The 72,089-nt window shown below is 43.7% G+C and overlaps 2 protein-coding genes and 1 long non-coding RNA gene across 5 annotated transcripts in view; 2 read left to right on the forward strand and 1 right to left on the reverse strand.

Moving 5' to 3' along the window:
* Positions 1 to 24,240: 24,240 nt before the first annotated feature.
* On the reverse strand, positions 24,241 to 38,317 carry LOC135561170 (uncharacterized). Its single transcript, XR_010459268.1, has 2 exons — positions 36,883 to 38,317; positions 24,241 to 24,654 (listed from the first exon to the last, which is right to left on the reverse strand). It is a non-coding gene; the product is annotated as an uncharacterized LOC135561170 (long non-coding RNA).
* A 10,649-nt stretch (positions 38,318 to 48,966) lies between these two features.
* LOC115144457 (charged multivesicular body protein 6-like) lies at positions 48,967 to 55,084 on the forward strand. The gene is made up of 8 exons (XM_029685512.2): positions 48,967 to 49,385; positions 49,667 to 49,776; positions 49,975 to 50,062; positions 51,136 to 51,222; positions 51,465 to 51,530; positions 51,628 to 51,708; positions 52,088 to 52,172; positions 52,431 to 55,084. Exons 1-8 carry the CDS (start codon positions 49,323 to 49,325, stop codon positions 52,478 to 52,480), a joined length of 630 nt encoding a protein of 209 aa, XP_029541372.1. The 5' UTR covers positions 48,967 to 49,322; the 3' UTR covers positions 52,481 to 55,084.
* Positions 55,085 to 58,355: 3,271 nt separating this feature from the next.
* Positions 58,356 to 72,089, forward strand: part of LOC115144455 (brain-specific angiogenesis inhibitor 1-associated protein 2-like) — a 150,337-nt gene continuing 136,603 nt past the window's right edge. For all 3 annotated transcript variants that reach the window (XM_029685510.2, XM_029685509.2, XM_029685511.2), the window contains exon 1: positions 58,356 to 58,674. In XM_029685510.2, the coding sequence (XP_029541370.1) occupies positions 58,600 to 58,674 (75 nt within the window). In that variant the 5' untranslated portion in view covers positions 58,356 to 58,599. The remainder of the gene's footprint in view (positions 58,675 to 72,089) is intronic.

Here is a 72,089-nt window from a genome sequence, read left to right on the forward strand (position 1 = left end):
AGATAATAAACTGTAACAGCAGGATAGATAATAAACTGTAACAGCAGGATAGATAATAAACTGTAACAGCAGGATAGATAACAAACTGTAACAGCAGGATAGATAATAAACTGTAACAGCAGGATAGATAATAAACTGTAACAGCAGGATAGATAATAAACTGTAACAGGATAGATAATAAACTGTAACAGCAGGATATATAATAAACTGTAACAGCAGGGTAGATAATAAACTGTAACAGCAGGATATATAATAAACTGTAACAGCAGGGTAGATAAACTGTAACATCAGGATAGATAATAAACTGTAACAGCAGGATAGATAATAAACTGTAACAGCAGGATAGATAATAAACTGTAACAGCAGGATAGATAATAAACTGTAACAGCAGGATAGATAATACACTGTAACAGCAGGATAGATAATAAACTGTAACAGGATAGATAATACACTGTAACAGCAGGATAGATAATAAACTGTAACAGCAGGATAGATAATAAACTGTAACAGGATAGATAATAAACTGTAACAGCAGGATATATAATAAACTGTAACAGCAGGATATATAATAAACTGTAACAGCAGGATAGATAATAAACTGTAACAGCAGGATAGATAATAAACTGTAACAGCAGGGTAGATAAACTGTAACAGCAGGATAGATAATAAACTGTAACAGCAGGATAGATAATAAACTGTAACAGCAGGATAGATAATAAACTGTAACAGCAGGATAGATAATAAACTGTAACAGCAGGATAGATAATAAACTGTAACAGCAGGATAGATAATAAACTGTAACAGCAGGATAGATAATAAACTGTAACAGGATAGATAATAAACTGTAACATCAGGATAGATAATAAACTGTAACAGCAGGATAGATAATAAACTGTAACAGCAGGATAGATAATAAACTGTAACAGCAGGGTAGATAATAAACTGTAACAGGATAGATAATAAACTGTAACAGCAGGATAGATAACAAACTGTAACAGCAGGATAGATATGAAACTGTAACAGGATAGATAATAAACTGTAACAGCAGGATAGATAATAAACTGTAACAGCAGGATAGATAATAAACTGTAACAGCAGGATAGATAACAAACTGTAACAGCAGGATAGATAATAAACTGTAACAGCAGGATAGATAATAAACTGTAACAGCAGGATAGATAATAAACTGTAACAGGATAGATAATAAACTGTAACAGCAGGATATATAATAAACTGTAACAGCAGGGTAGATAATAAACTGTAACAGCAGGATATATAATAAACTGTAACAGCAGGGTAGATAAACTGTAACAGCAGGATAGATAATAAACTGTAACAGCAGGATAGATAATAAACTGTAACAGCAGGATAGATAATAAACTGTAACAGCAGGATAGATAATAAACTGTAACAGCAGGATAGATAATACACTGTAACAGCAGGATAGATAATAAACTGTAACAGGATAGATAATACACTGTAACAGCAGGATAGATAATAAACTGTAACAGCAGGATAGATAATAAACTGTAACAGGATAGATAATAAACTGTAACAGCAGGATATATAATAAACTGTAACAGCAGGATATATAATAAACTGTAACAGCAGGATAGATAATAAACTGTAACAGCAGGATAGATAATAAACTGTAACAGCAGGGTAGATAAACTGTAACAGCAGGATAGATAATAAACTGTAACAGCAGGATAGATAATAAACTGTAACAGCAGGATAGATAATAAACTGTAACAGCAGGATAGATAATAAACTGTAACAGCAGGATAGATAATAAACTGTAACAGCAGGATAGATAATAAACTGTAACAGCAGGATAGATAATAAACTGTAACAGGATAGATAATAAACTGTAACATCAGGATAGATAATAAACTGTAACAGCAGGATATATAATAAACTGTAACAGCAGGATAGATAATAAACTGTAACAGCAGGGTAGATAATAAACTGTAACAGGATAGATAATAAACTGTAACAGCAGGATAGATAACAAACTGTAACAGCAGGATAGATATGAAACTGTAACAGGATAGATAATAAACTGTAACAGCAGGATAGATAATAAACTGTAACAGCAGGATAGATAATAAACTGTAACAGGATAGATAATAAACTGTAACAGCAGGATATGTAATAAACTGTAACAGCAGGGTAGATAATAAACTGTAACAGCAGGATATATAATAAACTGTAACAGCAGGGGTAGATAAACTGTAACAGCAGGATAGATAATAAACTGTAACAGCAGGATAGATAATAAACTGTAACAGCAGGATAGATAATAAACTGTATCAGCAGGATAGATAATAAACTGTAACAGCAGGATAGATAATACACTGTAACAGCAGGATAGATAATAAACTGTAACAGCAGGATAGATAATAAACTGTAACAGCAGGATAGATAATAAACTGTAACAGCAGGATAGATAATAAACTGTAACAGGATAGATAATAAACTGTAACAGGATAGATAATAAACTAACAGCAGGATAGATAATAAACTGTAACATCAGGATATATAATAAACTGTAACATCAGGATAGATAATAAACTGTAACAGGATAGATAATAAACTGTAACATTTACATTTAAGTCATTTAGCAGACGCTCTTATCCAGAGCGACTTACAAATTGGTGCTTTCACCTTATGACATCCAGTGGAACAGCCACTTTACAATAGTGCATCTAGGTCTTTTAAGGGGGTGAGAAGGATTACTTTATCCTATCCTAGGTATTCCTTAAAGAGGTGGGGTTTCAGGTGTCTCCGGAAGGTGGTGATTGACTCCGCTGTCCTGGCGTCGTGAGGGAGTTTGTTCCACCATTGGGGGGCCAGAGCAGCGAACAGTTTTGACTGGGCTGAGCGGGAACTGTACTTCCTCAGTGGTAGGGAGGCGAGCAGGCCAGAGGTGGATGAACGCAGTGCCCTTGTTTGGGTGTAGGGCCTGATCAGAGCCTGGAGGTACTGAGGTGCCGTTCCCCTCACAGCTCCGTAGGCAAGCACCATGGTCTTGTAGCGGATGCGAGCTTCAACTGGAAGCCAGTGGAGAGAGCGGAGGAGCGGGGTGACGTGAGAGAACTTGGGAAGGTTGAACACCAGACGGGCTGCGGCGTTCTGGATGAGTTGTAGGGGTTTAATGGCACAGGCAGGGAGCCCAGCCAACAGCGAGTTGCAGTAATCCAGACGGGAGATGACAAGTGCCTGGATTAGGACCTGCGCCGCTTCCTGTGTGAGGCAGGGTCGTACTCTGCGGATGTTGTAGAGCATGAACCTACAGGAAAGGGCCACCGCCTTGATGTTATTTGAGAACGACAGGGTGTTGTCCAGGATCACGCCAAGGTTATTAGCACTCTGGGACGAGGACACAATGGAGTTGTCAACCGTGATGGTGAGATCATGGAACGGGCAGTCCTTCCCCGGGAGGAAGAGCAGCTCCGTCTTGCCGAGGTTCAGCTTGAGGTGATGATCCGTCATCCACACTGATATGTCTGCCAGACATGCAGAGATGCGATTCGCCACCTGGTCGTCAGAAGGGGGAAAGGAGAAGATTAATTGTGTGTCGTCTGCATAGCAATGATAGGAGAGACCATGTGAGGTTATGACAGAGCCAAGTGACTTGGTGTATAGCGAGAATAGGAGAGGGCCTAGAACAGAGCCCTGGGGGACACCAGTGGTGAGAGCACGTGGTGAGGAGACGGATTCTCGCCACGCCACCTGGTAGGAGCGACCTGTCAGGTAGGACGCAATCCAAGCGTGGGCCGCGCCCGGGAGATGCCCAACTCGGAGAGGGTGGAGAGGAGGATCTGATGGTTCACAGTATCGAAGGCAGCCGATAGGTCTAGAAGGATGAGAGCAGAGGAGAGAGAGTTAGCTTTAGCAGTGCGGAGCGCCTCCGTGATACAGAGAAGAGCAGTCTCAGTTGAATGACTAGTCTTGAAACCTGACTGATTTGGATCAAGAAGGTCATTCTGAGAGAGATAGCGGGAGAGCTGGCCAAGGACGGCACGTTCAAGAGTTTTGGAGAGAAAAGAAAGAAGGGATACTGGTCTGTAGTTGTTGACATCGGAGGGATCGAGTGTAGGTTTTTTCAGAAGGGGTGCAACTCTCGCTCTCTTGAAGACGGGAGGGACGTAGCCAGCGGTCAGGGATGAGTTGATGAGCGAGGTGAGGTAAGGGAGAAGGTCACCGGAGATGGTCTGGAGAAGAGAGGAGGGGATAGGGTCAAGCGGGCAGGTTGTTGGGCGGCCGGCCGTCACAAGACGCGAGATGTCATCTGGAGAGAGAGGGGAGAAAGAGGTCAGAGCACAGGGTAGGGCAGTGTGAGCAGAACCAGCGGTGTCGTTTGACTTAGCAACGAGGATCGGATGTCGTCGACCTTCTTTCAAAATGGTTGACGAAGTCATCTGCAGAGAGGGAGGAGGGGGGGATTCAAGAGGGAGGAGAAGGTGGCAAAGAGCTTCCTAGGGTTAGAGGCAGATGCTTGGAATTTAGAGTGGTAGAAAGTGGCTTTAGCAGCAGAGACAGAGGAGGAAAATGTAGAGAGGAGGGAGTGAAAGGATGCCAGGTCCGCAGGGGAGGCGAGTTTTTCCTCCATTTCCGCTCGGCTGCCCGGAGCCCTGTTCTGTGAGCTCGCAATGAGTCGTCGAGCCACGGAGCGGGAGGGGAGGACCGAGCCGGCCTGGAGGATAGGGGACATAGAGAGTCAAAGGATGCAGAAAGGGAGGAGAGGAGGGTTGAGGAGGCAGAATCAGGAGATAGGTTGGAGAAGGTTTGAGCAGAGGGAAGAGATGATAGGATGGAAGAGGAGAGAGAAGCGGGGAGAGAGAGCGAAGGTTGGGACGGCGCGATACCATCCGAGTAGGGGCAGTGTGGGAAGTGTTGGATGAGAGCGAGAGGGAAAAGGATACAAGGTAGTGGTCGGAGACTTGGAGGGAGTTGCAATGAGGTTAGTGGAGGAACAGCATCTAGTAAAGATGAGGTCGAGCGTATTGCCTGCCTTGTGAGTAGGGGGAAGGTGAGAGGGTGAGGTCAAAAGAGGAGAGGAGTGGAAAGAAGGAGGCAGAGAGGAATGAGTCAAAGGTAGACGGGGGGGAGGTTAAAGTCGCCCAGAACTGTGAGAGGTGAGCCGTCCTCAGGAAAGGAGCTTATCAAGGCATCAAGCTCATTGATGAACTCTCCGAGTGAACCTGGAGGGCGATAAATGATAAGGATGTTAAGCTTGAAAGGGCTGGTTACTGTGACAGCATGGAATTCAAAGGAGGCGATAGACAGATGGGTAAGGGGAGAAAGAGAGAATGACCACTTGGGAGAGATGAGGATCCCGGTGCCACCACCCCGCTGACCAGAAGCTCTCGGGGTGTGCGAGAGCACGTGGGCGGACGAAGAGAGAGCAGTAGGAGTAGCGGTGTTGTCTGTGGTGATCCATGTTTCCGTCAGAGCCAAGAAGTCGAGGGACTGGAGGGAGGCATAGGCTGAGATGAACTCTGCCTTGTTGGCCGCAGATCGGCAGTTCCAGAGGCTGGAGACCTGGAACTCCACGTGGGTCGTGCGCGCTGGGACCACCAGATTAGGTGGCGCGGCCATGCGGTGTGGAGCGTTTGTATGGTCTGTGCAGAGAGGAGAGAACAGGGATAGACAGACACCTAGTTGACAGGCTAGAGAAGAGGCTACGCTAATGCAGAGGAGATTGGAATGACAAGTGGACTACACGTCTCGAATGTTCAGAAAGTTAAGCTTACGTAGCAAGAATCGAATTGACTAAAATGATTAAAATGATACAGTACTGCTGAGGTAGGCTAGCTGCGTTGTTGACACTACCCTAATCAAGTCGTTCCGTTGAGTGTGAAGTTTCTACAATGCTGCTTTTCGGGGGCTAGCTGTAACAGCGGGATAGATAATAAACTGTAACAGGATAGATAATAAACTGTAACAGCAGGATAGATAATAAACTGTAACATCAGGATAGATAATAAACTGTAACAGCAGGATAGATAATAAACTGTAACAGCAGGATAGATAATAAACTGTAACAGGATAGATAATAAACTGTAACATCAGGATAGATAATAAACTGTAACACACAGGATAGATAATAAACTGTAACATCAGGATATATAATAAACTGTAACAGGATAGATAATAAACTGTAACAGCAGGATAGATAATAAACTGTAACATCAGGATAGATAATAAACTGTAACACACAGGATAGATAATAAACTGTAACATCAGGATATATAATAAACTGTAACAGGATATATAATAAACTGTAACAGGATAGATAATAAACTGTAACAGCGGGATAGATAATAAACTGTAACAGCAGGATAGATAATAAACTGTAACAGCAGGATAGATAATAAACTGTAACATCAGGATAGATAATAAACTGTAACAGCAGGATAGATAATAAACTGTAACAGGATAGATAATAAACTGTAACAGGGTAGATAATAACCTGTAACAGCAGGATAGATAATAAACTGTAACAGCAGGATAGATAATAAACTGTAACATCAGGATAGATAATAAACTGTAACAGCAGGGTAGATAATAAACTGTAACATCAGGATAGATAATAAACTGTAACAGGATAGATAATAAAGTGTAACAGGATAGATAATAAACTGTAACAGGATAGATAATAAAGTGTAACAGGATAGATAATAAACTGTAACATCAGGATAGATAATAAACTGTAACAGCAGGGTAGATAATAAACTGTAACATCAGGATAGATAATAAAGTGTAACAGGATAGATAATAAACTGTAACAGGATAGATAATAAAGTGTAACAGGATAGACAATAAACTGTAACATCAGGATAGATAATAAACTGTAACATCAGGATAGATAATAAACTGTAACATCAGGATAGATAATAAACTGTAACATCAGGATATATAATAAACTGTAACATCAGGATAGATAATAAACTGTAACATCAGGATAGATAATAAACTGTAACAGCAGGGTAGATAATAAACTGTAACAGCAGGATAGATAATAAACTGTAACAACAGGATAGATAATAAACTGTAACAGCAGGGTAGATAATAAACTGTAACAACGGGATATATAATAAACTGTAACAGGATATATAATAAACTGTAACAGCGGGATAGATAATAAACTGTAACAGCAGGATAGATAATAAACTGTAACAGCGGGATAGATAATAAACTGTAACAGCAGGATAGATAATAAACTGTAACATCAGGATAGATAATAAACTGTAACAGCAGGATAGATAATAAACTGTAACAGGATAGATAATAACCTGTAACAGCAGGATAGATAATAAACTGTAACAGCAGGATAGATAATCAACTGTAACATCAGGATAGATAATAAACTGTAACATCAGGATAGATAATAAACTGTAACATCAGGATAGATAATAAACTGTAACAGCAGGATAGATAATAAACTCTAACAGGATAGATAATAAACTGTAACATCAGGATAGATAATAAACTGTAACAGCAGGATAGATAATAAACTGTAACAGGATAGATAATAAACTGTAACAGGATAGATAATAAACTGTAACAGGATAGATAATAAACTGTAACATCAGGATATATAATAAACTGTAACAGCAGAATAGATAATAAACTGTAACATCAGGATATATAATAAACTGTAACATCAGGACAGATAATAAACTGTAACAGCAGGGTAGATAATAAACTGTAACAGCAGGATAGATAATAAACTAACAGCAGGGTAGATAATAAACTGTAACATCAGGATATATAATAAACTGTAACAGCAGGATAGATAATAAACTGTAACAGCAGGATAGATAATAAACTGTAACATCAGGATAGATAATACACTGTAACAGCGGGATAGATAATAAACTGTAACAGGATAGATAATAAACTGTAACATCAGGATAGATAATACACTGTAACAGCGGGATAGATAATAAACTGTAACAGCAGGATAGATAATACACTGTAACAGCAGGATAGATAATAAACTGTAACAGCAGGATAGATAATAAACTGTAACAGCAGGGTAGATAATAAACTGTAACAGCAGGATAGATAATAAACTGTAACATCAGGATAGATAATAAACTGTAACAGCAGGGTAGATAATAAACTGTAACAGCAGGATAGATAATAAACTGTAACATCAGGATAGATAATAAACTGTAACATCAGGATAGATAATAAACTGTAACATCAGGATAGATAATAAACTGTAACATCAGGATAGATAATAAACTGTAACAGCAGGATAGATAATAAACTGTAACAGCAGGGTAGATAATAAACTGTAACATCAGGATAGATAATAAACTGTAACATCAGGGTAGATAATAAACTGTAACAGGATAGATAATAAACTGTAACAGGATAGATAATAAACTGTAACAGGATAGATAATAAACTGTAACAGGATAGATAATAAACTGTAACAGCAGGATAGATAATAAACTGTAGCAGGATAGATAATAAACTGTAACATCAGGATAGATAATAAACTGTAACATCAGGATAGATAATAAACTGTAACATCAGGATAGATAATAAACTGTAACAGCAGGATAGATAATAAACTGTAACAGCAGGGTAGATAATAAACTGTAACATCAGGATAGATAATAAACTGTAACATCAGGGTAGATAATAAACTGTAACAGGATAGATAATAAACTGTAACAGGATAGATAATAAACTGTAACAGGATAGATAATAAACTGTAACAGGATAGATAATAAACTGTAACAGCAGGATAGATAATAAACTGTAGCAGGATAGATAATAAACTGTAACAGCAGGATAGATAATAAACTGTAACAGCAGGATAGATAATAAACTGTAACAGCAGGATAGATAATAAACTGTAACATCAGGATAGATAATAAACTAACAGCAGGATAGATAATAAACTGTAACAGCAGGGTAGATAATAAACTGTAACAGCAGGATAGATAATAAACTGTAACAGCAGGATAGATAATAAACTGTAACAGCAGCGTATTTGGTGAGTCAAAAGAGTTGGTGCAAAAAGGGTCAATGCAGATAATCAATAGCTACCCGGATTAACAGTTTTATGGCTTGGGAGTAGAAGCTGTTCGGGGTCCTGTTGGTTCCAGACCTGTACTGCCTGCCGTGTGGTAGCAGAGAGAACAGTCTATGACTTGGGTGGCTGGAGTCCTTCCTCTGACCCCGTCTGGTATAGAGGTCCTGGATGGCAGGGAGATCGGCCCCGGTGATGTACTGCTTTGTGTTTGGATGCAGTTGCCATACCAAGCGTTGATGTCGTGCAAGGCCGTGCAGTAGTAGGTGAACAGGGAGTGCTGGGGGGGACTAAGCATGAGGGGCCCCCGTGTTGAGGGTCACCGTGGCGGATGTGTTGTTGCCTACCCTCACCACCTGGGGGCGACCCGCTAGGAAATCTAGGATTCAGTTGGTAGAGGGAGGTGTTTAATCCCAAAGCCCTTAGTGATGATGTTAATCTAATGAATTAATCAAATGGCCACCGGACTATTTACATTGACGCCCCCCCATTTGTTTTGTAGACTCCTGCTACTCGCTGTTTATTATCTATGCATAGTCACTTCACACCCACCTACATGTACAAATTACCTCAACTAACCTGTACCCCCGAACACTGACTCGGTACTGGTACCCCCTGTGTATATCTTCGTTATTGTTATGTTACTGTTACTTGTTATAATTTTGGGGTATTTTTTACTTTTGTTTATTTGGTAAATATTTTCTTAACTTTTCTTGAACTGCACTGTTGGTTAAGGGCTTGTAAGAAAGCATTTCAAAGTAAGGTCCACACTTGTATTCGGCGCATGTGAAAAATTCAATTCAATTTGATTTGATCTTGGAGGTGCTTCTTCTGTCCAGGTGGGAAACAGCACTGTGGAGTGCAATAGACTTTGTGTCATCTGTGGATCTGTTGGGGTGGTATGCGAACTGGAGTGGGTCCAGGGTGTCTGGGATGATGGTGTTGATGTGAGCCATGACCAGCCTTTCAAAGCATTTCATGGCTACAGATGTGAGTGCTACCGGGCGGTAGTCATTTAGACAGGTTACCTTGGCGTTCTTGGGCACAGTGACTATGGTGGTCTGCTTGAAACATGTTGGTATTACAGACTGGGTCAGAAAGAGGTTGAAAATGTCAGTGAAGACACTCCTGGTAATCCATCTGGCCCTGCATCCTTGTGAATGTTAAACCGTTTAAAGGACTTACTCACATCAGCTACGGAGAGTGTGATCACACAGCTGGAGCTCTCATGCGTGGTTCAGTGTTGCTAGTCTCGAAGGAGCAATAAAGGTATTTAGCTCGTCTGGTAGGCTTGCGTCACTAGGCAGCTCATAGCTGTTTTTCCCTTTGTAATCCGTGATAGTTTGCAAGCCCTACCACATCCAACGAGCGTCAGAGCCGGTGTAATATTATTCAATCTTGGTCCTGTATTGATGCTTTGCCTTTTTGATGGTTTGTCAGAGAGAAAAATGCTTTGAAAGGCTGGTCATTTCTTATAATCGTACTGATTAGTGTCCCACTCCTTGAAAGCAGCAGCTTTAGCCTTCAGCTCAGTGCAGATGTTGTCTGTAATCCATGGCCTCTTGTTGACATGCTGGTAGAAATTAGGTCAAATGTTTACCTCTGTGTGAAAATGTTCTTGTTTGCTTATAGGCCCTATACAAACGGTCTTAGTGCCAGCATTGGTTGTGGTGATAAATAGACAGCTATGAAAAATATAGATGAAAACTCTCTTGGTAAATAGTGTGGTCTATAGTTCATCTCAGGCGACCAGAACCTAAAGACTTATTTTATATTAGAGATCACACACACGCCCCCGAGTTTCCCAAACGCCATCGTTCTGTCCAGCTGATTTTAAAGCTAGATTTAATTTTATCAGGTTCAGCCACGACTCGGAGAAACATAGGATATTACAGTTATTCAGATCACATTGATAGGATAGTCTCGAACGGAGCTCATCCAGTTTACTCTCCAGTGGTCTCACGTTCACCAATAGAACGGAGGGTATTAGCGATTTATCCGACGCAGTCTCATCAGGAGCTTATCCTTATGGTTGTAGTCAAAATAAACTACACGTATGGTATGGTTGGAATACGGTGTGTGTGGGTGTAAGAGTGTGTGAAGAGGGGGGGGCATAGTGCTAGAATGTGTGTGTGTGTTGTACAGTTCCCTTTTATTCTCTTGAAAATGGAACAGTAGCATAATGATTTGCTGAAACAAGATGGTCAAACAATAGCCTAAATTGACACCATACTATAGTTTTTCTTTAAAAAAACACATTTCACGTGCTTTACCCTTTAATTTACTGAAAAATGACATTTTTCTTGAGCATTTAGACCAGTTCATTGGAAAAGGCTTATTGAACAGTAAAGAAACAAAATGTGAAACGGTAAATGAACATCGTGTAGGTCGACAGACTGTGGGAAACGGTAAATGAACATCGTGTAGGTCGACAGAGTGTGGGAAACGGTAAATGGACATCGTGTAGGCCGACTGCGAGTGTGGGAAACGGTAAATGGACATCGTGTAGGCCGACTGCGAGTGTGGGAAACGGTAAATGGACATCGTGTAGGCCGACTGCGAGTGTGGGAAACGGTAAATGGACATCGTGTAGGCCGACTGCGAGTGTGGGAAACGGTAAATGGACATCGTGTAGGCCGACTGCGAGTGTGGGAAACGGTAAATGGACATCGTGTAGGCCGACTGCGAGTGTGGGAAACGGTAAATGGACATCGTGTAGGCCGACTGCGAGTGTGGGAAACGGTAAATGGACATCTTGTAGGCCGACTGAGAGTGTGGGAAACGGTAAATGGACATCGTGTAGGCCGACTGAGAGTGTGGGAAACGGTAAATGGACATCTTGTAGGCCGACTGAGAGTGTGGGAAACGGTAAATGGACATCGTGTAGGCCGACTGAGAGTGTGGGAAACGGTAAATGGACATTGTGTAGGCCGACTGAGAGTGTGGGAAACGGTAAATGGACATCTTGTAGGCCGACTGAGAGTGTGGGAAACGGTAAATGGACATCATGTAGGCCGACTGAGAGTGTGGGAAACGGTAAATGGACATCGTGTAGGCCGACTGCGAGTGTGGGAAACGGTAAATGGACATCGTGTATGCCGACTGAGAGTGTGGGAAACGGTAAATGGACATCGTGTAGGCCGACTGAGAGTGTGGGAAACGGTAAATGGACATCATGTAGGCCGACTGAGAGTGTGGGAAACGGTAAATGGACATCGTGTAGGCCGACTGCGAGTGTGGGAAACGGTAAATGGACATCGTGTAGGCCGACTGAGAGTGTGGGAAACGGTAAATGGACATCGTGTAGGCCGACTGAGAGTGTGGGAAACGGTAAATGGACATCGTGTAGGCCGACTGAGAGTGTGGGAAACGGTAAATGGACATCGTGTAGGCCGACTGAGAGTGTGGGAAACGGTAAATGGACATCGTGTAGGCCGACTGAGAGTGTGGGAAACGGTAAATGGACATCGTGTAGGCCGACTGAGAGTGTGGGAAACGGAAATGGACATCATGTAGGCCGACTGAGAGTGTGGGAAACGGTAAATGGACATCGTGTAGGCCGACTGAGAGTGTGGGAAACGGTAAATGGACATCATGTAGGCCGACTGAGAGTGTGGGAAACGGTAAATGGACATCGTGTAGGCCGACTGAGAGTGTGGGAAACGGTAAATGGACATCGTGTAGGCCGACTGAGAGTGTGGGAAACGGTAAATGGACATCGTGTAGGCCGACTGAGAGTGTGGGAAACGGTAAATGGACATCATGTAGGCCGACTGAGAGTGTGGGAAACGGTAAATGGACATCATGTAGGCCGACTGAGAGTGTGGGAAACGGTAAATGGACATCATGTAGGCCGACTGAGAGTGTGGGCTACCACCCTACAATTCTACCGGCATAAGAATTCATTTCAAAATTAAATGAAATACAAAATAGGCTTAGAAAATAAATAGGCTATAACAAAATTTAGGAAGTAAAGATCCCACTGTCCATTTATGAGACTTTAATTAACATACTTTTCCTTCCTTCATTTTATAACAGAACAGAATGTGCCAGGTTTCAGTCGGTGTAGAGTTAGTACTGCGTAGAGTTAGTACTGCGTAGAGTTAGTACTGCGTAGAGTTAGTACTGCGTAGAGTTAGGCCCTAAAGCTAATACGTAAGCACTAATGCAACATACAAATAATGACAGAATGTATCCTATAGATATGAACTACACAGGAATTCTACACTTATGTATTTTTTATGCTTTGTTTTCCTGCCCGCCACCCATCCACCCTTCATCCTCACATTATTTCATGACCTTAAACCCACCCGCCCCACACATATAACCATGGGGACTGCAGGTTATGAGTCAACCTAGTGTGAGTGTGTGTGGCGTATCATACAGTGTGTGTGTGTGTGGTGTATCATGTAGTGTATCATGTAGTGTGTGTGTGTTGTGTACCATGTAGTGTGTGTGTGTGTGGTGTATCATGTAGTGTGTGTGTGTGTACCATGTAGTGTGTTTGTGTGTGTGTACCATGTAGTGTGTTTGTGTGTGTGTGTATCATGTAGTGTGAGTGTGTGTTAGATGTAGATGAGGTTTCTCTGCTGTAGGGGGAATGGGCTGCGGTTGGCTGGGCTGCCAGAAGACGGCTCCATGGAAAAGAACGACTTTTTAAATGACCCATACATCACTGTCAGACACTGCTGCACAGCAGAGCTACAGAGTCCACGTGAACACACACACACACACGTGTGTACACACACACACACACACACACACACACACACACAGAGACATATATATACAAAAGAATGTGGACCCCCTGCTCGTCGAACATCTCATTCCATAATCATGGACATTAATATGGAGTTGGTCCCCCCCTTTGCTGTGATAACAGCCTCCACTCTTCTGGGAAGGCTTTCTACTGGATGTTGGAACATTTCTGCGGGGACTTGCTTCCGTTCAGCCACAAGAGCATTAGTGGGGTCGGGCACTGATGTTGGGCGATTAGACCTGGCTCAGTCGGCATTCCAATTCATCCCAAAGATGTTCGATGTGGTTGAGTGCAGGGCTCTGTGCAGGCCAGTTAAGTTCTTCCACGTAGATCTCGACAAACTACCTCCTCCACCAAACTGTACAGTTGGCACTATGCATCCTGGCATCCGCCAAACCCAGAATCATCCGCCGGACTGTCAGATGGTGAAGCGTGATTTATCACTCCAGAGTCCAATGGCGGTGAGCTTTACACCACTCCAGCTGACATTTGGCATTGCGTATGATGATCTTTGTGTATCATTGCGTAAGGTGAGCTCCTTGAATGCCAGGTGTCACCTCTGAAGGAAACTTGGCACCATCGCTACGGTGAAGCATGGTGGCGGCAGCATCATACTGTATGGATGTTTTTCAGAGGCATGGACTAAAAGACTGATCAGGATGGAGGAAAAGATGAATGCAGCAAAGTACAGAGAGATTCTTGATGAAAACCTGCTCCAGAGCATTCAGGACCTCAAACTTGGGCGAATGTTCACCTTCCAACAGGACAACGACCCTAAGCACACAGCCAAGACTGTTGGAAAAGCATTCCTCAAGAAGCTGGTTGAGAGAATACCATGAGTGTGCAAAGCTGTCATCAAGGATTAGGGTTAGGGTGGCTACTTTGAAGAATATCAAATATAAAATATAACATGTGTAGATATTTGTATGAACAGAACAAGATTCAACAACTGAGACATAAACTGAACAAGTTCCACAGACATGTGACTAACAGCAATTGAATAATGTGTCACTGAACAAAGGGGGGTCAAAATCAAAAGTAACAGTCAGTATCTGCATATCTCCAGCTGCATTAAGTACTGCAGTGCATCTCCTCCTCATGGACTGCACCAGATTTGAAAGTTCTTACTGTGAGATGTTACCACACTCTTCCACCAAGGCACCTGCAAATTCCCAGACATTTCTGTGGAGAATGACCATAGCCCTCACCCTCCGATCCAGCAGGTCCCAAACGTGCTCAATGGGATTGAGATCCGGGCTCTTCGCTGGCCATGGCAATACACTGACGTTCATGTCTTGCAGGAAATCACACACAGAACGAGCAGTATGGCTGGTGGCACTGTCATGCTGGAGGGTCATGTCAGGATGAGCCTGCAGGAAGGGTACCACATGAGGGAGGAGGATGTCTTCCCTGTAATGCACAGGGTTGAGATGGCCTGAAATGACAACAAGCTCAGTCCGATGATGCTGTGACCATGACAGACCCTCCACCTCCAAATCGATCCCGCTCCAGAGTACAGGTCTCGATGTAACGCTCATTCCTTCGACGATAAACGCGAATCAGACCATCACCCCTGGTGAGACAAAACCGCAACTCGTCAGTGAAGAGCACTTTTACCAGTCATGCCTGGTTCAGCGATGGTGGGTTTGTACCCATAAGCGACATTGTTGCCGGTGATGTCTGGTGAGGACCGGCCTTACAACATGCCTACAAGCCCTCAGTCCAGCCTCTCTCAGCCTATTGCGGACACTCTGAGCACTGATGGAGGGATTGTGCGTTCCTGGTGTAACTCGTGCAGTTGGTGTTGTCATCCTGTACCTGTCCCGCAGGTGTGATGTTCGGATATACCGATCCTGTGCAGGTGTTGTTAAACATGGTCTGCCACTGCGAGGATGATCAGCTGTCCATCCTGTCTCCCTGTAGCGCTGTCTTAGGCGTCTCACAGTACGGATATTGCAATTTATTGCCCTGGCCACATCTGCAGTCCTCATGCCTCCTTGCAGCATGCCTAAGGCACGTTCACGCAGATGAGCAGAGACACTGGGCATCTTTCTTTTGGTGTTTTTCAGAGTCAGTAGAAAGACCTCTTTAGTGTCCTAAGTTTTCATAACTGTGACTTTAAGACACTAACAGCTTACAGACGGTAGGCAATTATCGACCGTTCCACATGTGCATGTTCATTAATTGTTTATGGTTCATTGAAACAGTGTTTAAACCTTTTACAATGAAGATCTGTGAAGTTATTTGGATTTTTACAGATTATCTTTGAAAGACAGAGTCCTAAAAAAGGAACGTTTCTTTTTTTTCCGCTGAGTTTACAAAAATATACAAAACACACACAAATCCACTACACAAAAGACTTACAAACTTCACTTAGACACAACAATGGATATACAAGAACACACATACACATATCATACTACACCCCAAGCATGCCACTACACACAGACCAATTGCTCATAGATTTACCTAAGCAACGTGTACACACCTCAGCCATAACGTTCAGCCAACTTTCCCACCGCGTTTACTATAACATAACCTGGGCCAGCCGTTTGAGTGTTGCTGCCTGTCTTCCTGCCTATAGCTTTCTCTATGACCGGCATCCCAAGTGGCACCCTATACCCTAAGAGCAGGGCACTGGTCAAAAGTAATGCGCTATATTTAGGGATATGGTGTCATTTGGCATGCAGTTTCTCTCTCTCTAATGACCTGACTGTTAATTGCAGGTTCGTAAAGTGCTTGTGTCTTTTAGTGAGCCAGAGAACAAGTATTGTAATATTTGTATTATCATTAGCCAAGGCAGCAGCTACTCTTCCTGGAGGTCCAAACACATTAATGCACAAAATAATTACTAATAAAACACTACATCAAATAACATTACTACATCACTGTTCCATAATGTGTAGATGTATCATTTTTTTAAATCAGATTTCTCTGCTTTTATAAACTTACTTGATGTCGAATACACTTTTGGAATACACTTTCATGTAGTGATGTGTAGTACTGTGTATTTCTAGAAGTCTGTTCTGGACTTGGGGACTGTGAACAGACCCCTGGTGGCATGTCTTGTGGGGTACGCATGGGTGTCTGAGCTGTGTGCTCGTAGTTTGAACAAACAAGCTTGGTGGTGTCAACATGTCAATAACTCTCAGAAAGACCAGTAGTAGTGATGCAGTCAATCTCTTCTCTTTTTTGAGCCAGGAGAGATTTACATGAATGTCATTGATGTTAGCTCTCTGTGTACATTTAAGGGCCAGCTGTGTTTCTCTGTTCAGGGCCACTGTAATTTGTCCTTCTTTGTGGCACGTGACCATTTGACTGGGCAGTAGTCTAGGTGTGACAAAACTAGAGCCTGTAGGACTTGTTTTGTTGATGGCAAGAAAGCAGAACAGTGCTTTATTATGGACAGACCTCTACCTCTCTTAGCTACCGATGCATAAATATGTTTAAACCATGACAGTTTACAATACAGGGTTACACCAAGCAGTTTAGCCTCATCTCGCTCTATTTCCACAATTATAAGATTTAGTTGAGGTTTAGTTAATGGTTCGTCTCAAATACAATGCTTTTAGTTTTTTGTTTTGTACTAGCTTAATACTTGCCACCCATTCTAAAACAGACTGCAACTCTATGTGAAGTGTTTCAGTGATTTCACTTGCTGTGGTAGCTGACGTGTATAATGTTGAATCATCCACAAACAGGCTTTAAATCAGTGCCAGTGGCAAGTCATTAGTAAAGATTGAAAGAAAAAAGTAAGGGGCCTAAACAACTGCCCTGGGGAATGCCAGACTACCTGGATTATGTTGGAGATGATTCTATTAAAGGAAACCCTCTGTTCTGTTAGACAGGCAACTCTTCAAATCAAAATCAAATTTTATTTGTCACATACACATGGTTAGCAGATGTTAATGCGAGTGTAGCGAAATGCTTGATGTGAGTGTTTCAAATGCTTGAAACTCTTGATCCACGATATAGCAGTGGATGTAAAGCCATAAAAACATAGATTTTTCCAGCAGTAGATTATGATTGACAATGTCAAACGCTGCACTGAAGTCTAACAAAAGAGCTCCCACAAGCTTCTTATTATAAATGTCTTGCAGCCAATCATTAGTCATTTCTGTAAGTGCCATAAATATTGAGTGACCTTCCATATAAGAATGCTGAAAGTCAGTTAATTTGTTTACTGTGAAATTTTCACATTCTTCAAAATGAACGGACCAAGGCATTGAGTTCCACATCTTTTTAATACAAAGTGAAACTAGAAACAAAACGTATAAAGAATGTGAAGATGTAGTGCCCAAACACACTAACAATATCCCACAAAGCAGGTGGGAGAAAGGGCTTCCTAAATATGATCCCCAATTAGACGCAACGATGACCAGCTACCTCTAATTGTGAACCATACAAAACCACCAACATAGAAATACACATTCTAGAACACCCCCTTAGTCACACCCTGACCTAAACCACTATATTACTGATTGGTCAGCTGTTTGAGACAGAAAAGGGTGCTTTACTATTCTTGGGTATCGGAATGACTTTTGCATCCCTAAAGGCCTGTTTAGTCACATGATTTCTACAGTACGTTTGACTACCAGCTGTGCAGCCGGGCGTCTTTGCCATTCCTTTTGACTTGTTCCTCTCAACCATAAATGCTTTTAATTTCTCATCAATCCATTTAACAGTTTAACATGGCTGCATGCTTATTAGTAATTGGAATAAGCAATTTCATAAATATGTCAAGTGTAGCGTCTGGTTGCTTCACACATCACAGACCAGAAGATATTCTTTACATCATCAACATAGGAGTCACTACAAAACCTCTTGTATGACCTCTTATACACTATATTTGTAATGAACACGAGAGAGAGAGAGAGAGCTGGTTTCAAGCGCAGGGTGCAGCAGGTGTTTAATGTAAAGGACCACAGGAGGAGGCATGTAGCTGGGTCCAGGGGTAGGCAGCAGGTTATACACAGGAGGAGGCATGGAGCTGGGTCCAGGGGCAGGCAGCAGGTTATACACAGGAGGAGGCAGGTAGCTGGGTCGAGGGGCAGGCAGAAGGTTATACACAGGAGGAGGCAGGTAGCTGGGTCCAGGGGTAGGCAGCAGGTTATACACAGGAGGAGGCAGGTAGCTGGGTCGAGGGGCAGGCAGAAGGTTATACACAGGAGGAGGCAGGTAGCTGGGTCCAGGGGTAGGCAGCAGGTTATACACAGGAGGAGGCAGGTAGCTGGGTCCAGGGGTAGGCAGCAGGTTATACACAGGAGGAGGCATGGAGCTGGGTCCAGGGGCAGGCAGAAGGTCATACACAGGAGGAGGCAGGGAGCTGGGTCCAGGGGCAGGCAGAAGGTTATACACAGGAGGAGGCAGGTAGCTGGGTCCAGGGGTAGGCAGCAGGTTATACACAGGAGGAGGCAGGTAGCTGGGTCGAGGGGCAGGCAGAAGGTTATACACAGGAGGAGGCAGGGAGCTGGGTCCAGGGGTAGGCAGCAGGTTATACACAGGAGGAGGCATGGAGCTGGGTCCAGGGGCAGGCAGAAGGTTATACACAGGAGGAGGCATGGAGCTGGGTCCAGGGGCAGGCAGAAGGTCATACACAGGAGGAGGCAGGGAGCTGGGTCCAGGGGTAGGCAGCAGGTTATACACAGGAGGAGGCAGGTAGCTGGGTCCAGGGGTAGGCAGCAGGTTATACACAGGAGGAGGCAGGGAGCTGGGTCCAGGGGTAGGCAGCAGGTTATACACAGGAGGAGGCAGGTAGCTGGGTCCAGGGGCAGGCAGAAGGTTATACACAGGAGGAGGCAGGGAGCTGGGTCCAGGGGTAGGCAGCAGGTTATACACAGGAGGAGGCATGGAGCTGGGTCCAGGGGCAGGCAGAAGGTTATACACAGGAGGAGGCATGGAGCTGGGTCCAGGGGCAGGCAGAAGGTCATACACAGGAGGAGGCAGGGAGCTGGGTCCAGGGGTAGGCAGCAGGTTATACACAGGAGGAGGCAGGTAGCTGGGTCCAGGGGTAGGCAGCAGGTTATACACAGGAGGAGGCAGGTAGCTGGGTCCAGGGGTAGGCAGCAGGTTATACACAGGAGGAGGCAGGGAGCTGGGTCCAGGGGTAGGCAGCAGGTTATACACAGGAGGAGGCAGGTAGCTGGGTCCAGGGGCAGGCAGTAGGTCATACACAGGAGGAGGCAGGTAGCTGGGTCCAGGGGTAGGCAGCAGGTTATACACAGGAGGAGGCAGGTAGCTGGGTCGAGGGGCAGGCAGAAGGTTATACACAGGAGGAGGCAGGGAGCTGGGTCCAGGGGTAGGCAGCAGGTTATACACAGGAGGAGGCATGGAGCTGGGTCCAGGGGCAGGCAGAAGGTTATACACAGGAGGAGGCATGGAGCTGGGTCCAGGGGCAGGCAGAAGGTCATACACAGGAGGAGGCAGGGAGCTGGGTCCAGGGGTAGGCAGCAGGTTATACACAGGAGGAGGCAGGTAGCTGGGTCCAGGGGTAGGCAGCAGGTTATACACAGGAGGAGGCAGGGAGCTGGGTCCAGGGGTAGGCAGCAGGTTATACACAGGAGGAGGCAGGTAGCTGGGTCCAGGGGCAGGCAGTAGGTCATACACAGGAGGAGGCAGGTAGCTGGGTCCAGGGGCAGGCAGTAGGTCATACACAGGAGGAGGCAGGTAGCTGGGTCCAGGGGCAGGCAGAAGATTATACACAGGAGGAGGCAGGTAGCTGGGTCCAGGGGCAGGCAGAAGGTCATACACAGGAGGAGGCAGGGAGCTGGGTCCAGGGGCAGGCAGTAGGTCATACACAGGAGGAGGCAGGTAGCTGGGTCCAGGGGCAGGCAGCAGGTTATACACAGGAGGAGGCAGATAGCTGGGTCCAGGGGCAGGCAGTAGGTCATACACAGGAGGAGGCAGGTAGCTGGGTCCAGGGGCAGGCAGTAGGTCATACACAGAGGGTCCAAAAGGCAACAGTACAGGCAAAGAAAAGGCTGGTAACGTCGTCCGGGAGATCAGGCAATAGGTGAATAAACAGGCAAAGGCCAAAGTACAGGCAGGGATTAGGCAAAAGGCGTTAGCTTTTGCCTGCCTCACTAACTAACTATCATACTCAGGACTAAATGACGGGGAACCACAGAGCTCTGAAGGGAAGTGTGTCACAAACTAACAATACCTCCCGAAGATGGGGTGCAAAGAACTGAACTAAAATAGTGTGTGACAATGACATACAGGTGTGTGAACAGGTGATCAGAATTCGAGTTATTGGGATCTGGAGAATGAGCTGCGTTCAGGGGATCTGTGTATATGAGAGTGTGAGTTGGAAGCAGACGTTACAATATTAGGCCCAGCCTTCGGAACGTTGGTTTTCCTAGATATGGCTACTATATTGTGATCACTTCATCCAATGGATTCAGATAAGGTTTCAAAGCAAATTTCTGAAGCATTTGTAAAAATGTGATCAATGCATGTGGATGAATTCATTCCTGTGCTGTTTGTAAACACCCTGGTTGGTTGACTGATAACCTGAAGCAGGTTTCTGGCACTGGTTACAGTTTGTAGCAGTTTGAGTAGACAGCTTGATGAAAACCAGTCAACATTTAGGTATTGCAAGAGGAACAAAAGTTTTAGTGAGCGAACATAAAATACTGATCCATACTGTACATGTCACAGGCAAGGTGTTGGTGTTGTGAGTGGGTGCATTAATATATATTTCCTCATATGTTTACACACATAGTCCTCACACACAGGACCGGATTACCAAACAGGCAAGCAGGGCACGTGCCCCTAGCCAACTGGAGGTCTGGGGGCCCCCCAGATAGCTTATGAATGCAAAATATGTAGAATTGCAGGACATTAGATTTTTTTTAAAATGCACTACTCACTCAGCGTCATGGCATGGGGCAGCAGGTAGCCTAGTGGTTAAAGTGTTGGGCCAGTAACCGAAAGGTTGCTAGATCAAATCCCAGAGCTGACAAGGTACAAATCTGACATTCTGGCCCTGTTCAAGGCAGTTAACCCACTGTAGACGGTCATTGTAAATAAGAACTTGTTCTTAACTGACTTGCCTAGTTAAATAAAGGTTACATTTTTTTTTTTTTTTGTAAAACAGCAGGAAATTTACTTTAAAACGGTATTTTGTTTTATCTTAGACTCATGAAAAAATGTGTAGAATAGCATTTTAAAACAGCACACGTTTCTCTCTGCAACATGGCAAAACGGGTTGAAATGCAGTTAGTTGATTTAATTCAAATGTGGTAGTCCAGCCCTGCACACACACACACACTTCATCCAATTAGTTGTGTAAATAAAGAGATACCATCATCTCAGTGTAGACTAGATACACGTGTATAGTTAGATGTGACTGTGTTGCTGTTACAGTACATAAACAGCAGAGGGCGCTACAGGACTCTTGTCTCAGTCAGTTTTACAGCTCAACTACAGTTCCTGTCCTGGCCAGTCTAGGGAGATACTGTAGATCCAGCTAATGTATTGGTTACTCTCTCACTCTGTTCAGTCAGGTGTGGGTGTACCTGCATGTGAAAAGATCTCAGGCCTCAGCCTACTTTCAGTTCCCCTCTTTCCTTTCCTCACTTTTAAGCCATAGCGACTTGCGTGCGTGCATACATTTTACGTATGGCTGGGATTCAAACACAGTATCGTGGCGTTGTAAGCACCATTTTCTACCAACTGAGCAACAGAGGACCATGTATCTGCTCCTAGATAGATAGAGGCAGAGAACAAATCAAGGTGCCTGCAGTCAGGCATGGTTGATGGACAGTTAACAGAAGCATCATAAATAATACAACTGTATCTCAATACTCTTACCTGGCTTCATTATACTACGGCTGTATCTCAATACTCTTACCTGGCTTCATTATACTACGGCTGCATCTCAATACTCTTACCTGGCTTCATTATACTACGGCTGTATCTCAATACTCTTACCTGGCTTCATTATACTACGGCTGTATCTCAATACTCTTACCTGGCTTCATTATACTACGGCTGTATCTCAATACTCTTACCTGGCTTCATTATACTACGGCTGTATCTCAATACTCTTACCTGGCTTCATTATACTACGGCTGTATCTCAATACTCTTACCTGGCTTCATTATACTACGGCTGCATCTCAATACTCTTACCTGGCTTCATTATACTACGGCTGCATCTCAATACTCTTACCTGGCTTCATTATACTACGGCTGTATCTCAATACTCTTACCTGGCTTCATTATACTACGGCTGTATCTCAATACTCTTACCTGGCTTCATTATACTACGGCTGTATCTCAATACTCTTACCTGGCTTCATTATACTACGGCTGTATCTCAATACTCTTACCTGTCAACATAATACTACGGCTGTATTTCAATACTCTTACCTGGCTACATAATATGGCTGTATCTCAAAACTAATTAATACTATGGTTGCAATTCTTACCTGGTTTCCTTCCCTCATCTCCTCTCCTTCATTTGTCTCCTTTCCTTCACAGTGCATAAACCTTTCACATAAACCTTTTAAAAAGGACAGCAAGGAATTTTCGGAACGTAAAAGTGAATAACCAAAATGTACTGTAGGAAAATAACTTGCATCAACATTCTCAATTACTAGATCAACTGGGAGAGACTATTCAGACTACCAGCTACTAAACCAGGAGGATTTGGCCAATCCCTTATTAACCTGTATATGACACACATTTACATTTATATTTAAGTCATTTAGCAGACGCTCTTATCCAGAGCGACTTACAAATTGGTGCGTTCACCTTATGACATCCAGTGGAACAGCCACTTTACAATAGTGCATCTAAATATTTTAAGGGGGGGGGTGAGAAGGATTACTTTATCCTATCCTAGGTATTCCTGAAAGAGGTGGGGTTTCAGGTGTCTCCGGAAGGTGGTGATTGACTCCGCTGTCCTGGCGTCGTGAGGGAGTTTGTTCCACCATTGGGGGGCCAGAGCAGCGAACAGTTTTGACTGGGCTGCGCGGGAACTGTACTTCCTCAGTGGTAGGGAGGCGAGCAGGCCAGAGGTGGATGAATGCAGTGCCCTTGTTTGGGTGTAGGGCCTGATCAGAGCCTGGAGGTACTGAGGTGCCGTTCCCCTCACAGCTCCGTAGGCAAGCACCATGGTCTTGTAGCGGATGCGAGCTTCAACTGGAAGCCAGTGGAGAGAGCGGAGGAGCGGGGTGACGTGAGAGAACTTGGGAAGGTTGAACACCAGACGGGCTGCGGCGTTCTGGATGAGTTGTAGGGGTTTAATGGCACACACAAACACACACACACTAAAAAGACATGTTAGTACACAGAAGTTGACACAGCAAATCCATAAATACCGAACAACTTAACTTTTAAATCCTGAAATGAACTTTAGCTCACACTGGTTTCCACATAAGCCGACTATGACAGATTAAAATACAATACAATTATAATTTAAATTATATTTAATTTATTATTTCTCTCCCCATGGGTACATACATGTTATTACATAACATATATACATTAAGTTTCAGTACATAAATACATGAAAATATATTTGCCAAATCAAGCATGACCAGAAAGAGGGAATGAGAAGTAAGGCCGTGATTTTGGAGTCCCGTATGGCGGCGCACAATTGGCCCAACGTCGTTCGGGATAGAGTTTGGCAGGGGTAGACCGACATTATAATTAAGAATTTGTTCTGAACTGACTTGCCTAGTTAAATAAAGTTTTTTTAAATATACATAACTAAAATGATGAGTTCAGAGATGAAGGAAAAGAGGCAGAAAGAGTTGGGAATGACCTGATGAGAAGTTCAACAGCAGTTCCACAATTCCCACGTCTCTTCAATGAAGTACTGTCACCACCTGGTGGGCAATAGAGGTTATTAGCAAAGTCATTTAGTTTTGGTAAAATGAAGAATTATTCATACAAAAAAGACTATAATGACTAAACATTACACAGAAACACGACAGTACAAAAACACACAACTAATTCCTCAGAGGAATTCAGCTGAACCTCATACAGTACCAGTGAAAGATTGACAGGCCTATTCATTCCTTTGTTTTTCTTAATTTTTACAATTTTCCACATTGTAGAATAACAGTGAAGACATCAAAACTATGAAATAACACATTTGGAATCATGTAGTAACCAAAAAAAAGTGTAAAACAAATCAAAATATATTTTATACTTGAGATTCTTCTAAGTAGCCACCCTTTGCCTTGATGACAGCTTTGTTGATGAGAAGATAAGATACATAAGATAGGCCCTGTTCTACTGCCTCCCATCTGCCTGTGTAATAAACCTCAGAGGTGGCTCTGATACAGACAAGGTGACAGATACGCAGTGTATTATCTTATCTCTCTTAGCATGCGGAGTGTGTGTTTACTCTTTATCGCGACAGTTAGGAAGTGTATCAGAGAGTATGTAGTGTGCCCTGTCTAGTGTTCAGCGATAAGTGACAGGAGAGAGTATCTGGAGGTCTAGATTGTACACAGTCAGTTAAAGGGCAGGAAGCTGGAGGTTAGAGTCGGTCAGTCGTGCAGATAGTCGTCAGTCGTGCAGATAGTCGGTCAGTCGTGCAGATAGTCGGTCAGTCGTGCAGATAGACACTGAGACACCGGTACCCAGGGTCAGGGTTGGGTAGGTTACTTTCTAAATGTAATCCAGTACAGTTACTAGTTACCTGTAAAAAACAATATATATAATGTATCAGTAATGTAACTTTTGGATTACCCAAACTGTGTAATGTAATGTGATTACATTCAGTTACATTTAGATGACTTTCCCTTTAAGAGGTGTTAGAAGACAAAAATGTATGTTTACCAATTGAACGACATCTATCACAGGATCAATCAATGTTAAAGTTTAGATAGCTGGCCATACATGGATGTTACATTTTACTTTATGGGTTGGTTATGTAGGCTTCTAACTACATATAATACGATAAAATAATTAATTTATAAATCCAAAAATGGATGTAGCAACTACAGATTGCCCCTTTAAGTCTATCAAAATTGTGTGAGTTTGAGTATGTGTTCATTAGGCCTATGGATGTGTTTTTTTTTATCAGTATAAGGGCACAAGGCGAGACCCAGATACAGACACGAGGCAGATGGTTAGAGTCCAAGATGTTTATTAACAATCCAAAAGGGGTAGGCAAGAGGTCAAAACCAGTTCAGAAGTACAGAATGGCAGGCAGGCTCGAGGTCAGGTCAGGCAGGAATGGAGTCCAGGTAAACAGGCTAAGGTCAAAACCGGGAGGACTAGTAATAGAGAATAGAAACGCAGGCCCACCAAAAAACCAAGCTGGTTGACTTGAACATACAAGACAAAACGGCACAGAGAGAGAGGAAACACAGGGATAAATAGACCAAGGAAAATAAGTGACACCAGGAGGGGGTGGAGACAATCACAAGGACAGGTGAAACAGATCAGGGGGTGACAAGGAGTTAGATTGAGCAATAAAAGTCCCAATGTTATTCCATAGGCTGGGATCTGCACTATGCAGCTGTTGCAAGAGTGGTCCCCACCTTTCAATGACTGTTAACTGGTTTCAAAAACAATGATTGATAGGCAGCTTAAACTTCTTGAAGTCAACCATTATTGGGTTCAAAGATTTTTAAACAGCCATCCACAAACTGTAAGGCACAAATAGCTAAATGAGAGCAGCAGTGTGATTCACATCAAGGCGCTATGTAGATATCAATAATAAGTTATATCTATATCGCCGTAGACAACACCACTGCTGTCATCCTTACCTCCAAGCGTTTATTCAAGTTGGATAATGTCTGGATGCCGACAGCAGTCGTACCATTGGAAGACATAGCTTGGACTGTAGGCTACTATTCCTGCTCTTTTCCTGCGATCCATCAAACACATTTGTTTTGTCATCACAGTGGTCTCTGACATCACAGTGGTCTCTGACATCACAGTGGTCTCTGACATCACAGTGGTCTCTGACATCACAGTGGTCTCTGCCTGTGGTCAGACTCGCTGAGGTGGAACAAACTGAAACTTGTGCCTTTTTTTCAATGCTGATTTGAATGTCATTGAGAAAACAGAGAAGTGTCAAAGATTTTTTTCACAAACATAATTTCTGAATTTAAAAGTAATCCTTGAAGTAATTATCTAGTTTTTCAAAAGTATCTGTAATCTGATTAGAATATTTTTTGCTTGTAAACGGATTAGTTACTGGTTTTGTAATCCGTTACTCCCCAACTCTGCCCAGGGTAGTGAGCTAGAGGTTAGAGGCAGACGATTTAAGAGTTGGTTGGGCTCTGGTGTGACTCCCAAGTGTTTTGGACATATCGGGGGTTACTGTGGGACCTGCGATCCTGCGGCAACTGAAGCATCAGTCATGATGCTAAGACTGGATCTCCTCTGCCTACTGGCCCCGTCTCTTTCTCTGGCTGCCCCACACCGAGGCTCCCTCCCTGGGGTGAGTTCTCCCCACGGTTGGCCCCACTCCAGGAGTTCCAGGAACAAGCTGCTGCCCAACTTGTTCGATGGGGTCCGTTGGGACGACAGGGACGGGGAAACCCCTCACAAGGACAAGATGGGCCCGGGACCGGGTCAAGGCAGCCTAGGTCACCCCCCACCACCATAACCAGCCCCACACACACTTCATTCCTCCTGCTCACTGGTAAGCTACTGCTACACACACACACACACACCGGTAGGATACACACTGTTACACACAGCTAACTACATAATCAACTTCACCCCAATCACAGAACGACACATACACACCCCTTCTCCTACTGCTTCTAAAGAATGTAGCATACTGCCAGGGCATGCACTCAAATGCATGCACTCAAATGCATGCACTCAAATGCATGCACTAAAATACATGCACTAAAATACATGCACTAAAACTATCTTACTACAATTCCCTTTGCTCGGGTCCTTATCCAGCATACCCGGAAGCTACAGAGATAGAGAGGAACAGAACAAACAACGCGCTCATCCACAACATAGATAAGTATAATACATGTTGCTTGTATTAAATATGAACATTGACATAAGTGTGAAATGTATGTACTAAGACCGAGAAGTTAACTTGTGGCTCGACCCACATTGTTAACTTATCTGATACCGGAGCAGGGAGTCAACCCACATTGTTACCTTATCTGATAACGGACCAGGGAGGAGTGATGAATGTGTGTGTGTGTTAAAGAACCAAATGCTGCCCGCAGCCAGTGACGAACTTCTACGTCACAGGTTGACAGTATTATACAATAAAACTAGCAATAAAATACCATAATTATTTACGGTACATTTCCGTAAATGGCAACACACTGATTTTAGGCATAAAGTAAATTATACTTTAAATTCCAAAGATATCCTGATTTAACAGTACATTACTGTAACCGAACAGCATTGTGGGATTGGCAACTGACAACTTTTGAACAATTCTGTAAATTATGGTGCATTGTGGGAAACTGTTGTGGACAGGGAAATAATTGCTGCATATCAAGTGGTACTCTAATTCCACCCCACAGAATACAGTACCTGTCACGTTCATCATAATGATTGGACCAAGGCGCAGCGTGCCACATATTTTACTTAACAGAAACTCACCAAACGAACCGCTACAGGTGTGCACACAGGCAACTATCTGTAGACAAGATCCCACAAAGCACAATGCGGAAATGGCTGCCTAAATATGATCCCCAATCAGAGACAACGATAAACAGCTGGCTCTGATTGGGAACCATACCAAGCCAACATAAACCATTAATCACCTAGATGACCCACCCTAGTCACTATCACGCCCCAACCAACAGAGAATAAACAGTTCTCTATGGTCAGGGCGTGACAGTACCATATTATTGAAGCGCCAAAAAACGTTTTGACCAATAGTGGTTGCGTGGTGTTGTTGCTTTTGGTTCATTAATATATTTTTGAGGCGTGCCTTGCAAGAGGCTACGTTGTGCCACCCGTTAGAGTGATGTACCAAATTATTATTATTTGTATTCTATTTTAAGAGGTAGATCAGCTTTAATATTGCAGATAGATTGTGGCTTCTATCAATTTAATTATCAGCATAATTTCCAATCCCACCCATATATTTTTGGGAAATATATAAATACTTTAAAAAATCTATTTTCCTTCTTCCTGATTATTTTTCCCATCCCCTAATTGGAGTATACTAATGTACAATAATACTTTGGCTTCTACTGCCAGCCCATACTGTACATACTATATACATTTTACAGACAGTATTTTTAGTCCCATCCTTCAGCTCCCCTCAACCCCTCCAATCTTTCTCTGACCACCATCCAGTCCCATCCTTCAGCTCCCCTCAACCCCTCCAATCTTTCTCTGACCACCATCCAGTCCCATCCTTCAGCTCCCCTCAACCCCTCCAATCTTTCTCTGACCACCATCCAGTCCCATCCTTCAGCTCCCCTCAACCCCTCCAATCTTTCTCTGAACACCATCCAGTCCCATCCTTCAGCTCCCCTCAACCCCTCCAATCTTTCTCTGACCACCATCCAGTCCCATCCTTCAGCTCCCTCAACCCCTCCAATCTTTCTCTGACCACCATCCAGTCCCATCCTTCAGCTCCCCTCAACCCCTCCAATCTTTCTCTGACCACCATCCAGTCCCATCCTTCAGCTCCCCTCAACCCCTCCAATCTTTCTCTGACCACCATCCAGTCCCATCCTTCAGCTCCCCTCAACCCCTCCAATCTTTCTCTGACCACCATCCAGTCCCATCCTTCAGCTCCCCTCAACCCCTCCAATCTTTCTCTGACCACCATCCAGTCCCATCCTTCAGCTCCCCTCAACCCCTCCAATCTTTCTCTGACCACCATCCAGTCCCATCCTTCAGCTCCCCTCAACCCCTCCAATCTTTCTCTGAACACCATCCAGTCCCATCCTTCAGCTCCCCTCAACCCCTCCAATCTTTCTCTGACCACCATCCAGTCCCATCCTTCAGCTCCCTCAACCCCTCCAATCTTTCTCTGACCACCATCCAGTCCCATCCTTCAGCTCCCCTCAACCCCTCCAATCTTTCTCTGACCACCATCCAGTCCCATCCTTCAGCTCCCTCAACCCCTCCAATCTTTCTCTGACCACCATCCAGTCCCATCCTTCAGCTCCCCTCAACCCCTCCAATCTTTCTCTGACCACCATCCAGTCCCATCCTTCAGCTCCCCTCAACCCCTCCAATCTTTCTCTGAACACCATCCAGTTTTGATTTCTATTTGCCATATATTTTTTAACTGTGCTGTGATGTTTGACAAAAGTTCTGAACCTTTCTGTTCTACAGATTGTACATTTTCTAAGAGTGTTATTGTATTATTGATCGATTGACTATGACTTTTCAAATCACCCAGCGGTGATATTTGCAGTTAGGTAAATGTTGCAATTCTTCAACCATTCCTGTACCTGCGACCAAAATATAACCCACTGTACGTTTGGGCCGTACCAAAACAAGTGATCTAATGAATCTGTCTCTTCGCCAGTTTGGAAGCCTTTAAGGCCTCTGGAGAGAAAGTGATATTAAACATGTACAATTGGTATTTTATATCACTTGCGCTAGAAGCCCTAACCAAGGATTCCAAACTGGCATTCATTGATATGTTGTAATATGTAAATATTACCTAGCAACCAACCTGCTTACACCAATCCCATACAATTACAGTTAAATACTGTAAAATATAAACCCCATTTCCCCTCAATGAATTGAATTCATTCATTACAATTACTGGACTAATAATACAGTAATGCACTGTACTTTAACTTACAGGCAGCCAGTTGCCTGTTACAGTAAAAACAACAGCAAAAAAGGTATGTCCTGGGTACTGTAAAATCCCTTACAGTAACATACTGTACTTTATTTTACGGTAACGTACAGGCAACTAGCAGCCTGTATATTATAAAAACAACAGGAAATGTTTTACAGTGTGTCATTCAATTAGATATAATTTGCCACCTACCCCACTTTTTCAAACCACGTTACATGAAGTTGCCCAGATTTGTACTAACACACACCAAAACTCTGACCCTGACCACTCAATATTTTTCTCCCAACGTAAATGCTGCAACTGAAAGTTATCCAAATAGATAGACCACCCAGGTTAATTAAATTTCTGCTGTAGAGAGTTCACTATTAACAAGTGTAGAAAGCCCAGCCGTGAGACCATTTAGTTGATAATCATAATGTTCCTCTCTACGGAAATCTTTAGTAAAAGGTCAAAGATGAATTACATGTTGACATTTATAATCAAATGAGGTACAAACTTCAAAGTAATAAACAATTCAAACAAGAAATAATCAATCCAACTTAAGTTAATCAAATACAATAATAAAATAAAAAACGAATGCATTCGATCAAATAACATGTAACCATCATCAGTCCGTCAATTTGTTAGTCAGTCAGTCATGGTTGGTCTGTTGGAGTGGTTGACGGTGTATTTGTGTTGGGGAGGGGAAGGGAAGGGGTGGGTTCTGAGCTGGCAGAGACTGAATGAAGGTGGCAGTTGTGGTTGGTCGATGCTGTGTCTAGGGTTGGTGCTGGGGCTGGAACTGGGACAACCAAGGTGAAAGATGTATGCGATCTGAAGAGAAACCAGAGTGTACTACCAATGGAAGAAAACGGTTCCCTTCCGGGTCTCTGCTATTCACAGTCGCGGTTAAAGGAAAATCAAAACAATACCACTGAAACAACACAAACACACATTACAGTCCACCGATACAAATTAAGAGAGACGTTTCAAAACATTGTTATTTCATTCATTCTTCACACTAATTAAATGAATGAAGTATACAGATCACTTCCTGGTTTGTCCCATTCAGTCCTAAAAAGTCTCATCTGCAAAGCCGGTGTAATGTCATCAAAAAGGAGAACGATGTTGGCGTAACAATTTAGCTACCATCAAAAGTCTACTACTAAAATTGGAAACGATGTTCAATTTGTACAATTTGCAGACGGGAGGCAATACAACGAATCTACATGGAGCTTGCGTTGAGACCCTAGCAACTTCTTCACAAGCCAGGCGTGAGAAGGGACGAAGGGTAGCAAAACATTATATTCAAATTGGAAACATGTAAACGCTGGGTTTTATGCATGTAACCTCTCACAGTTCTGGGCGACTTTAACCTCCCCACGTCTACCTTTGACTCATTCCTCTCTGCCTCCTTCTTTCCACTCCTCTCCTCTTTTGACCTCACCCTCTCACCTTCCCCCCCCTACTCACAAGGCAGGAAATACGCTCGACCTCATCTTTACTAGATGCTGTTCTTCCACTAACCTCATTGCAACTCCCCTCCAAGTCTCCGACCACTACCTTGTATCCTTTTCCCTCTCGCTCTCATCCAACACTTCCCACACTGCCCCTACTCGGATGGTATCGCGCCGTCCCAACCTTCGCTCTCTCTCCCCCGCTACTCTCTCCTCTTCCATCCTATCATCTCTTCCCTCTGCTCAAACCTTCTCCAACCTATCTCCTGATTCTGCCTCCTCAACCCTCCTCTCCTCCCTTTCTGCATCCTTTGACTCTCTATGTCCCCTATCCTCCAGGCCGGCTCGGTCCTCCTCTCCCGCTCCGTGGCTCGACGACTCATTGCGAGCTCACAGAACAGGGCTCCGGGCAGCCGAGCGGAAATGGAGGAAAACTCGCCTCCCTGCGGACCTGACATCCTTTCACTCCCTCCTCTCTACATTTTCCTCTTCTCTCTCTGCTGCTAAAGCCACTTTCTACCACTCTAAATTCCAAGCATCTGCCTCTAACCCTAGGAAGCTCTTTGCAACCTTCTCCTCCCTCCTGAATCCTCCTTCCCCCCTCCTCCCTCTCTGCAGATGACTTCGTCAACCATTTTGAAAAGAAGGTCGACGACATCCGATCCTCGTTTGCTAAGTCAAACGACACCGCTGGTTCTGCTCACACTGCCCTACCCTGTGCTCTGACCTCTTTCTCCCCTCTCTCTCCAGATGAAATCTCGCGTCTTGTGACGGCCGGCCGCCCAACAACCTGCCCGCTTGACCCTATCCCCTCCTCTCTTCTCCAGACCATTTCCGGAGACCTTCTCCCTTACCTCACCTCGCTCATCAACTCATCCCTGACCGCTGGCTACGTCCCTTCCGTCTTCAAGAGAGCGAGAGTTGTACCCCTTCTGAAAAAACCTACACTCGATCCCTCCGATGTCAACAACTACAGACCAGTATCCCTTCTTTCTTTTCTCTCCAAAACTCTTGAACGTGCCGTCCTTGGCCAGCTCTCCCGCTATCTCTCTCAGAATGACCTTCTTGATCCTAATCAGTCAGGTTTCAAGACTAGTCATTCAACTGAGACTGCTCTTCTCTGTATCACGGAGGCGCTCCGCACTGCTAAAGCTAACTCTCTCTCCTCTGCTCTCATCCTTCTAGACCTATCGGCTGCCTTCGATACTGTGAACCATCAGATCCTCCTCTCCACCCTCTCCGAGTTGGACATCTCCGGCGCGGCTCATGCTTGGATTGCGTCCTACCTGACAGGTCGCTCCTACCAGGTGGCGTGGCGAGAATCCGTCTCCACACCACGTGCTCTCAACACTGGTGTCCCCCAGGGCTCTGTTCTAGGCCCTCTCCTATTCTCGCTATACACCAAGTCACTTGGCTCTGTCATAACCTCACATGGTCTATCCTATCATTGCTATGCAGACGACACACAATTAATCTTCTCCTTTCCCCCTTCTGATGACCAGGTGGCGAATCGCATCTCTGCATGTCTGGCAGACATATCAGTGTGGATGACGGATCACCACCTCAAGCTGAACCTCGGCAAGACGGAGCTGCTCTTCCTCCCAGGGAAGGACTGCCCGTTCCATGATCTCGCCATCACGGTTGACAACTCCATGGTGTCCTCCTCCCAAAGCGCTAAGAACCTTGGCGTGATCCTGGACAACACCCTGTCGTTCTCAACTAACATCAAGGCGGTGGCCCGTTCCTGTAGGTTCATGCTCTACAACATCCGCAGAGTACGACCCTGCCTCACACAGGAAGCGGCGCAGGTCCTAATCCAGGCACTCGTCATCTCCCGTCTGGATTACTGCAACTCGCTGTTGGCTGAGCTCCCTGCCTGTGCCATTAAACCCCTACAACTCATCCAGAACGCTGCAGCCCGTCTGGTGTTCAACCTTCCCAAGTTCTCTCACGTCACCCCGCTCCTCCGCTCTCTCCACTGGCTTGCAGTTGAAGCTCGCATCCGCTACAAGACCATGGTGCTTGCCTACGGAGCTGTGAGGGGAACGGCACCTCAGTACCTCCAGGCTCTGATCAGGCCCTACACCCAAACAAGGGCACTGCGTTCATCCACCTCTGGCCTGCTCGCCTCCCTACCACTGAGGAAGTACAGTTCCCGCTCAGCCCAGTCAAAACTGTTCGCTGCTCTGGCCCCCCAATGGTGGAACAAACTCCCTCACGACGCCAGGACAGCGGAGTCAATCACCACCTTCCGGAGACACCTGAAACCCCACCTCTTTAAGGAATACCTAGGATAGGATAAAGTAATCCCTCTCACCCCCCTTAAAAGATTTAGATGCACTACTGTTCCACTGGATGTCATAAGGTGAATGCACCAATTTGTAAGTCGCTCTGGATAAGAGCGTCTGCTAAATGACTTAAATGTAAATGTAAATGTAACCGCTGGGTTTTATGCATGTAACCTCTGGGTTTTATGCATGTAACCACTGGGTTTACCACTGGGTTTTATGCATGTAACCGCTGGGTTTTATGCATGTAACCGCTGGGTTTTATGCATGTAACCGCTGGGTTTTATGCATGTAACCACTGGGTTTTATGCATGTAACCGCTGGGTTTTATGCATGTAACCGCTGGGTTTTATCCATGTAACCACTGGGTTTGGGTTTTATGCATGTAACCGCTGGGTTTTATGCATGTAACCACTGGGTTTTATGCATGTAACCGCTGGGTTTTATGCATGTAACCGCTGGGTTTTATCCATGTAACCACTGGGTTTGGGTTTTATGCATGTAACCACTGGGTTTTATGCATGTAACCACTGGGTTTTATGCATGTAACCGCTGGGTTTTATGCATGTAACCGCTGGGTTTTATCCATGTAACCACTGGGTTTGGGTTTTATGCATGTAACCACTGGGTTTTATGCATGTAACCGCTGGGTTTTATGCATGTAACCACTGGGTTTTATGCATGTAACCGCTGGGTTTTATGCATGTAACCGCTGGGTTTTATGCATGTAACCGCTGGGTTTTATGCATGTAACCACTGGGTTTTAATTGTTTAACTTGTTTAACTTGTTTAACTTGGGTCAAACGTTTCAGGTAGCCTTCCACAAGCTTCCCACTATAAGTCATTCTGGCCCATTCCTCCTGACAGAGCTGGTGTAACTGAGTCAGGTTTGTAGACCTCCTTGCTCGCACACACATTTTCAGTTCTGCCCACAAATGTTCTATAGGATTGAGGTCAGGGCATTGTGATGGCCACTCCAATACCTTGACTTTGTTGTCCTTAAGCCATTTTGCCACAACTTTGTAAGTATGCTTGGGGTCATTGTCCATTTGGAAGACCCATTCCATTTGAGACCAAGCTTTAACTTCCTGACTGATGTCTTGAGATGTTGCTTCAATATATCCACATAGTTTTCCTTCCTCGTGACGCCATCTATTTTGTGAAGTGTACCAGTCCCTCCTGCAGCAAAGCACCCCCACAACATGATGTTGCCACCCCCGTGCTTCATGGTTGGGATGGTGTTGTTCGGCTTGCAAGCCTTCTCATTTTTCCTCCTAACATAACGATGGTCATTATGGCCAAACAATTCAATTTTTGTTTCAACAGACAAGAGTACATTTATCCAAAAAGTACGATCTCTGCCCCCATGTGGAGTTGCAAACAGTAGTCTGGATTTTTTATGGCGGTTTTGGAGCAGTGGAGCAGTGGCTTCTTCCTTGTCGATATAGGACTCGTTTTACTGTGGATATAGATACTTTTGTACCTGTTTCCTCCAGCATCTTCACAAGGTCCTTTGCGGTTGTTCTGAGATTGATTTGCACTTTTCACACCAAAATACGTTAATCTCTAGAACACAGAACCCATCTCCTTCCTGAGCGGTGTGACGGCTGCGTGGTCCCATGGTGTTTATGCTTGCGTACTATTGTTTGTACAAATTAACGTGGTACCTTCAAGGCATTTAGAAATTGCTCCCAAGGATGAACCAGACTTGTGGAGGTCTCCAATTTATCTTCTGTGGTCTTGGCTGATTTCTTTTGATTTTCCCATGATGTCAAGCAGAGAAGAACTGAGTTTGAAGGTAGGCCTTGAAATACATCCACAAGTACACCTCCAATTGACTCAAATGATGTCAATTAGCCTATCAGAAGCTTCTAAAGCCATGACATAATTATCTGGAATTTTCCAAGCTTGTTTAAAGGCACAGTCAACTTAGTGCATGTAAACTTCTGACCCACTGGAATTGTGATACAGCAAATTATAAGTGAAATAATCTGTCTGTAAACAATTGTGGGAAAAATGACTTGTGTCATGCACAAAGTAGATGTCCGACTTGCCAAAACAACAGTTTGTTAACAAGAAATTTGTGGAGTGGTTGAAAAACAAGTTTTAATGACTCCAACCTAAGTGTATGTAAACTTCCGACTTCAACTGTATAATATCACAAGATAACAAAATCATTTGGAAAACACGTTATAACAAATGCTGGAGTCTGGTATTTACTTTTTTATGTTTACCTTTCGTAGCCTATTTCATTGGTTTGGTATCGTCAACCTGCTCTCTACTCTCTCACCACCGCTGGTATGGCACCTACAGTTGAAGTCGGACGTTTACATACACTTAGGTTGGAGTCACAAGTCACGCCTCTCATTATTGGTTTTCAAAGTTATCAGAGTCTGTGTCTGTTCATTAAGAATGTACCTGTTTAAAGGAGTGAATGGTTTATTACAAGTTAGGGTCTTTTAAGATGCCCGTTCTCTATGTAGTTGTTTAATAAATTATTATGTTGTTGGTTATTCACTCCCACCCGAACGTAAGTTTAGCCTTAGCCAATTCATCAAATCATGGACCATAATTAAGTGATAATGCCCTGTCGGCTCCTGACATTCCTACCAGCTTTCTCGGGGTGGAGGGCCCTGAACTGTCGAATGAGGTCAGGGTCCAGTATGTCTTTGGCAGAAACCCCTTCCCAGTCCACCAGATACTGCCAGGACCGCTGCACCCGGCGGCAATCCAGTATCCGATGGACGGTATAAGCCGGCTGGCCTCCGATGACACGGGGCGGAGGGGGAGGTCTGTCTGCCGGGACAAGGGGAGAAAAAACAACAGGTTTTAATAAGGAAATGTGAAACGTGGGATTAATCTTAAGGGATCTGGGTAAGTGTAGGCGATATGAAACGGGGTTCACTCTCCTGGCAACCTTAAAGGGACCAATGTATTTCTGGGACAGCTTGTGAGACTCCACCCATAGCGGTAAGTTTTTTGTGGAGAGCCAGACTCTCTGGCCAGGGCGCAGGGTAGGCCCGGGATGGCGACGTCTGTTGGCTTGTTGTTGGTACCGCTGTGAGGAACGCAGAAGATTAAGATGGGTCTTCCTCCACGTAAGCCGACAGCGTCTGACGAACTTCAAGGCTGAAGGCACTCCGACTTCTGCCTCCTGGTCCGGAAACAATGGAGGGGCATAGCCAAACTGACTCTCGTGCGGGGACATACCAGTGGAGGAGGAGCGCAAGGTGTTGTGCGCGTATTCGGCCCAAACAATGAAGGACGACCATGTGGACGGGTTGTTAAGGGCCATACATCTGAGGGCGGTTTCCAGCTCTTGATTCATCCTCTCTGTTTGGCCATTGGACTCCGGGTGGTACCCTGAAGATAGACTGGCAGTGGCCCCTATGAGTTGGCAGAAGGCCTTCCAAAACCTTTAGGCGAACTGGGGATCTCTGTCGGAAACCATATCTTGAGGAATGCCAAAGACTCGGAGCACATGGTTAATCACCAACTCAGCCGTTTCCTTGGCAGAAGGTAACTTAGTCAAGGGGACGAACCTGGCCGCCTTAGAAAACCTATCGATGATGACTAGGATAGTAGTATTACCATGGGACGGAGGAAGGCCAGTAATAAAGTCCAACGAGATATGGGACCAAGGTCGGTGTGGAACAGGTGAAGGGTGAAGGAGTCCTTGAGGGCGGAGGTGAGAAGATTTGCCCTGGCAGCACACGGGGCAGGCCTTGACGAAAGTGGCAACATCTTCTTTTATGGTGGGCCACCAGAACTTTCGCTGGATGAACTCCAAGGTGCGATCTACGCCCGGGTGACAGGTGAGAGGAGTGCCCCCACACGCTGCCTTGGGGACAAACAACCGATTGGCAGGACCTCCTTTCAGACCCGGTTCGATAGCTTGAGCTCGTCACACGGTATCCTCAACTTGCCACGAGATCGGGGCCACGATCTTAGCAGCAGGAAGGACAGGCATGTCAGTGTCATCTCGAATGGCAGGAACGTAGACTCGGGACAAGGCGTCCGGTTTGAGATTCCTCGACCCGGGCCGATAGGTGAGGATAAACTGGAATCGATTGAATCGAAAAGAGACCATCGAGCTTGTCTGCAGTTCAACCGCTTCGCCTGCTGGATATACTCCAGATTTTTGTGGTCCGTAAGCACTTGAAACGGGTGAGAAGCCTCCTCGAGCCAGTGTCTCCATTCCTTCAATGCCACCATAACCGCTAGGAGTTCACGATCCCCCACATTATAGTTCCTCTCGGCCGGGGTAAGCCGATGTGAGAAGAAAGCGCAAGGGTGGAGGTTCTTGTCTTCACCCCTCTGAGACAGGACAGCTCCAACACCAACCTCTGATGCGTCTACCTCCACCACATAAGGTTCATCCGCAGTCGGTAGTGTCAGGATGGGAGCAGAGAGGATGCGCTGCTTGAGTCCTTGGAAGGCCGTCTCAGCTTCTTTTCCCCACAAAAACCTTGCGTTGCCACCCTTGGTTAAAGCTGAGAGAGGGGCAGCCACCAAGCTGAAGTTCTTGATGAACTTGCGGTAAAAGTTTGTGAAGCCCAGGAAACGCTGAACTTCCTTAACGGACTTGGGGGTGGGCCAATCCGCTATCGCCCCTACCTTCCTGGAGTCCATTTGGACTCGACCGGGTTCCACTACAAATCCCAGGAATTGTACTCGGGATGAATGGAATTCACATTTTTCCGGCTTAACGTACAAATGGCTGTCTAGGAGGCGTTTGAGTACTTGTCTGACATGCTTTGTGTGTTCTTGAAGGGAGCTTGAAAAGATGAGGATGTCATCTAAGTAAACTAACATGAATTTATTAAGCATATCCCTAAGCACATCGTTTATGAGCGCAAGGAACACAGCCGGGGCGTTGGTCAGGTCGAAGGGCATCACCAAGTATTCGTAGTGACCAGTAGGGGTGTTGAAAACGGTCTTCCACTCGTCACCGGGTCTGATCCGCACAAGATGGTATGCGTTCCGCAGGTCAAGCTTAGTGAAGACAACTGCTTCCTGGAGCAGCTCAAAGGCTGTGGCCATAAGGGGTAGCGGGTAGCTTTTACGGACGGTTATGGCATTGAGTCCCCGGTAGTCGATGCAAGGACGTAATCCACTGTCTTTTTTGGCCACAAAGAAAAACCCTGCCGGCGAGGTGGATGGACGGATGCCAGGGCGTCCTTGATGTAGCTATCCATAGCAGCTCGTTCGGGAGGAGATAGGGAAAAGATCCGACCCCTGGGGGGGCAGGTGCCCGGAAACAGGTCGATGGGGCAATCATAAGGTCTATGGGGTGGTAGCATGGTGGCCCTCTGTTTGCTAAATACCAGTTTGAGGTCATGGTATGTTAGAGCCGATTTGGACATATTTGTATAAAAGACCGAACATATGGAGCTCCTGTATATTTGTGTAAATATATTAAATAATAATGTAAATGATGAAATATTAGGTACGTACCTTTATGATTTATATTTACCTGATTGAGATATATTCATTTGTTGTTAGTGTAACTTAGTTTTTGGCCCCCCCTCTTGTCTATTCATTGTATTGTGGTAAGTGTGTTAGGATAAAGGCAGGAAGTTGGGCCTTCGGGAGGGGAAGAGTCCTTGCTAGATGCGGGAGCGGTATAGTTTTTTGACCATACAGACATACAGACAGGTCATAATATGTATTCTATGCTTCAAGTTGATTGAAGAATCATTTATTTGTTAGATATAAGAAGAATAAACATTTTTGTTGCACCATATCCCTGGATGTCATTGAATGTTTGGCCGTTTGGAAACCTTGACTGTGGACTGTATGCGTACCAATCAACCCGCTTCAGGCTTGGGCAGTGGCTATGGTAAAGACTAAAGGAAGCCACTACAATCAAGTCAAAAAACTCCGTGAAGGATTACTATCGGAAGGAAATCTCCGGTTCGGACACGCGCTGGATATTGTTCTATTTGTAATTGCATTCGGATCGTAAGGACAGCTCCCTTGGAAGGATTTGAACTCCTAGAATTCGCCAGCCGTGAGTAACCACTGCGAATGAATGAGCTGCCCTGTTCAATGCGATCATTTGATCATGCATATTATGGAAGCGCAAATGTGCTTTTAATTGGAATGTTTGATAAACTTGGGAATGGAATTCAAAAGACCGCGCTGTGAAAACAATTAAGAAGTTTAAGTTTGGGAAACACTGAGATCCTACGCACAATGTAGCCTAATCTTATGTCTAATATTTGACCTAACGTGGAAATGCAATGCATCAACGCAACGAATGCAATCTAAGGATCTAAAGATACTGCGTGTTTAAACTTCATTAAAAGGACAACTTATAATGGGATGAAATGTTTAAAACGCATCTAAAATGCCGAACTTGCACATGTTCAATTCAAAATGGATCAAATATGCTGAAATGGAGGACTGTGTTTTAAAGCATTAAAGGAGGTCTAAAGGGGCATTACGTTTAACAATCAAAAATCAACAACTGTGTCATTGTAAATTGAGTGAACTAAAAGTGAATGATGGAGGATGAAATCCCAAATAAGACTCCACTGGAGAGGGCAGAGGAGCATCTAAATTCACTCTATGCAGCCCGGAGAGGCAAACTTGGAGTGTGTACACGCAAAATGAATGAAATAAAAGCCCTTCTTGTTGATGGAGGAAACATTGAAACTGTGGATGAGAGTCTTGAAGCATTTCATGCTGTTCTCAATGACTTTAAGAATGCTCATGATTCTGTGCTAGAGCTGGTCACAGAGGAGGAACACGAACAGGAGAGCATTAACTATTATCAACCAAGAATGAGAACTTATGAACATTTCCTGAAAGAGGTGGAAATATGGAAAAAAGCTGAAATCGAGCCACAAACGCTCATTGAACCACAGGACAGCATTTCCAATGTGTCAAAAACATCAAGTAAAACGAAGTCTTCTAAAACTGCTTCCTCAGTGTCCTCTGCACGCCTAAAAGCTGAGGCAGAACGAGCAGCTCTACTAGCTCGCCAAGCATCATTACAGGACAAGCATGCATTGGAACTGGAGAAAGCTCAACTGGAACAACAGAAAGCTCAACTGAATGTTAGGATGGAAAAAATGGCACTGGAAACGGACATAGCAGCATATAATGCCAAACTGAAGGTTCTGGAGAGTGTTGAGTCAACTTCTCAATCCCATTCTGTGGCAGCCCATTTTCTAAGCCAAGAAGATGGAATGAACTCTTATTATGAGAACCAGGAACCCGAGGTCTATAAGGAACCTGAACCATCACCTGTTGAGTTTGCTGCATTAGGTGCAGTTCCAAAGACCCCACTACAAAGAGTTTTACAACAACCGACCACAAAGCCATCAAAACCTATTCAGAAAAAAGTCATAAACCACACCCTTCAGCAGCCAACATCAAGGTCTAGCAATCAACACAGCATCAACACTGCGGGTATCAGCCATAATACCAGCCATGATAACCTCTCTACTGTCATGCAAAGGCAGAATGAAATTGCTGACCTCCTTGTACTACAGCACAAACAGGCCACACTCCCTGTTAGGGAGATACCTATGTTTGACGGTGATCCTCTAAACTTTAGGCCATTTATGCATGCATTTGAGCATGGAATAGAAGATAAAACAAGCAGTCACCAGGATAGGCTCTATTACCTGGAACAGTACACCTCTGGTCAGCCCAAGGATCTGGTCCGTAGTTGTCTGCATATGGAAGCCAGAAGAGGCTATACAGAGGCTAAGAGGTTGTTAAAGGAACACTTTGGCAATGAAATCAAAGTCACCACTGCTTACATGGAAAAAGCTTGGAACTGGATAAACATCAAACCGGATGATGGAAAGGGACTGGGTGGCTATGCACTCTATCTTAGAGGATGCTGTAACGCTATGCAAGACCTACAGAACATGGAAGAGCTTAATCTTCCCTCCAACATAAAGTTGATCATGTCAAAACTTCCCTACAAACTAAGGGAAAAATGGAGGTCTACGGCATGTGATATTTTAGAGAGAAGCCACCTGAGGGCCCAGTTCAGTGACCTTGTGACGTTCATGGAAAAACAGGCCAAAATACTGCAGGATCCGTTGTACGGAGATATCCAAGATCCCCTGTCCAACAAAAGGTTTTTAAAACCAAAACAGAAGCTGACTTTAAACAGCAGTTCAAGTCCAAGAGTAGGGGAAGCAGCTTTGCCACTGCAGTGGATGTATTGGCAGATTGTGACTCGGAAAAACCTCTAAAAGAACAAACGTTCAAAATCAAGAAACCAGGCGCCCATCCTTCTGATGCTCCCAGTATCTCATGTGTATTTTGCGCTGGTGAGCATTTCTTGGTCGACTGCCAACAGGTGAAGGCACAGCCACACGAAGCCAAGGTTGGGTTTCTGAGATCAAAAGGCCTTTGTTTTGGCTGTTTGATGAGAGGACACTTAAGCAAAGAATGTAAAAGAAGGATGACCTGTCAGAAATGTCAAAGAAGGCACCCCACTATCCTGCACATTGAAGGAAGAGAGAGATTTAGATCTCTGAAGGCAGATACGAGGGGTGTAGCAGTAAAGCGGGAGGAGACTGTCAGCAGTGCTCTTGTTTCACTGGAAGCTGGTGAAGATACCGGGGCCGGTACAGATTGTGCACTTGCGATTGTGCCAGTACAAGTAAAGATGGCAAATGGAAGCAAGTCTACGTTAACCTATGCATTTCTCGATTCTGGTAGCTCCGCAACATTTTGTACGGAGAGACTCATGAGGCAGTTGCAAGCTAAAGGCAGCGAGACTGAAATTCTGCTACGCACAATGGGGCAGGAGAGTCCTACCAAGAGTTTTGAGATATCTGGATTAGAGATTGGCAATGTGGAAGGTGACACATTTCTTGCATTACCAAAGGTCTACACCCAAAATAAGATCCCAGTGACAAGAGAGAACATTCCCACTCAGAAAGATCTCAAAAGGTGGCCATACCTGAAAGAAGTTCAGTTGAAGGAAATTGACGCCGACGTCGAACTCCTGATTGGCGTAAATGCTCCAAAGGCAATGGAACCCTGGAAAATCATAAATAGTCAAGGCAATGGACCGTATGCAGTGAAAACCCTCTTTGGATGGGTGATGAACGGTCCTCTTAACAATTGTACCATGGCAGAAGAATCTGGGCATCCTACAGTGATGGCCAATCGTATCTCAATTGCCGACCTGGGGGTTCTTCTTGTAAATCAGTACAACCATGACTTCCCTGAGAGAGGGTATGAAGAGAAAAGTGAGATGTCAGCTGAGGATCGTAGGTTTATGGAGATCGTATCAAGCTCCATAACCCTCAAAGACCATCACTACTACTTACCGTTGCCCTTTCGCAAAACAGATGTAGTCCTGCCAAACAATCGTGACATGGCAAAGCAGCGGGCTCTAAATATTATCAGGAAGTTCAAGAAGGACAAAGGTTACGCTGCAGAGTACAAAGGCTTCATGGAAGAGATGATAACAAAAGGTTACGCCGAGAAGGTACCACAAGAACAGCTCCTCAGAGAGAAAGGCAAGGTATGGTACATACCACACCATGGCGTTCACCATAAGCGCAAAGGAACGATACGAGTAGTGTTTGACTGTTCATCATCCTATAAAGGTATATCTCTTAACAGTGAACTCCTTCAAGGCCCTGACCTGGCAAACACGCTTATAGGAGTCTTGCTAAGATTTCGGCAAGAGCACATTGCCATGATGGCAGACATCGAAGGAATGTTCCATCAAGTACGTGTCCATGAAGATTACTTAGACTTCCTGCGATTCCTATGGTGGCCGGATGGTGATACTAACAAAAGATTGGAGGAGTACAGAATGACGGTACATCTTTTCGGTGCTATATCCTCTCCAAGTTGTGCAAACTTTGCACTGCGAAAGACTGCAGAAGACAACTGTGAGAGGTACGATGAAGAGGTAATTCAAACAGTCAAGTCCAACTTCTATGTTGATGACTGCCTCGAGTCAGTGGCCACAGAAGAACAAGCCATAGCTCTCACGAAAAACCTCAGGGATGTGTGCTCTCAGGGTGGGTTCAAATTGACCAAGTGGGTCAGCAACAGCCGCACTGTGCTGGCTTCTATCCCTGATGAACACAAAGCCAAGCAGATAAAAGAACTGGACCTGGACAGAGAAAAGCTGCTCTGCAAGCTAAAGTGTGGATGGGACGAAGTCATCCCTGAAGAACACTCTATTTCATGGCAGAGATGGCTCTCAGAGCTGGACCAGCTCTCCAGATTCCAGATAGACAGGTGTATGATGCCTGAGAACTTTGGTCAAGTCAAGACGGCACAGCTGCATCACTTCGGTGATGCAAGTGAACAAGGTTATGGCACAGCAAGTTACCTTAGGTTCACAAACGGTATGGAAAAGGTTCACATTGCATTCATACTGGGGAAATCAAGGGTGACTCCACTCAAGCAGATGACAATCCCCAGACTGGAACTTGCTGCAGCAACATTGGCAGTGCGAGTGGACAGGATGTTAAGGTTGGAGCTCCAGATTGAACTTGAGGAGTCAACTTTTTGGACGGACAGCCAGTCTGTGCTAAAATACATCCGCAATGATACCAAGAGATTCCATACCTTTGTGGCTAATAGGGTTGCTATGATCCGTGACCTATCGAAAGCAAAACAGTGGAGGTATTTGAACTCAAAACACAACCCAGCCGATGATTCCTCAAGAGGATTACATGTTGAAATGTTCCTGAACTCAAAGAGATGGCGCAAAGGACCAGAATTCCTGGAGAAACCAGAAACTCAATGGCCGAAAGTCCCGAGGAGCTTGGCTCCATCCCTCCGGATGATCCAGAGGTGAGAAAAGACGTAATCGTAAACCATACAAGTGTGGAAGAAAAGAGTCCAACCAGCAAACTGATTGAGTACTATTCAACATGGAACAGCTTGAAGAAAGCAGTTGCCTGGATGCTGAAACTGAAGAAACGTCTTCTACAGTTAAGCCAGAAAAGGAAAATTCTCTCTCAAACTGATCCAAGATCAGATCAGAGTCTGACAAACTCACTGAAGGAACAAATTGACAAGTTCAAACTGACGTTTGGAAAAGAAAGTCTGTCTGTGGATGACCTAGAAGAAGCAGAAAAGGTCATCATTCGATTTGAACAACGACAGCACTTTAAACAAGAAATTGCACTAGTTGTGAAAGGAAAACAATGTGCCAAGAGAAGTGGCTCAATCTGTAAGCTTGATCCAATTATCGACAATGGCATTCTGAGAGTAGGAGGAAGGTTAAGCAAAGCAGCTATGCCTACGGAACTAAAGAACCCTATGATCCTGCCCAAAGACTCCTACATCTCTAGACTGATCTTACTTCACATCCATGAGCAGGTTGGCCACTCTGGGAGAGGTCACATGCTTTCTAGACTTCGCCAGCGATATTGGATACCCTGTGCCAACTCTTTAGCAAGGAAGATCCTTAAGAGCTGTGTCTTTTGCAGGCGGATGCAAGCTAGAGCTGGAGAACAGAAGATGGCCGACCTTCCACAAGATCGGGTGTCACCTGATTTGCCGCCTTTCACCCATGTAGGCATAGATTATTTCGGCCCCATAGAGGTGAAGCGAGGCCGCGTTCATGTGAAGCGTTATGGTGTGATCTTTACTTGCCTTGTGAGTCGAGCTGTCCATCTAGAAGTTGCTAGTTATCTGGATACTGATTCCTGCATCAATGCCCTGCGCAGGTTCATCTGTCGAAGGGGCCCAGTAACAAGTATCAGAACAGACAATGGCACCAACTTTGTTGGAACACACAGAGAGCTAGGAGAAGCTATGAAAGAGCTGGATCACAACAAGATTCAAAATGAATTACTGAAGAAAGGAGTGACATGGTCATTCAACCCTCCCTCTGGAGCCCACCATGGGGGGGTATGGGAGAGGTTGATCCGACTGGTGAAAAAGATCCTCTATTCAGTCCTTAAAGAGCAAGTACTGGATGATGAGGCTTTGCAGACAGCCTTGTGTGAAGTTGAGGCGATTATGAACGACAGACCAGTCACTACTGTAACAAATCACCCTAATGATCTAGAACCCCTGACTCCGAACCATCTGCTTCATCTGAAAGCTAAGCCAGTCCTGCCACCAGGACTATTCCAGAGAAGCGACCTATACTCACGAAGGAGATGGAAGCAAGTACAATATATCACTGACCTCTTCTGGAAGAGATGGATCAGGGAGTATCTTCCACTTATGCAGGAGCGGAACAAGTGGAACAAAACTAAGAGAAACTTCAGTCCTGGTGACCTCGTGGTCATCGTCGATGACACCGCCCCAAGGAACTCTTGGTTAATGGGGCGTGTGGTGGAGGCTTTGCCAGGGGCCAAAGGTCTTGTCCGGAGCGTCATGGTTAAGACTAAGACCAATATCTTACAGAGACCTATCAATAAACTCTGTCTGCTCCTTGAGGCGACGGAGTGACACACACACACACACACACACACAGTGCTCCATCTTAGAATCACGTGCACCTCTGATTCGTTGATGTCGTACTCTTACATTCTTTGATGTCATACATTTTTGGACGTCAAACTCTTGACATTTTTCAACTTAGACTGAGATCTACGGACTATTTTCCTATATGGCACCTTGTATATTTGTATATAGCTATGAACTGTAATAGTGCTCTGGTATAGAATGTTTTGTGTATTGGCTCTATGTTTGAATATTAAGTAATTGTTGTGCATTCAGTGCAGTCAACAATTAGGGGCCGGTATGTTAGAGCCGATTTGGACATATTTGTATAAAAGACCGAACATATGGAGCTCCTGTATATTTGTGTAAATATATTAAATAATAATGTAAATGATGAAATATTAGGTACGTACCTTTATGATTTATATTTACCTGATTGAGATATATTCATTTGTTGTTAGTGTAACTTAGTTTTTGGCCCCCCCTCTTGTCTATTCATTGTATTGTGGTAAGTGTGTTAGGATAAAGGCAGGAAGTTGGGCCTTCGGGAGGGGAAGAGTCCTTGCTAGATGCGGGAGCGGTATAGTTTTTTGACCATACAGACATACAGACATACAGACAGGTCATAATATGTATTCTATGCTTCAAGTTGATTGAAGAATCATTTATTTGTTAGATATAAGAAGAATAAACATTTTTGTTGCACCATATCCCTGGATGTCATTGAATGTTTGGCCGTTTGGAAACCTTGACTGTGGACTGTATGCGTACCAATCAACCCGCTTCAGGCTTGGGCAGTGGCTATGGTAAAGACTAAAGGAAGCCACTACATGGTAACACTCGGGAACTCGGGACAGGTCGATGGATTCTAGAGACTCGGGAGGAGAACTCGGGGAACTCGGGAAGATACAAGTGGTTTGGCACGTAGGACCCCACTGCTTGATAGTGCCCACAGACCAGTCGATATGAGGGTTATGGCTGTGAAGCCAGGGGTATCCAAGGACGAGAGGGAACTCGGAACAGGAGATCAGATGAAAGTTCATCACTTCCTGGTGTTGGGAAACTGAAAGTCGCAAGGGGGTAGTGACACGAGTGACAAGTCCAGATCCCAAAGGGCTTCCATCCAACGTAGTAACCCTCATGGGGTCACTTAAAGGTTCAGAGGGAACGCCATTCTCCTTCGTCCAGACACCATCCATGAAGTTACCTGCGGCTCCAGAGTCTACCAAGGCTTGAAGGGGAAGCTTGTGGTTGTCCCAGGACAGGATGACTGGAATGAGCAGGCGGGAGTTGGATGGATGGGAGGGGGTTATGTTTCCCGTTACAGTCCTCCCAGGCCTGCACGGGACTGTGCGTTTCCCTGGAGCCCGGGACACGTGAAGCGGAAATGGCCCGGTTTGCCGCAATATAGACAGCATCGCTCCCTCATCCGGCGGTCTCTTTCAGCCTGGGAGATACGTCCAATCTGCATGGGTTCCGGTGGAGCCAGCGAGGATAAAGGTGGAGACTCGGACCTGAAACGCAAATACAGTGATGACTTTTTCTCTCTTTCTTACAAAGGAGGAGCGCCCACGGTGTGTTTTGTGTGAGGAAGTGCTTAGTAATGAGTCTCTCAAAACGAACAAATTCATAAAATGACACGTCATGATCAACCATCCAGGAACAACATGACGGTCTTTCAGAACAGGGCAGCATGCTTCAGTGCTTCGAAAGTGGAAGAGTAAGTCAACTAGCAAGGCAGGTGGTCATTTTATAACAGGTGATGATAAGCAGAAATAAGGGAGTACTATCTATCACAGTAGTAGATGTGAGTGTTGTAAAACACATTCTGGAAGCTATATAAATTTATTTATTAATGTCTACATTTGTTTTTACCACATGGATTATATTACAGACACCTTAATGCATACATTTAAATTATATTATGTGAGCTATATTATGTGAGCTAAAAAATGTTTAAACATATATATAAAATAATAATCCTTAGTCCATTTTTGGAAGATTACTAATGCTACTGTCACCACTACAACAACTAAATACATGTAATTTTGTCCTTCATTCCTATGGAGGACTGCACCTACTGGGGAGTACCAATATGGACGACCGGATCCTCTCAATGGCCAATATATAAACGGGGAACCAGGGTTTATACACATCATTGGTCGGCGTCTATCTATGGTTTAACGTTTCTTGTCATTGTGACAACTGAATTGTCCCTATCTGAATGCCGTACTTCCTGTTAGGCGTGTGTTTTGTTGTTGCATTAGCTGGCTAGCTTATTTGAAGTAAACGGTCATCAGTAGTTACCTCAGCCACCAAGTCAGAAACCCCGCCTATTTCTACAATTTATATTCTTAAAATTTGATTTTAAAACCCTACTTTAACCTCACTGCTAACCCTGACCTTAAATTAACACCAAAAAAAGCACCAACAATATAATAATCATGAATATTTACGATATAGAACCATTTGTACATTGTGGGTGTGGTAACCGAAGTAAACTAGCTAGCATGCAAAGTCATCAGATGTTTAGTTAGTCAACCGATCCACAAACTATTGGAATGTACGCAATGTTCTTCTGAGAAATAGACTTGTTGACAAGTCAATTCAATAGCTGCACAGAGTGGCGGGGATGTTGAATCAAAATGGGAAACATTTTCACCAGAAAGAGACGCACACGAATCACAGAGCAGGACAGGGCAGTTTTGGTAAGTAGCCTAGCTACTGTAGCTAGCTAACGTTAGCCAACTAGCTAACAAGTCAACCTTCTAACATACTATAACTACATTTGATAATGTCTACGTTAGGCCTAATGTTAGTAAGTTAGCTAGGAGGGCGGAATTGGGCAGTCTGACAACCCATAACGTTACTAGTCAGGGCTAACACACTGTTCTTTACTGGAAAGCTAGACAGCGAACTGAAGAGATTTATTGTTGAAACAAGTGGTCTTTCAAGAATTGCATTAAAATGTCAGTCATCTCAATTACAGCAACTGAAACAGCAGAGAGATAAGTTAAAGCAGTATCAGAAGAGAATCACCCTGCAGCTGGAGAAGGAGAGGAATCTAGCCAAGCAACTGCTGAAAGATGGCAAGAAAGAGTAAGGACTGGCTTCTCACCAGAAATGCTATGTGATCCTGATCTGCCTGAAGTGAAGGTTGTCACTTTAAAGCACTTGAGATTGAAAGCTCTCATGTGCATAGACCATATATAATACATATAATTACGAAATTTGGACATTATATTGGTTGTCATTGTATTGAATATTCTCACGTTTCTGTATTTTGTTTTCAAACAGGAAGGCCCTCCTCTTGCTCAAAAAGAAGAGATACCAGGACCAGCTCCTGGACAAGACAGAAAACCAGATAAGCAACCTGGAGCGAATGGTAAATACCTGACATTTGTCAACCATTCACTCACTCGCACCACCAGGAATACAGAAAATGATACTCGTGAGGTGTATAGACAAATTTCCTGGCCGCGTTCCTCATCAGAAACCGTGTTGTTTACGTATGCCGCGTTCAAAATAACTGGGATCTCGAAAATCTCCGACTTCAGTGCGTTCAAGACAGGTGGGAACTCCGACTAGGAGAATAATTTTGAACGGTCATTCAAATTGGAATTCCAAGTCAGGAATTTGGGCATCTTTCTAGAGCTCCATCTTTCCGACTTAAAGATCACTGACGTCATGATTTGACCTCGTCACCCCCAGAGTTCCCAGTTGTCTTAAAAGCACCACCATACATTTACATTTAAGTCATTTAGCAGACGCTCTTATCCAGAGCGACTTACGATCACATGCAACTTCAAATGCAGCTCGTGCAACTCAACAAACACGTAAGCAGATGGTTATCGTCTACAAAATGACAGATGTCATCAGAGCACAGGAGGTTGATGGCATCTTAATTGGGGAGGACGGGTTCGTGGTAATGGCTGGACTGGAATAAGTGACGCGGTATCAAACACGTGTTTGATTCCATTCGCTCCGTTCCTACCATTATTATGAACCATCCTCCTGTCCTGCATCAGAGGGTCGATTACCTAGCAGGCCAGCGATGGCAAGGTGAAATGTAACAAATAGAGCTAGATAAAGCCAGAAGAATAATATGCGTGTTGATCATAGCTATAGCCGTCAGTCTTTTGTGTTTTCATGGTCATCACTCACTAACTTTTAAAAAAATAATGTAAGGTCCCAACGCATCACTCAGAAGAGACGTTTGATGATCAACAGAAAATGTCTCTATTCATTAGTCGGACACTGTTTCAGAAACGTTTTCCACTGTAGCCAAATGTTTTGCTTCAAACGGAAAACACTTTGCAACAAACAAGAGTTTCTATTGGACACATTTAAGTCCCTCCCCGTTTTGTTCCATTTGCTTCCACCTGGTTCTGTTTGGTTCCTTGTAAATACACCCCTGTACTGAACTAATGCCTTCTGATCTTATTGTTTTCTTTATAGTGTCAAGACATTGAGTTTGCCCAGATTGAGATGAAGGTCGTTGAAGGCCTTAAAGTTGGAAACGACTGCCTGAAGTCATTGCATGAGGTACTCTATGTGAGGGTATCAGAGAGCTATGTTTGACCTCTAGGTTTGACCTCTATGCAACTTCTCTATGACCTGATAAGTAGCATACAGTATATGTCTGTCTTTTCCATAAGCCAATTGGTAAGATAAATCGGTTGCTTACCTTCAGTGCATCTGCAATTCAAATAATATAGCATTCCGCATGGAAATGCAGTGAATAAACACTGGCTTTCCTGTACTTACTGTTTGTTATTTCATATCAGGCGATGTCCATCGAGGATGTGGAGAGAATTATGGACGAGACCCAAGAAGGCATTGAATACCAGAGGGTAAGGTCCCCACTGTTTCTTGTTACAGAGGCATTGCAATCTCTTTGAAATGACTGTTTTTGTTCATATTTATTTGTACCTTTTTATCTCTGTACAGGAAATAGATGAGATGCTGGCAGGTTCCCTGACACAGGAGGATGAAGATGCTGTACTGGCTGAACTGGAGGCCATCACTCAGGTCAGTCTGTATTACTCAACAACACTGGATGGCCAGCCACTATCATCATGTAACTCTGTTGACCTGAGGCATGGCTGTAGACTCCTAACATATAATTGGTATATACAGTTTCTCCTATGGCGTCTATCCGTTGAACACAAGTAGGGATTTTATCACACAGTGACTGACTAGCCTCAAATCACCCATTGTGTTCAACTGTTAGATGCCTTATCAGAGTCTACGGACATTTGTCAAGGCAAGGGACTGTGTCAATCTGGATAGTATCACTTCTCTGGTTCCTTACCTGACTTCTCCTAACAGCAATAGATGAGAGACAGTCCCTTTTGAGTCTTGTTTTTTCCTTTACCTCCCTTTCTGTCTGTCTGTTTTGTGTGTTTAGGGAGAGCTTGACCTACCCGAGGTACCTGATGAGTCCCTGCCAGACGTCCCAGAGGCAGCTGATGAAGAACCAGAGCCAGGTCAAGGTAGGTCTCCTCAGATGTGGCATCATACTGAATTACACATTTTTGTGTCTTATGATGAGGGAATATGAATTCTGATGTAGGTTAGACTCCAGCAGTGGTAGGTCTCCTCCGATGTTGCGTCATACTGAATTACAAATATTTGTGTCTTATGTTGAGAGAATATGAATTCAGATGTAGGTTAAAGACTCCAGCAGTGGAAATAGACATTACATGAGCACTAAGTGTCATTCGGAGTCTGTCTGGTTTTCTTCATTTCAGAGAGGGAGAGGCCAAGGAAGAAGCAGGAACGAGGGATGTTGGCTGTCTAGGGGCCTGTCTGTTCGCCAGGTGACTCTGTGGGTCTTGGTACACCGGCCACTATATATCCCCCTCATAGGGGTCTCATGCCCCCCCCACACACACACAAAACCACAAAAAGATTATCTTCACCATCTCTTCCAGTCCCTCGCCTCCAATACTGAACTTCCTGGTGCCCTGCTAAGCCTTGGCTTTGTGAGCCCCAATACCGCTTTATAATCCTCTTCTGGATGCAACCACCCCATCACTCCAACCAGGGTCATGGACTTTATTTTTCACATCATTGCCTGCAGGTTCTCCCATTTTTTTTGTTCATGTTTTAGGGCCTATTTAGACACATCATGAAGAAATGAGTGGTTTGATTGAGATAATATTGTGCCTATTGCCTAAGTCCCGTGACGGGTATGTTTTTAAAAAAATCTTCTGTGAACGAACAAATGATGTAATTAACAGACATGTCTCTTTTGTTTTCTTACTTTTCAACCTTTTTGTGGCTCAGGCCTACCATCTGACCACAGAGCACATTCTCTTTGGGAGGAATAGACATGCAGACTGTCTTTCAAAATCATTACTGTCGGGATGGTTTTCAGAATCTTGCCTTGTCTTAGTTAAGAATGTCTTGATTGCTGCCAAACTGTCAATAATGGATATGACTTTGGCTTTGGTTTCAACTTGTTGATTGCGGAGTAAAATCCTTAATAATACTGACCTATTTGCTAAAGCCTCCATTTCATGTAAATTCTATATTCTTCCTCGCTGTGCAACAGTTTAACTCATCTAATGCTCCAGTAGCGTTGGCTTGGTAATTAGTTCAGTGTCATTGGGGGAAAGGAAGGGCTAATTGTATTGTCACTTACTAACTTAAGTCTGACCGAGCCTGATGTCCTAGCTATCCAGTGACTGTTGTGGTATCATATTGGGTCTGTTTCACTATGAGGTGTGATATTGGGTTGTTATCTGTCTGGATCTGTAATATATTACTGGCATATCATGATATTGGGTTGTTATCTGTCTGGCTCTGTAATATATTACTGTCATATCATGATATTGGGTTATCTGTCTGGATATGTAATATGTTACTGGCATATCATGATATTGGGTTATCTGTCTGGATATGTAATATGTTACTGGCATATCATGATATTGGGTTGTTATCTGTCTGGATCTGTAATATATTACTGGCATATCATGATATTGGGTTGTTATCTGTCTGGATATGTAATATGTTACTGGCATATCATGATATTGGGTTATCTGTCTGGCTCTGTAATATATTACTGTCATATCATGATATTGGGTTGTTATCTGTCTGGATCTGTAATATATTACTGGCATATCATATCATGATATTGGGTTATCTGTCTGGCTCTGTAATATATTACTGTCATATCATGATATTGGGTTATCTGTCTGGCTCTGTAATATATTACTGTCATATCATGATATTGGGTTATCTGTCTGGATCTGTAATATATTACTGGCATATCATGATATTGGGTTATCTGTCTGGCTCTGTAATATATTACTGTCATATCATGATATTGGGTTATCTGTCTGGCTCTGTAATATATTACTGGCATATCATGATATTGGGTTGTTATCTGTCTGGATCTGTAATATATTACTGGCATATCATGATATTGGGTTATCTGTCTGGCTCTGTAATATATTACTGTCATATCATGATATTGGGTTATCTGTCTGGCTCTGTAATATATTACTGGCATATGATATTGGGTTGTTATCTGTCTGGATCTGTAATATATTACTGGCATATCATATCATGATATTGGGTTATCTGTCTGGCTCTGTAATATATTACTGGCATATCATGATATTGGGTTATCTGTCTGAATCTGTAATATATTACTGGCATATCATGATATTGGGTTGTTATCTGTCTGGATCTGTAATATATTACTGTCATATCATGATATTGGGTTATCTGTCTGGCTCTGTAATATATTACTGTCATATCATGATATTGGGTTATCTGTCTGGATCTGTAATATATTACTGTCATATCATGATATTGGGTTATCTGTCTGGATCTGTAATATATTACTGGCATATCATGATATTGGGTTATCTGTCTGGATCTGTAATATATTACTGGCATATCATATCATGATATTGGGTTATCTGTCTGGATCTGTAATATATTACTGGCATATCATATCATGATATTGGGTTATCTGTCTGGATCTGTAATATATTACTGACATATCATATCTCGTAGCGCATTAGGTATTTATCTGAAATGGAGGGCCTACATATAAAAGATAAGCACTAGCCATATTTAATAGAATATGTAAGTGGCTTATGAACCACTTATGTATAGTGTAAAGTAAGTCTCTCTGAGACAGTGACACTCTTGATAATGACCGTGGTGACCATTTCCCAGTGGTATCATATTGACAGACCTGTGGCGTGTCTACGAAATGTACCATGTTGTAATTCTGGAACAATACAAAGTATTTTTTGAAGGTGCTGTTTGACCAGCGTGTTGTTATTAACAACCACTAGCTGGCAGCAAATAGCAGTTTATGATTTTACCTGTTGATAAGCAATACCTTTGCATACATTGGTTAGTAAACATATTGTGTGGATTCGGATGCTGTTTCAAATCAAAATGTTATTTGTGACATGCGCCCAGTTATTGATTACAGTGAAACACAACAGGTATTGATTACAGTGAAACACAACAGGTATTGATTACAGTGAAACACAACAGGTATTGATTACAGTGAAACACAACAGGTATTGATTACAGTGAAACACAACAGGTATTGATTACAGTGAAACACAACAGGTATTGATTACAGTGAAACACAACAGGTATTGATTACAGTGAAACACAACAGGTATTGATTACAGTGAAACACAACAGGTATTGATTACAGTGAAACACAACAGTTATTGATTACAGTGAAACACAACAGGTATTGATTACAGTGAAACACAACAGGTATTGATTACAGTGAAACACTTAAGTGTTTAAAAAATGTACACAAAAAATGAATTGTAAATGTTTTGTGCAACTATATGGGACAGTGAAAAGAACTGCTTAGCTATAATGAGGGGAATCATATAAGACTGTATGTTATTCATTTACATTTGAGTCATTTAGCAGACGCTCTACTCCAGAGCGATCTATAATTAATGCAGTCGGTCTTCAGTTAACTAGGTGAGCCGACCACACATCACAATCGTAGTAGGTACTTTTGTTTACCACAAAATAAAGTAGTTATCAGAAAAGTTGGTGCCGGTAGGCTGCTTTTGCAAGTCATTGGAATTCCTCCTTTCTTCGTGTGATGATTTTATATGTATTGATAGAGCATCCTCTATCAGTCCATAGTAGGTTACGGAGTATTATAACACAGCAGCCTGTGACTAAAGATTCCAAGCAATGAGCAAGTGGTAGGTCTTATCTCCTTCATGTCCCTACCATGTTTGTTATCTGTCAAATGCTTGGAACAATTAGTATATTTCAGGGAAAAGTACTGAAAGGTCCAATGTAGATGTTTTTTTATTTTTTATCTCAATGCCAAATCATTTTTGGGTTAACTATGAAGTACCTTACTGTGATTGTTTTCAATTCAAATGGTAAATATATATATATATATATATATATATAAATAGCTTCTTAGTAAAGAGCAATTTCTCAAGCAATAATTTAGCTAGGACTGTCTGGAAGTGGTCTGACTGGGGAGGGGAAAACTGAAAGCTAGCTGTTATTGCCAGAGAGGTTAGGAACTCTCTTATTGGTCTATTAACTCATTTACTGCATGGTGATGTCACCATGGAAGGCCAAAACTCCATCCCACCTTTTCAAACAGCTCTTACACCAAAAGAGCATAATCATAATTTTCACAATTTTCACAGTATTATTCCATCCTCATTGTGTGGAAATATATATATATAAAGAACACAGGAAATTCAAGTTTTGACTGCACAGTGAACTCCGATGTGCCGTTGAATGAATCTGCTGCAATACAGTGTGTCGCTGATTGTCCCCTTCAAGCCAATGACAGCGTGGGAGACAGAGTGGGTGGAGAAAGGGAACATGAATGACAGTGCGAATCGCTGTGCTCTATGATTCATAAAAGATATCTGAACCTGGGGGACAATTACAGGCAGGGAAAATGGAGTGAGTGGGAGGCTGTTTTCAAGTGCTCCTGAAAAAACAGCCTGGTCTCAGACTTGACGTAACATAGTAAAAGTAAATTCGGTGATGGACATCCACAAATACATGCCATACGAAATGTAACATATCATACTAAATGGAGTGTTTTGAAAAAAGAAGAAACCCGCACACTGCTATTGATAGTTTCACTGCTTTTTATTAAGCTTTTACGTATCGTCCTTCCTCAGAGCTTATTAAAGAGCAGTGATACTATCAAGAGCAGTGTGCAGTTTTTTCTTTTCATTTTATTCAACTGTTACCATGCACCTGCAAAAAAAAGATAGCTCAGATGTGCAAGTGCATTTTGAATTTTGAACATACAGAATAATATGAAATGCTCTGAGACTAGGTTGGAGAAAGAGCCAGCTCTACAAAGGAAGGCCAGGTAATGATGACCTGGGGGATGTGGGTGGGAGGGTGTGTGTCTGTCCCCTCATTGCCAAGGACACACACCGGTTGCTGGTCCAGGTGGCTACAGAGTGTCCTGGCTCTGCTACTAAATAATGGGGCTCCCCTCTCTGTCTCTGTTCAAGCCTCCTCATAGGCCTAACCAGAGCTGAGGGGAATACGTAATTGCTTGCTCTAATGCCTTTCCCTGTGACGCAGAACAGCAGTGCTAAAACCAGAATGTATCACGCCCCCTGGCCTATATTAGTGCCTTATTGCTTAAATATTTTGTATTGGTGTATTATTGCTTTAATGACTAGCCTCAACCACCCCGGCAGTGTTCAGATGGCTGTTGTTACCTCCAGTTTCTGCTACGCTACATGTCACTAGGGACAGATATTGATTCATTCACCAGCTGTCTCAAATGAATTAGGAAGCAGTATCATTGTTGAATTGTTTAATTATGGAAACCACCTGTGTGAGAGCCAACTGGATTGTTCATCACACAAGCAAATCAATGGCAATGTTGAGAAATGCCCTTTAAAACACAATTTAATTCAGGTTTTCAGATTGATTTTTACTGTTGTGTTTATGAAGTTGAATTATAAGCTCATTTTAATGAAGGAGGGTTGTCAAAAGAGCAAGTTAAACCCAATTTGAACTATGTGGAGTGGTCAGGCAGGGGGTGAAGTGACCTGTGTCTCTCAACACTATAAGGTACTGTACTTTTCCTCCTATTATAATGCTAATACGTTTCTGGAAAATTGGAGACATCAGCAGCATAGAAATCACTTATTGTCCACATCCAATGAAGAATAAAGCCTTGACATTTTAGAGATTTTCCAACAGGCTCTTGTGGTGCAGATCGTGACTTGCTGAATGAGTTGTGGAGGATTCCCCTGTCCCTACATCACATATTGTAGCATACTGTACGAGCAAGGTGACGCCGTCCTACACCGACACACACCACTACATTCCAGCCACTAAGTCTAGAAAGCAATGCCCAACTGTAACAGGTAGCCAGCTATTGAATTATAATGTTTTGTACAATGTTCGATAAATACACTCGGCTCCACGTCATTAGTTATACCATACGTTATCGGTTTACGTTATTTGTTTTGCCTAAAATGTGTTCGCTTCAAAATGTGTTCATTTACTTCGATCACAATCTGTTGAAATCGTATTGTTGGGTATAGAGATGTGTGTGTGTGCGTGTGCATAGCTGTACTGTAGTCATTCAGGCATGCGGGTATTATGAATGATTTTTACGCAGAGGCAATGGTGTGGGCAGTGATCGAGAGAGGAGGCGGATCCCTTTAAAATGGCAAGCAGCTATGATCAGGCTGCCTGCGTTCTCTGTCAGCGGGTGGTATAGCCTCCAGACTGTGTGGGCGCAGTTGAAAAGTTTCTTATAAAAGCGATGATTCCGGAGTCTCGTATTACGCGCGTCCCCCCCCTCTGTAACAATTGTTTCTTACTACGATTCCTTCCACCTACTCCGTTTCTCCTTCGTAGTATTTCTTCGAAAAGCTCCCGTCACTAAAGGAAATCTGGTCTATGGTTTTGGCTGAAGAAGGTTCCACGATGTCTCGGACTGACGAAGTACACCGTATAACGGAGAATGTCTATAAGGTAAGAGGCAGACAGCAGTCCATTCGCTCCAGCTTCAATAATGAATACATTGATAATTGTTTTGATTTAAATGGCTTGATGAGTGGTGCCTCGTCAGCTGATGAGGTCTGATAACGTGGTTGCTGTTGGATTCGTTTCGAACTTTGTTTTACGCAGAGGTCAAGATAAGCTATTCAATTAGAACAAATACAATATCCTATTTAATGAACATTGATAACGACGTTGGCTTCTATGGTGTACCTGGGGAATTTACAATCGCACCCCATCAATAGGTCTCATTGCTCTAAAAGTATAGTTTTTTTCTTCTTCTCTGCAGTGAGGGACACTGCGTGCACTAACGGCAATAGCCATAGGTTCGCATGGGACAAAACTATTAATACAAAATTCCCCAGACAAAGTTTAAGTTGAATTCGGGGATGTGTATTAAAGTGACAGTTTGCATCGAGGTAGACGGACAGTTTATGACAGTTTGCATCGAGGTAGACGGGGACAGCCTAATTTGCATGTCATGACATTGGTTTAAGGAGTTCTGTCAGACCACGGGAGGATAGTCCGCTGTAACCAGTTGCTCTAAATGGTTTTAGAAGTAGTCTACATCTGCCCACTGTCTGGTACCTCACCTGCATTTCGACTGTCCAGTCCTCCTTTATATCAACGTCTATTCATATGTTGCAGCCTATAGGCCGTGTAGTACTTAAAATGAGATATATTAAAATAAACTAACAGCTCGCACAGTAGGTGGTTCAACCAATGAAGCCTAGCTGTTGGGAGACATATGTTACTGGTGTTCTAGGAGTCTCCTGTGTTGAGAGAGAGCGATGGCACTCTTTCTGTAATTACCTTGTGAGGGGGTTGTTTGTCTCAGTGGAGAAGCACTTTGCTAACTAAGCAAATATAATAAGGCCCATTTTTTATTATTTTTTTTACATTTTTGCAATTGGGGTTAAACTGACAGATTTTTCACCTAATTGGCTCGATAATTCCAACCAGAGACCTTTTGGTTGGTTACTGGCCCAACGCTCTTCACCGCTAGGCTACCTGCCACCCTCTATTTTAGCAAGGTGGTTTGTTAGCATTGCTTTACTGGGGCAGAAGTTCACCTGAGCTGAGTACCTAACCTCATATTTTCTACTGTTTGCGTTCCTGCACCTCTTATAGAATATTAGCTCAAAAGTATTGAGGAGTTCCTGCACCTAAATATAAATGGTACCGCCGCACAATGAGTGTCGACACATATTTTAGTCCAAGTCAAGCAACGCTTGTTAGAGATTCTGAACTATGGCGATATTGGACCGATTAAAAAAAAAAATAATTCTCTACCTCTTTCCGTTGCTCTTTCACCAAGCTAGAGGAGTTGATTGAGGGAATTAGGGACCGTCCTAAACCTGTTGAAACTGCCCTGTAGTCTACAGTATTTCGGCAGGTCCTTCCCTCCTGCTATTTCCACAACAAAGCCCTGCTTTAGCAGAGCCAAGGGCGGAGGTGCTACTCTACAGTTTCACTGCACTGTGATATGTTGTCTGTGTCCCAAATGGCACCCTAGTCCCTTTTTTATAGTGCACTACTTTGGAATAGGGCTCTGGTAGAAGGTAGTGCACTACTTTGGAATAGGGCTCTGGTAGAAGGTAGTGCACTACTTTGGAATAGGGCTATGGTAGAAGGTAGTGCACTACTTTGGAATAGGGCTATGGTAGAAGGTAGTGCACTACTTTGGAATAGGGCTATGGTAGAAGGTAGTGCACTACTTTGGAATAGGGCTATGGTAGAAGGTAGTGCACTACTTTGGAATAGGGCTCTGGTAGAAGGTAGTGCACTATAGAGGTAATAGGATTCCATTTGGAACTGACTGGTTGTGCCATCCAAACAGGCTAGATTTCAGGAAGGGAAGATGAATGTGCAGCGGTACATGAGTTTGAATAACCTGTGAAAGCTGGTCCATATGGTAACCATAGCCTAGTGACTGCTGTGATCTGAGTGGTCTATACTTGACCCTATCATGGGCCAGCCACTATCACAGACAGCCCTGAGCTGTACACTCATGTGTATTCTCCCTCTGAGCTTCATGTCTAACACCTAGACCCTACCCTAAACATACCCCTCTAGGTCGACTTTCAAGGTTCAGTGGTGGTAGAACAGCCTGATGCTGAGACCTGTGGAAGATGGTTGGGGGTCCTTAACGACCTGTGGAAGATGGTTGGGGGTCCTTAACGACCCGTGGAAGATGGTTGGGGGTCCTTAACGACCGACCAGGGAGAGGAGGAACAGGTGCTCGTCTAATTAGAGCGAGAGAGAGTTGCTGATGGGAAGGCCACTGGAGGTGATGATATTTTTGCGAATGGGAAAGGGAAGCAAACCTATGTCGCTGGCTTGAAAGGCAAACGCCCTACACATTGCTCCAATGGAGTTCACTCATTTGGTGGGATTTGTAGGGTTCATATTTTGAGGATCGCTACAATATGAATATGTAGAATGACAGTCAGTCAGCGTGGAGATATTTTCCTGACCAGCAGGTTGCATCATTACAGAGCCCAGCAGAGGGAGAGGAGAGAGGGAGTGGTGGAGCGATGCAGAGAGGGAGGGAGAGGAGAGAGGGAGTGGTGGAGCGATGCAGAGGGAGAAAGATGGAGAGTAGCGGCCGACCTGGTAATCTGACCCACGGCTGGGGGCCTATTGTGGGGCGACTGATGCTGACTGGCGGGGGCTCTGTGTTTGTGTGCATGCGGCTCTTAGGCATGTAGAGTGGTGTTTGCCTCAGTGAGTCTCTGAGTATGTTCACATGCACACAAATAATTCTATATTAAACTGATTATGGCAGTATGCCAAGTATGGAAATGGTTACGTCAACTCCTCACTCTTCTTATCTTAATTGGCCTAAAGGTCAAAATCAAAGTAAGCATATGTCAATTAAAACACCTGGTTTTCTGAGCAATATTTTCAAAGACCTGACCAGACGAGGCCCTGAGGTGCCAGCTTCCATCTGATACCATACAACCATAGAGACTGGCATGTTACTGAAGAGGAGGATAGCTGGATACAATCAGATGGTACAGTATTAACAAAATGATTTATTTCATCAAGGCAAGGTGTGAACATCACTCTGTTTGTGAGCTTCGGGGGCTGATGTTTAAGAGGTAGACATGGGAGTTGATTGTCTCCGTTATCTCCTGAGAAAGGGGTGTACTTGCAGACACTCTGGCAGTGGTGCGGTGCGGTGCAGTCTCTCTGAAGACGATGCTATTGCTTGGCAGTGGTGCGGTGCAGTCTCTCTGAAGGCGATGCTATTGCTTGGCAGTGGTGCGGTGCAGTCTCTCTGAAGACGATGCTATTGCTTGGCAGTGGTGCGGTGCAGTCTCTCTGAAGACGATGCTATTGCTTGGCAGTGGTGCGGTGCAGTCTCTCTGAAGACGATGCTATTGCTTGGCAGTGGTGCGGTGCAGTCTCTCTGAAGACGATGCTATTGCTTGGCAGTGGTGCGGTGCAGTCTCTCTGAAGACGATGCTATTGCTTGGCAGTGGTGCGGTGCAGTCTCTCTGAAGACGATGCTATTGCTTGGCAGTGGTGCGGTGCAGTCTCTCTGAAGACGATGCTATTGCTTGGCAGTGGTGCGGTGCAGTCTCTCTGAAGACGATGCTATTGCTTGGCAGTGGTGCGGTGCAGTCTCTCTGAAGACGATGCTATTGCTTGGCAGTGGTGCGGTGCAGTCTCTCTGAAGACGATGCGGTGCAGTCTCTCTGAAGACGATGCTATTGCTTGGCAGTGGTGCGGTGCAGTCTCTCTGAAGACGATGCTATTGCTTGGCAGTGGTGCGGTGCAGTCTCTCTGAAGACGATGCTATTGCTTGGCAGCTCCTTGCTGACTGCGGAATCTTCAAGCTCGCTCAGATTCCAAGACTACAAGACACCGCCTGCAACATTGTGCTGTGACTCACACGTGTGTGTGTGTGTGTGTGTGTGTGCCTCAGCCTATATACTTGGCTTGGCCCTGAAAGGAGGACATCCCCACCTTCAGACAATCTGCTGTGACCAACCATCACAACCTCTGCTGTCCTACACACACACACACAAAATGTTGAAGTGTGTGTATGTCAAAGCTTAATCATCCTGTCTAGTTTGCTCAATTGGTAATCCACGAGAGAGTTTATCCATTAAATTAGATTTCTCCATTTGCGGCAGATGATCCGTTAAATGCATTTTGGCCTTGTGTTGAGATAATTGCTATCATTTCAATAGTGCTATTTGCCTGCTCCATCTCAGTGAGGTATGCTGAAATGCATCACCAAATATGATGAAAGCAAACATCTGAATATGAAAGATAATCACAATCATTCACGGGTATATATTATGCATATATATATATATATATTTTTTTTTTGTTTTACAGTGCATTCAGAAAGTATACAGCCTTATTCTAAAATGGATTAATCTACACACAACACCCCATAATGACAATGCCAGAACAGGTTTGTTTTAAATGTTTGTAAAAAAAGATAGCGAATACACCAGTATTCAGACCCTTTGCTTTGAGACTCGGGTGTATCCTGTTTCCATTGATCATCCTTGAGATGTTTCTACAAATTGATTGGAGTCCACCTGTGGTAAATTCAATTGATTGGACATGATTTGGAAAGGCATACACCTGTCTAAGGTCCCAAAAACCAAGCCATGAGGTCGAAGGAGTTGTCCGTAGTAGAGGTCGACCGATTATGATTTTTCAACGCAGATACCGACTATTGGAGGACCAAAAAAAGCCGATACCAATTAATTGGACAATTTTTATTTTATTTTATTTATTTTTTTACATTTATTTGTAATGATGACCATTACAACAATACTGAATGAACCCTTATTTTAACTTAATATAATACATCAATAAAATCAATTTAGCCTCAATTAAATAATGAAACATGTTCAATTTGGTTTTAAATAATGCAAAAACAAAGTGTTGGAGAAGATAGTAAAAGTGCAATATGTGCCATGTAAGAAAGCTAACATTTAAGTTCCTTGCTCAGAACATGAAAACATGTATAAAAGCTGGTGGTTCCTTTTTAACATGAGTCTTCAATATTCCCAGGTAAGAAGTTGTAGTTATTATAGGACTATTTCTCTCTATACCATTTGTATTTTATTAACCTTTGACTATTGGATGTTCTTATTGGCACTTTAGTATTGCCGGTGTAACAGTATAGCTTCCGTCCCTCTCCTCGCCCCTACCTGGGCTCGAACCAGGAACACATCGACAACAGCCACCATTGACGCAGCGTTACCCATGCAGAGCAAGGGGAATAACTAGTCTCAGAGCGAGTGACGTTTGAAACTCTGTTAGTGCGCTAATTAGCTAGCCATTTCACATCGGTTACACCCTGCTAACTAGCTAGCTATTTCACATCGGTTACACCCTGCTAACTAGCTAGCTATTTCACATCGGTTACACCCTGCTAACTAGCTAGCTATTTCACATCGGTTACACCCTGCTAACTAGCTAGCTATTTCACATCGGTTACACCCCGCTAACTAGCTAGCTATTTCACATCGGTTACACCCTGCTAACTAGCTAGCTATTTGACATCGGTTACACCCCGCTAACTAGCTAGCTATTTCACATCGGTTACACCCCGCTAACTAGCTAGCTATTTCACATCGGTTACACCAGCCTAATCTTGGGAGTTGATAGGCTCGAAGTCATAAACAGCGCAATGCTTGAAGCACAGCAAAGAGCTGCAGGCAAATCTCACGAAAGTGCTGTTTGAATGAATGCTTACGAGCCTGCTGGTGCCTACCATCGCTCAGACTGCTCTATCAAATCATAGACTTAGTTATAACATAATAACACACAGAAATACGAGCCTTTGGTCATTAATATGGTCGAATCCGGAACCTATCATCTCGAAAACAAAACATTTATTATTTCAGTGAAATACGGAACCGTTCTGTATTTTATATAAGGGGTGGCATCCATTAGTCTAAATATTCCTGTAACATTGCACAACCTTCAATGTTATGTCATAATTACGTAAAATTTGCAGCAAATGAGTTCCCAACGAGCCAGGCGGCTCAAACTGTTGCATATACCCTGACTCAGCATGCAATGAACGCAAGAAAAGTGACACAATTTCACCTGGTTAATATTGCCTGCTAACCTGGATTTCTTTTAGCTAAATATGCAGGTTTAAAAATATGTACTTCTGTGTATTGATTTTAGGAAAGGTATTGATGTTTATGGTTTGGTACACGTTGGAGCAATGACAGTCCTTTTTCGCGAATGCGCACCGCATCGATTATATGCAACGCAGGACACGCTAGATAACTAAACATGGTTGATGATATTACTAGTTTAACTAGTGATTATGATTGATTTTTTTATCAGATAAGTTTAATGCTAGTTAGCAACTTACCTTGGCTTACTGCATTCGTTTAACAGGCAGGCTCCTCGAGGAGTGCAATGTAATCGGGTGGTTCGAGCATTGGACTAGTTAACTGTAAGGTTGCAAGATTGAATCCCCGAGCTGACAATGTAAAAAATCTGTCGTTCTGCCCCTGAACAAGGCAGTTAACCCACTGTTCCTAGGCTGTCATTATAAATAAGAATGTGTTCTTAACTGACTTGCCTAGTTAAAGGTGTAAAAAAAAAAAAATGGCCCAAATCGGTGTTCCGATTCTTATGAAAACTTGAAATCGGCCATTCCGATTAATAGGTCGACCTCTAGTCCTTAGAGCTCCGAGACAGGATTGTTTCGAGGCACAGATCTGGGGAAGGGTACCAAAACATTTTCTGCAGCTTTGAAGGGCCCCAAGAACACACTAGTCGCCATCATTCTTAAATGGAAGAAGTTTGTAACCACCAAGACTCTTCCTTAGAGCTGGCCGCCTGGCCAAACTGAGCAATCAGGGGTGAAGGGCCTTGGTCAGGGAGGTGACCAAGAACCCCAACGGTCACACTGACAGAGGTCTAGAGTTCCTCTTGAGATGGGAGAACCTTCCAGAAGAACAACCATCTCTGCAACACCACCAATCAGGCCTTTATGGTAGAGTGGCCAGACGGAATCCACTCCTCATTAAAAGGCAAATGACAGCCTGCTTGGAGTTTGCCAAAAGGACTCTCAGGCCATGATAAACTCTTTAGCCTGAATGTCAAGTGTCACGTCTGGCGTGAACCTGGCACCATCCCTACAGTGAAGCATTGTGGTGGCGGCATCATGCTGTGGGAATGTTTTTCAGCGGCAGGGACTGGGAAACTAGTCCGGCTTGAGGGAAAGATCAACGGAGCAAAGTACAGAGAGATCCTTGACGAAAACCTGCCCCAGAGCGCTCAGGACCTCCGACTGGGGCGACGTTTCACCTTCCAACAGGATGATGACCCTACGCACACAGCCAAGACAAGGTGTAACGGATGTGAAACGGCTAGCTTAGTTAGCGGTGGTGCGCGCTAAATAGCGTTTCAATCGGTGACATCACTTGCTCTGAGACCTTGAAGTAGTGGTTCCCCTTGCTCTGCAAGGCCGCGGCTTCGTGGGTGACTGTTGTTGATGTGTGCAGAGGGTCCCTGGTTCGCGCCCGGGTATGGGCGAGGGGACGGTCTAAAGTTATACTGTTACAAAGGCAGGAGTGGCTTCAGTACAAGCCCCTGAATGTCCTTGAGTGGCCCAGCCAGAGCCTGGACTTGAACCCGGTCGAACATCTCCGGAGAGACTTGAAAATGGGGTATTGTGTTTAGATTGGGGGGGGGGGGGGTGAAACGATTTCATCCATTTTAAAGTAAGGCTGTAACATAACAATGTGGGGGGGGGAATGAAGGGGTCTGAATACCTTCACAATGTATATTATACAAATATACTGATTTATTCTATTAGAGTAAGAAACAGTCTCTGGTTGTGTCGTGAATGGAACCCTATTCATTACACAGTGGGAGCACAGGTAGCCTAGTGGTTAGAGCATTGTGCCAGTAACCAAAAGGTTGCTGGATCAAATCCCAGAGCTGACAAGGTAAAAATCTGTCGCTCTGGATGGATTGTCCCGGGCTTGTGGCTGTCTTGATTCCTGCTGATCCATCTTCCCTGCGACCTGCCCAGTCTCGTACTGTACAGCGTAGCCTACGTTGCTACCATGGTGAAGACCAAAGCCGGTGGGAGTACCATTGAGGACAGTGGTTTCTCTCTATTACAGGTGAAGGATGTTTTTAAAATAAGAAAAATAGTTCTAAAGCGGTTGGTACAATAAAATAGCTTCAACTAATAAAATAATGGATGACCTGACCAGTGAGGTCCAAGACCTGAAGAACAGTTTGCAGTTCTCCCAGGGTGAGCTCATTCAGTTCAAACAGGAGAACTGCAAGATGACCGCGTTCTGTAAACTATTGAGAGCACATCATCAGTTCTGTATGTGAAGCTATGATAATCTGATTTCTCTATCATTGTTATATCAGGGAACAATCAAGGCAGAACAACGTTGTGGAGGGAATTGCAGAATCTCCACATGAGACCTGGATGGAGTCCGAGGATAAAGTGAGGGAGATGATCTCTGAGAAACTGAAGATGGACCACAGAAAGATTTGAGGTGGAGCACGCCCACTGGACTGAAGTCACCACCGGCCCAGGTGACAGGCCCATGCCAATAGTTGTCAAGATCCTGAGGTTCAATGACAAGGTAGCTGTTCTGGAAAGAGACGACAACTTGAGAGGAACGTACATCTTTCCTCAACGAGGTCTATCCTGTACACCAGTAGAGCAAATAAATGATCACAGCCGTGAAAGCTGCCAGAGCGAGTGGGGACATTACTTCCATCCACTGTGACAGGCTCATTGTCCACCCTCCCTCTCAAAAGCCTGGAAGGGATGAGGCAGCTAAGCCTATGAGTTTCCTATCTTACACACCCCAACTGATTTAAGACTGGTAAATGTTTTTTTGTTGTCTCTTGCTTTGTTTGCTCTTTTCCATATTATGTTTATCTCTGATAAGCTACTCAGGAAAGGGCTGAAATGAGCCCATATTAATATATGTAGCCTTCGAAATAAGGTTCATGAAATCAATAACTTGCTAACATCAGATAACATTCATATATTAGCCATTTCTGAGACTGACTTTGATAATTCCTTTGATACAGCAGTTGCAATACAAGGATAGAAGAGACAGGAATGCCCATGGGGGAGGTGTTGCTGTATATATTCAGAGCCATGTCCCTGTAACGCTTAGAGAAGATGTTATGTCAAGTGTTATTGAAGTGTTGTGGTGGCAGGTTCACCTGACACACCTAAAGCCTATTCTTTTGCGATGTTGCTATTGGCCACCAAGTGCAAACAGTCAGTTTCTAAATAATATGTGTGAAATGCTTGACCGTGTGAAATGCTTGACCGTATATGTGATGTAAACCGAGAGGTATACTTTCTTGGGGATCTGACTAGTGACTGGTTTTCATCAAGCTGTCTGCTTAAGAAGAAGCTTCTCACTGTAATCTCGTTCATGTTATTAATAAAAATTATATCAAATATTCTGGACCCTCAGTTTCCTAGCGATCTCCGGACACAGCTGCGGGCTATTTGCGCAAAGGGATACAATAGGTCTACCTGATTACATTACATTACATGACATGACATTTCTTTTCCCTTTCATGAGGAGTGATTATCGAAAAACAGAGGTGGAAAGCTTTTTCAAATAGACTACATTGAGGAACTATTGTCACTTTTTTAATGGATGTAAAAAATATACTTTTTGTTTACTTGCTGTTTTGAAGTGAGAAAATTACTTTGAGATGCTCCACAGCTCATTAGTGGTGGTGAGTTAAGACGATCAGAAATACTATCATATTCCCAAATGGGCACATTTTATAAGCCTACAGTACATTAGCCTATGCCTGCTATTTGTAGTTGGGTGCGTGTCCTTACTCAACATTGACAGGCGCGCTCCAAACAAAATACAATTAATACGTTGACAACTCGTAAATGGAATTGAACAAACCAAAACGTATTTCTCATAAGTGTAGCCTAGTTTGTGATGTTGAGGAGACTAAGTTACTTGGTGTTACCTTCGATTTGTAAACTGTCATAGTCAAAACATACAGTACCAGTCAAAAGTTTGCACACACCTACTCGTTTGAGATTTTTCTTTATTTGTACTATTTTCTACATTGTAGAATAATAGTGACGACATCGATACTATGAAATGGCACACATGGAGTCATGTAGTCACCAAAAAAGGGTTCAACAGTGTGTTTTTTCTTTTTTTTTCAGAATGCGCTTGTTAAATCACCTATTTGGTGAAGTAGGCTGTGATTCAATAATAAATTAACAGGCACCGCATCGATTTATATGCAACGCAGGACAAGCTAGATGAACTAGTAATATCATCAACCATGTGTAGTTAACTAGTGATTTATGTTTTGATTGATTTAGATTTTCATAAGATAAGTTTAATGCTAGCTAGCACCTTAACTTGGCTCCTTGTTGCACTTGCATTACAGGTAGTCAGCCTGCCACGCAGTCTCCTCGTGGAGTGCAATGTAATCGGCCATGATCTGTGTGCAAAAATGCTGATTACCGAATCTTGAAATCGGCCCTAATTAATCGGTCGACCTCTCGTTTCAAACCAGTGATTTTCTTTTCAAATTAGTCAGTGCTGCACGTCTTTTGTATCCTTCTGCAACTGTAGTTGAGACAGAGGGCTACAGAGCTTTGTCTGAACCAGAGTAGCTAGCTACAGAGCTTTGTCTGAACCAGAGTAGCTAGCTACAGAGCTTTGTCTGAACCAGAGTAGCTAGCTACAGAGCTTTGTCTGAACCACTCTTACAAATAAGGTGCTAAGCATAACCATATAGGGTTCTTCGGCATGTCCCCATAGGGAACCCTTTTTGGTGCTAGGTTGAACACTTTAGAGGGTTCTCCCTAGAACCCTCTATGTAGTGTTCTTCATAGAACACCCTGTATATGGTTCTACCTAGAATTGGTAGAATCCTGAAAGGTTCTACTAATAGAACATTTTAGACGATAAAATGGCTTTCTAGAACCCTATGAACAGTTCTATCAGCCTTTAAAATTATTATTTACAGTGCCATGATAAATGATTTTTCCTCTTTCAGATTTCTCTTTTAATACAGAATGTTATCAGATCTTCAACCAAAACCTAATATTAGATAAGGGGAACCTGAGTTTATTAATTTATGCAACACACAATTCCTCTGGAAAAAAGTAATTTCCCCCTTACACTCTAACTGACAGTGGTAAGGGTAGGTAACAACATATCCGCCGCGCTGATCCGCAACATGGGGGCCCTTCAGGGGTGCGTGCTCAGTACTCCCTGTTCACTCATGACTGCATGGCCAGGCATGACTCCCAACAACATCATTACGTTTGCTGATGACACAACAGTGGTAGGCCTGATCACCGACAATGAGGAGACGGCCTATAGGGAGGAGGTCAGAGACCTGGCAGTGTGGTGCAAGGACAACAACCTCTGGTTGTCATTGGATATGTTGTTGTAATGTCATTGGGTGATAGAAGGATACTCTGTCTGTTCCTTCCTAACTCTCGTTTGCATCTGCTGTTGCTAATCCAACGGCTAGGAGGTATCACATCTGTAGTGAATAAGAGTTCATACCATTCACAACCAAAGCTCACACTGATGTTGGTTTCGTTCTGTAGTTATGATCTGAACCATTCTGACATCGGACCGTCGTCCTCACGTCCTCAGAACAGGAGGTTACGTTGTCGTCAAGGCTTTATATAGGAAGTGAGAGGGGGGCGTGTTTGAAAGGTTTTATAGCCCATGTCCCTTCACAGGGGCGGGCCACTGATTGAGCAGAGCTCTACCTTATGAAAACCCAAATCTCACATTTTAGAAGCTAAAATCACATTTCATCCCATTACGAATAATTTCATATTCAAACATTTAAATTGAACAACAATTCCATGTGAATCCCATTACTCTGATGTGTAGACTTTCCACTGTAGAGTTTGTCATCTTATCATTGATAATGTCTCAGATGACAACCGAAATGACATCATATTCATTAAGTACCACCGCATATGTTCAATTGGTCGGATTACTAGAATATAGTTCATTTCCCCCCCACCTTCTGATGTTCCCAGAATCTCTATGTTAACAACCAAGGGTTTTCCAACTGTAACCTCAGTAGGGTAGCGAGAGGAGAAAGTGGGGAAGAGGTATTTGACTGTCATAAACATACCCCCCCCCCCCCCCCCCCCCCAGGCCAACGTCATGACCCTTCTAAACAGCTTCTAACCCCCCAAGCCAAAAGACTCCTGAATATCTATTCAAATGGCTACCCAGACTCTTTGCATTGCCCCCTCACCCCTCTACGCTGACGCTACTCTGTTATCTATGCATAGTCACTTTAATAACTCTACCTACATGTACATATTACCTCAACACCGGTGCCCCCGCACATTGACTCTGTACCGTTGGTTAAGGGCTTGTAGTAAGTAAGCATTTCACCTGTTGTATTTGGCGCATGTGACAAACACGATTTGAACATTTGATTTGAACTGCTTGTGCCACATCTTTAGCTGCAATTTACTGCAACCAAATGCTTCCTGTAGTTGTTGATCAGCCTCTCACGTCGGCCCACTCTTGCATGCAAAACTGCTTTAACTCAGTGACATTTGGGGGATTTCAAGCATGAACTGCTTGTTTCAAGTCCTGCCACATCTTAATTGGGATTAGGTCTAGACTTTGACTAGGCCGTTCCAAAACTTCAAATGTGTTGCTTTTTAACCATTTCCATGTAAGTTGTGTGTGCTTTGGATTGTCTGTGCTTCATGACTCAGCTGTGCTTCAGCTCACAGATGGCCTGACATTCTCTGATACAGAGCAGAATTCGTGTTCTGAGTCAAAAGTATACCTTTTAGGACGACATGGGTCCCATTTATGGGTCAAAATTCCACAGTGAAGTGTGAGACTGTTCAACAACTACAGGAAGCCTTTGTTATGTAATTGTTGTTATTCACTCAGGTTCCTTTTATCTAATATTAGGTTTTGGTTGAAGATATGATAACATTCAGTAGAGAATTTGAAAGTGGGCAAATAATTGTTCACACCACTGTGTATCATACAGCCTTTGAGGGCCTGGTTATAACACTGTGGTGTTGGGAAACTCCTGGTTTACAGGCTACATCAGGCCTGAAATTCACATTATACTGGCTTGCAGGGTGATATTTAATTCCTATTGGAATCCAGCCGGAGACGGGATATCCACGTTTTTTACCTGCATTCAGAATGACTGCCAGTGTAGGGAAAACTAAATACTGAGGCTACCTCAATCATCTAAACTGGAACAAACATCTCAGTAACGGGTGTAAGTCCAACTGCTAACAGATTGGTTTAGTTTAGGGAAAATGTGCTGTATGCTATTTATCTTTGTAACATAACGTTTATCAGTCAATGTACATGCAAAAACAGACATTTAAAATA

The sequence above is a fragment of the Oncorhynchus nerka genome, linkage group LG16 (genome assembly GCF_034236695.1).
Source record: "Oncorhynchus nerka isolate Pitt River linkage group LG16, Oner_Uvic_2.0, whole genome shotgun sequence".
NCBI lineage: Eukaryota > Metazoa > Chordata > Actinopteri > Salmoniformes > Salmonidae > Oncorhynchus > Oncorhynchus nerka.

What these genes read in the sequence shown, in the direction of transcription:
- LOC115144457 (XM_029685512.2), top strand. Translation starts at nt 49,323, where the DNA reads ATGGGAAACATTTTCACCAGAAAGAGACGCACACGAATCACAGAGCAG. An exon ending in CTGAAAGATGGCAAGAAAGA is followed by an intron (nt 49,777 to 49,974) that starts GTAAGGACTGGC and finishes GTTTTCAAACAG; the next exon opens with GAAGGCCCTCCTCTTGCTCA. An exon ending in AACTGGAGGCCATCACTCAG is followed by an intron (nt 51,709 to 52,087) that starts GTCAGTCTGTAT and finishes TTGTGTGTTTAG; the next exon opens with GGAGAGCTTGACCTACCCGA.